This window comes from Pipistrellus hanaki (genome assembly GCF_964339955.1).
Source record: "Pipistrellus hanaki genome assembly, chromosome: 2".
Taxonomy (NCBI): Eukaryota; Metazoa; Chordata; class Mammalia; order Chiroptera; family Vespertilionidae; genus Pipistrellus; species Pipistrellus hanaki.
This window is the reverse complement of record NC_140504.1, coordinates 184,226,878-184,296,881: the sequence shown is the minus strand read 5'-3', so window position 1 is coordinate 184,296,881 and position 70,004 is coordinate 184,226,878. Positions and strand designations below refer to the sequence as shown.

Sequence of the window (70,004 nt, the reverse complement as noted above, 5' to 3'; positions counted from 1 at the left end):
CATGGAAATGCGTGAGTTATCCAGGAACAGAGGAATCACAGGTGAACAGATAAAAGCCCAATGGACAGATAAATAAGCAGAGGTGAGAATGAAAACAGGAACTGGCCCGGGCAGGCAGGGTAACTTGGTTAGCGCGTCGTCCCAATACGCCGAGGTTTGGGGGTTGATCTGTGGTCAGGGCACATACCAGAAGCAGCCAATGAAAGCATAAGTAAGTGGAACAGCAAATTGATATTTTCTCTCTCTCCTTTCATTCTAAAATCAATAAAAAATAAGAAAGAATCAAAGAATAAATGAAGTTCGAGAATCAATGACTAAATAAGCAAATGGACAGAGGAACAACACTGCTTTTGCTTTAAAAATACAAACTGGGCTCAGCTGGCGTGGCCCAGTGGTTGAACATCAACCTATGAACCGGGACATCATGGTTCGATTCCCAGTCAGGGCACATGCCCCGGTTGCAGGCTCGATCTCCAATGTGGGGTATGCAGGAGGCAGCCAATCAATGATTCCTTCTCATCACTGATGTTTCTATCTCTCTCTCTCCTTCTTCCTTCCTGTCTTTCTAAAAAAAAAAAGAAAAGAAAAGAAAAAAAAATCAATTAAAACCTACATTTTTTTAATGTAGTGCAGTTAGTTGGGACCTAGTCCCAATGCACCAAGGTTGGGTATTCGTTCATTCCTGGGTCATGAGTGAGTCAATAGGTGGAACAACAAGAAATCAATGTTTCTCTCTCTCCCTCTTTCTTCCTCTCTCTAAAATTAATTAATTAATTAATTAATTAATTAATTAATTAGAACCCAATTGCTTAAAACTCTCTAATGACTTACCTCCCACTTTGCATAATAAAAATAAAATGAAATAATAAAAAAGAATAATAAAGTCCAAACACCTTGCCATGTCTTGTGTCCCTGCCCACCTCTCCAGTGCCACGGGGCCATCTTCCCTTTCAGCCACTGGAATCCTTTTCAGTGCCTAGAATACATTGAATGCTGGCCTCAAGGCCTTCTGTTCTGTTCCCTCATCCTAAGATACTGTTCCTTGCTCTTCACAGTCCTGGCTCCTTTCTATCCTTTGCCACCTCCTCTGAGAAGCCTTCCCTGACCATCCCAGCTAAGGAAGTCTGCCCATTCTTACTCTTGGCACTCAGTTTGTCTCCGTCACGGCAGTTGTCATAATCTAGAATTGTGTATTTTTCAGTTCACTGTTTATAGTCTCTGGATCTCTCCACCAGACCAGGGCTCTGACCTCAAGAAAGCTGGCATCACTCCGGACAGACATCCTGACTCTTATCTCTCCATTTAGAATAACCTGGTCGTTAGGAAGATGGAATCAGCCTCTTTCTAGCTCCACGACCCTGGACAACTGATTTTACCTTTCTGTGCCTCAGTTTCCTCACCTGTTAAAGTAGGGATGATAGTTGACCTCACTTCACAGGAGTCTTGGGAGAAATCAATGAGCTGCTAGACTAGTGCTTGGCACCTAGTGAGTGCCGTATAAGTGTTTGCTACCCTTCAGTCATTCAGCGAAACCTCAAGCCTTCCCTGTCAGGACTCCGTGCCAGGTTGGGTACTGGGGACTCAGACAGGAATCAGGTCCAGTCGTTGTCCTCGATGTGGCACTCACTCCCTTTCTGGTACAGGTGCTGGTGGGCACAGAGCAAAGAGGCCACAGGACAGGCCTCCACTACCTTTCCACCTCCATGCTTACATGCTCGTTTAAATCAACTTTAAGAACTGATACCAAAACCAAAAATCAAAGCCCGGCAAGCTGGCTGAAACCCCCCATCCATTTCCCATCTAGCCATTACTCTCCTGCTCTCACTTCTGTTTTTTGTTTTTCACATAAACACTACAGGCCTGGTGCACAGATTTGTGCACTGGTGGGGTCCCTCGGCCTGGCCTTCAGGGATTGGGCTGAAACTGGCAGTCCAACATCCCCTGAGGGGTCCTGGATTGCAAGAGGGTGCAGGCCAGGCTGAGGTACCCCACCAGTGCACGAATCCATGCACCGGGCCTCTAGGATGCATATAAGATCTTTGGTTGCCCTATCCGGTTTGGCTCAATGTATAGAGCATCAGCCTGTGGACTGAAGGGTCCCGGGTGCGATTTTGGTCAAGGGCACATGCCCAGGTTGCGGGCTCTATCCCCAGTAGAGGGTGTGGAGGAGGCAACCAATCAATGATTCTCTCTCATCATTAATGTTTCAATCTCTCCCTTCCTCTCTCTGAAATCAATTAAAAATATTTTACAAAAACGAAGATCTTTGGTTAATCTCTTTCTGGTCTCCCCCCTCCCCTCTTTCCTCTGAGATTCATCAGTCTGTTCCATGTTCCCATGCCTGTGTATTGAGCATTTGCCCCCTGGTGGTCAGTGCATATCATAGTTAACTGTCGAATGGTTGAACTACCAGACACTTAGCATATTAGCAATATGTATATATATATATACTCACACACACACACAAACTAGAGGCACAGTGCACAAATTTGTACACCAGTAAGGTCTCTTGGCCTGGCCTGAGGAATCAGGCTGAAACTGGCTTTCTGACATCTCCAGAAGGATCCCAGATTACGTGAGGGTGCAGGCCAGGCTGAGGGACCCCACCAGTGCACAATTGGGGCTGGGGAGGGATGTGGGAGGTTGGCCAGCTGGGGCAGGACCATAGGAGGGCTTCAGGGCATGTGCAATCCATCTTACTCAGTCCCAATAGGCTGGACACCAGCAGCAAGCTAACCTGCTGGTCGGAGCATCTGCCCCCTGGTGGCCAGTGCACATCATAGCAACTGGTTGACTGGTCAGCTGTCTGCCCCCTGATGGTCAGTGCACATTATAGAGAGTGGTTGAGCGGCCTTAGCATATCATTAGCATATTACGCTTTGATTGGTTGAACCGACGACTGAACGACAGGACACTTCGCATATTAGGCTTTTATTACATAGGATTTTTTAAAATGTTTTTTAATAGGGAATGGAAGGGAGAAGGAGAGACACAGAGAGAGAAACATTGATGTGAGAGAGACTCATTGATTTGGTTGCCTCCTGCATGTGCCCCAATGAAAGCTGGGAATTGAGCCTTCAACCGAGGTACATGCCTTTGACCAGGGTCAAATCCCGGATCCTTCAGTGATACTTTATCCAGGTGATACTTTATCCACTAAGTCAAACCCGCTAGGGCTCACTTCTGTTTTTAATCAGCCTAGTTTCTGTTGTCCCTCTGCACAGTCCTCCTTTGAAAAGACCCTGCACTGCTTGCCTCCCTCTGCTCTGGCCTGCCCACCTGGAGAGCCCCAGGTCTGCAGCAATCCACTCAGCCACTTCCTCTGGGCGAGGAGGGAGGAAAACTACCTGCATGCAGACATGCCCACAACCCCCCACCTCAGGACACCAGCCAGCCCCTGGCCCGCGTGGCTCAGTTGGTTGAAGTGTCATTCTGTACACCAAAGGCTGCAGTTCAATTCCCAGTGAGGCACACACCTAGGCCTCAGGTATGATCCTCAGTGGAGTGATAAGGGAGGCAACAGATCAACAGTTCTCTCTCTTTCTCTCTCTCTCTCTCTCTCTCTCTCTCTCTCTCTCTCTCTCTCTCCTCTTGCCCTTCCCCTTGCCCTTCCCCTCTCTCTAAAATCAATAAAACATATCCTCTGGTGAGGGTTGTTTTTGTTTTTTGTTTTTGGTTGTTTTTTTTAATATATTTTATTGGTTTTCCACAGAGAGGAAGGGAGAGAGATAGAGAGCTAGAAACATCGATAAGAGAGAAACATAGACCAGCTGCCTCCTGCACACCCCCTACTGGAGATGTGCCTGCAACCAATGTACATGCCCTTGACCAGAATCGAACCTGGGACCTCTCAGTCCGCAGACCAACACTCTATCCACTGAGCCAAACTGGTTTCGGCCTGGTGAGGGTTTTTTTTTAAAGTACACTAGCCAAGCTCAACAATCCTCCAGGGCAGTTTCTTTCTAATGTTTTTTATTGATTTTTAGAGAGAGAAGAGAGGAATAGACAGAAACATCGATGAGAGAGGAACATCCTCAATCGTGCATACCCCCGCCCCCTCAGGGATCAAGCCCACAACTGGCCAGGTTTTTTGTTGCTGTTTTTCAGGGCAGTTTTTCAGTAAGCTGGCCCTCTGTCTGCCCAGATAACCAATTCACACCCTTCCTTCGTCCCCTAAATTCCCACCTCTCCTCCTCCTCCTCCACCTGCACTCCGAATCCTCTCACCTTCTGTGACTTCACACCTGTAACTCCCTCCTCTCCTGCACCATCCTTCCCCTGGAATCATTCCCTCAGCATACGAACAGGCTCTAGGTATTCTCATTTACAGAGAAAAAACAAAACCCTTCCCTTAGAGAATGAAGCATTTTTCCTTTCTTTTTGGGAGGAACTGTGGTTAGGTTCATCTCTAATGGATGAGGGAAAGGTTTTGGTTTTTTGGTTTTCTTGTAGAAAATGCCAGCTAACCCACCAGAAGGAATGTGAGAACTAGAAAAACTCCATTTTGCAGCACCAGCTAGATCACTGACTTAGGCAAAATTCATCCATGTACCATAGATGGGGCGAGGCAGACAACAAGCATTTATTCCTCACAGGAGTAAGTTCTGGAAGCTAGAAGCCCTGGGTCCAGTTCTGGCGGGGCTGGCTTCTGGCCCCTGGCTTGAGAAGACAGCTTCTCGACGGCAGAGAGAGAGCCAGCTCTGCTGTCTCTTCTCTTGAGGACACCTGTCTGATTGGGTTAGGCCCCGCCTGCACACCTTATTTAACCTTCATGATTTCCAGAAGGCCCCATCTCCACATACTGTCATAGTGGGAGTTAGGGCTTCAACATAAATTTTGGGAGCAGCATGATTCAGTGCATCGCAGATGTTTCTATCTCTCTCTCCCTCTCCCCTCCCTTGACAGTGGTCGGCAAACTCATTCGTCCACAGAGCCAAATATCAACAGGACAACGATTGAAATTTCTTTTGAGAGCCACATTTTTTAAATTTAAACTTCTTCTAATGCCACTTCTTCAAAACAGACTCGCCCAGGCCGTGGTATTTTGTGGAAGAGCCACACTCAAGGGGCCAAAGAGCCGCTTGTGGCTCGCAGTTTGCTGAACACAGCACTGGGCGAAATGGTTTTTGTTTGTTTTAAAATATATTTTTATTGATTTCAGAGAGGAAGGGAGAGGGAGAGAGAAATAGAAACATCCATGATGAGAGAGAATTATAGATCGGCTGCCTCCTGCACACCCCCCAATGGAGATGGAGTCTGCAACCCAGGCATGTGCCCTTGACCAGAATCAAACCTGGGATCCTTTAGTCCACAGGCCAACGCTCTACCCACTGAGCCACGCCAGCCAGGGCGAGGTGAAAGGTTTTAAAGACCAGAGCTGCACCCGGGGCTGGAGCACTGCCCCGCTGATCTGGTATTCGCAAAGAGGCTCTCTCCTTTCCAACTGGGAGATGTGCTGTAACTGCTCTCAGCAAATTATGGGTCAGCTGTGGCCCTCTGCCGGTTTCTGTGCAGCCCGTGAGCCAAAGTGGTTTTTACATTTTTAAATGGTTCAAAGGATCAACGGGAGAATAATATTGAGAGACAGCCATGGCTGATTTGGCTCAGTGAATAGAGTGTCAGCCGGTGGACTGAAGGTCAATTCCAGTCAAGGGCACGTACCTCGGTTGCAGGCTCTGGCCCAGTCGGGGTGCGTGTGGGCAGGGGAGGGGACCAATTGATGTGTCTCTCCCACATCAATGTTTCTCTCTCTGTCTCTCTCCCTCCCTTTCACTCTCTCTCAAAAAAAAAAAAAAATCAATGGAAAATGATCGTTGGATGAGGATTAACTATATATATATATATATATATATATATATATATATATATATTATATATATATACACACACACACACACACACACACATATTACTAGGTGCCTGGTGCACAAAATTTGTGCACTGAGGAGGCGTCCCTCAGCCCCCTCTCACATACTGGGAGCCCTCAAGAGATGTCCTATTGATGGCATATATGCCTGCTCCCCATGGGGAGCGGTCCTAAGCCACAGTCTGGCCTCCCTTTGCTTGAGGCGACCAGGCTGATCAGGGGAAGGCGCCAGCCCCATCACCCGCTGCTGCAGCCACTGCCAGTCACCCCAGGCGTTTTCATCCACACGGACTCCAGTCCCTTCACCATGAAAAATTGACAACATTCTTTAAGCATTTTCAAGATGTATCTTTCATAGGATATGACATTTCTTTCTTTATCTTTCTTTTTATCCTCACCTGAGGATATGTTTCCATTGATATTTTCCCCTTCCCTCCAATCCCAGGCTCAGCCCCTTCCCAAGCCTAAAGCCTCTGCCTGATGGCGGGCTGGGAGTGACCTGGGTGCCGAGGTGATTCCAGGACCCACTTATGTACGCAAATTAACTGCCATCTTTGTTCTATTAATTTGCATACTCATTCTAATTGGTTGTGGGCATAGTGAAGGTTCGGCCAATTTACTTGTTTCTCTATTATTAGGTAAGATGTATATATTGAGTGACATATGAAAATTATGTGTATCCAAATTTCAGTGTCTATAAATAAAGTATTGAAACATGCTCATTTACATATTGCCTATGGCTGCTGCTGTCATGCTACAATGACAGAGCCAAGTAGTTGCAACACAGACAGTATGTTCTGCAAAGCTAAAAATACTTACTTCTGGCAGTTTACAGAAGTGTGCCAACCCCTGCTCTCAACCTAACTTCCAGGGACAAGAGAGCCCGGGCTTAGAGGAGTGAGGTGAGGGACACTGTGAGGGAACCTTCAGACTCACCTGTTCCTGTGGAGCATTCTAGAACACAATGGGCCAGGTCACTTTACAAAGTTGTCATTTAAAAAAAAAAAAAAGGCATAATGGGAACGACTCTGCTCTATTTTTAAAAAATATATATTTTATTAATTTTTTGCAGGGAGGAAGAGAGAGGGATAGGGAGTTAAAAACATCGGTGAGAGAGAATCATTGATCAGCTGCCTCCTGCACACTCCCTACTGGGTATGTGCCCACAACCAAGGTACATGCCCTTGACCGGAATCGAACCTGAGACCTTTCAGTCCACAGGCCAATGCTCTATCCACTGAGCCAAACTGGTTTCGGTGACTCTGCTCTATTGAAAGACAACCAAGGGACATCACCGCCAAATGCAACCTGTAAACCTTGGTTAGACATTTTTGAGAGGAAAACCCAGCCATCATTAGTCAGTGTGTGTTTTTTCCTCTCCCTCCTAAACTTTCAACTCCTGTAGGCAGGGATTTTGTTGCTTAACCTACCAGCACTTTGCAAGCACCTGGCACCTAGTAGGAGCTTGATAGGTGCTGTCTGAAACAGGAATGAGAGAAGGAATAAACGTTGCTGGGGGAGAGGGTTGACTAACCGGAGGCGGCTCTGAAGGATAAATAGGAGATTGACCACAGGTGAGATCTGTGACAGAGATCCCCTCCCCCACCCCCTCCGCCTCGGTGGCTCTGGGGCCAGGGATGACACGCCTTCTGGGATCCCAGACAGCAGCACGACCAGCAGGAGGAGGCTCAGGCCGCGGAATTCCAGCTCAGGAGCAGGAAGAACTGCAGCCATCAGAGCCAATGAGCAGCAGAGTGGCTGGTCTCTGCAGGTGAGCAAGCAGAGAGCCAACAAGGACTGACCTCATGCGTGGGCCTCTGTGGTGATGCACATCACAAGCCCCACACCAACCCTTTCCCAGAGGCTCCCCTCCCTTCTGCCCACCCCCTTTTAAAAATATATTTTATTGATATTTTTATTTTTATTTTTTTACAGAGAGGAAGGGAGAGGGATAGAAATCTAGAAACATGGATGAAAGAGAAACATCGATCAGCTGCCTCCTGCACACCCCCCACGGGGGATGTGCCCACAACCAAGGTACATGCCCTTGACCGGAATCGAACCTGGGACCCTTCAGTCTACAGGCCGAAACTCTATCCACTGAGACAAACTGGTTAGGCCCACCTCACTCCACCCCTCCCCCTCTTTTTTTTCTCCTAGGCTCAGTCTTTTAGGCCAGTAGTATTTCCTCTGAACCTTGAGCATTTCTTGTCTGCACCACCAGGGGGTCTTTGTCAACCTCTTCCTATTATGGGCAGGCAAGACTTCACCTGCGTGAGAGGCAGGGCCTCTGATGGCGTGACCTTGAGCAGGTGTCTGCCCATCTCTGGGCCTCTGATCCCTGATCTGTGTAAGGACAGAGTAGGACAAGATGCCCTAGGAGGCCTGTTCAACCTCCAGTTCTGCTTGGCGTCCAGTTCTCTTGCCCTCAATCAGACTGGGGACTCCTGGAGGTCAGGTTGGTGCGGGCTGAGCTCCCCCTAACCCACCCCTCCCCCCACCGCCAGGGCCCCTAATGACACACCTGGCTCATTTACCCTCAGCCCAGGAGCCAGGGGGCGGGAGGTGAAGGTGGAAGAGGATTGTAGTGATGCTCTGACATCTTTCTTGTCAAAGGCCGTGTGATCTAAATTTAAGCCCCACAGGTTGCTAACTTCGTTATCTTAGGCAAGCGACTTAACAACTCTAGGCTTTAGTTTCCACATCAGTAAAACCAGAACTACTGTTTTGTCTTTGTCTCCCAGAATGAGGAGGAAAGGAAACATACCTTGTACATAGCAGGTGCACAAAAAATGGTCAGGAGCCAGGGAGGGAGGTCTGATTGGGAGTTTTATTTAAAATTTTTCTTATTATTATTTGTTGTTGTTCTTGATCCTCACCTGAGGATATGTTTCCATTGACTTTGGGGGGGAGTGGAAGAGAGAGGGAAAACATAGAGAGAAACACTGATGCTAGAGAAACACATCGATTGGTTGCCTCCTGCACAGACCGTGGTCAGGGCTCAGGCCTTGGAGAAGCCTGCAACGAAGATACGTGCCCTTGACCGGAATCAAACCGGGGACCCTGTGGTTCTAGGCCGATGCTCTATCCACTGAGTCAAACTGGCTAGGGCTGATCAGGAGTTTCAGACTCTTTCCCATCCTTGCTCCATACCCTAGTTCCTTCATACTCATGAGCTGATGGATGCATGGAGAAATAATAAAATACAGTAGGTCTACATCTAAAGCAGACCTGGCACTCAATAAATATTTGTCAAGTGAAAGATTCATTCTACAATCACTCTCTTCTTTGAGCCTTGGAGAAAACTGGTAAGGGGCAAGGTAAGGGCTATTCCTCTGTTTCAAAGGCAAAGACAATGCAGCTCAGAGAGGGAAAGCGACTTGCCTAAAGTAACACAGCAGAGCTGGGCTTGGGACCTAGTTCCTTCTGCTGGCAGAGCCCATCATTAGGATCCCCTCCCAGCCAAGCGCGGTTTGGCTCAGTGGATAGAGCGTCGGCCTGTGGACTGAAGGATCTCGGGTTTGATTCCGGTCAAGGGCATGTACCTCGGTTGCTGGCACATCCCCAGTGTGGGGTGTGCAGGAGGCAGCTGATCGATGTTTCTGACTCTCTGTCCCTCTCTCTTCCTCTCTGTAAAAAATCAATAAAATATATATTAAAAAAAAAAAAAAAAAGGAAGCCACTGGGCGTGCAGGTACTTGCTGGGCTCGGCCTGCCCTCACCCTCGCGTGAGGGGGACCCAGCGGGTGGCCCTTGGATGAGCACAAAGTAGGTCAGGTCGGCCCCTCTCAAGCCATTCCCAGTGCCCAGCTCTGTTCCCTGATGACTCAGAGGCCCTGGTGGGTCACCATGTTCCTTGGACAGAGGCAGCTTGGCCTTGGCCTTGGCCTTGGCCTGGCTACCGTTTCTCAGCAGACCATGGCACCGAGGACAGGCGTCTCAGAGCAGGCCAGTGGGGAAGCTGCCCGAGTGCTGGGGCTGACTGGGCCCTGGGACCGCCTCTGGGTGGCTGACAATCAACCTGGCAGGTCAGGGGTGTGCCGTCCCTCAAGGCTTGGGTGCTCCCACCCCTGGGCGCTCCTACCATGCTTCTGCTTCGGAGGCTCTTATCCTGAGGTCAGGGAGGAGGTTTCTAGTGGGCACTCTGCCAGGCTGGGAGAACCCTGAGAAAGCCAGCGGGGCCCTCTCACAGCCTCCCTTTGCCAGGGGTGTGGATGCTTCCCTACACGAATGTCTAGGACAGTGTTTTTCAACCTTTTTTGGGCAAAGGCACACTTGTTTCATGAAAAAAATCACGAGGCACACCACCATTAGAAAATGTTAAAAAATTTAACTCTGTGCCTATATTGACTATATATAAAGTAATTCTCTTGAATAGGAATCAAATAAACACAAAGAAAGTATTTTATAATTACTTTATTATGAAATATTAAGTAAACAAAATAGTGAAAAATTATAAAATTCTTGTCTTGTCTGCACCTACGGCACACCAGGCAACATCTCGCGGCACACTAGTGTGCCGAGGAACAGCGGTTGAAAAACGCTGGTCTAGGAGCCGTTGGAAGCCCGGGGGGGACATGGGAACCAGCGGGAGAAGAACTGAGAGCGACCACAGTACGCTCTGGACAAGCCTAGGAGTCCATCTTCCCTCCGGCAGGACAGGGCATTGCAGAGGCGCTGGGGCATCCATGTGGGGCTGCAGGGTTTTCCCTGGGGGTGGAGGACTGCCGTGGGAGTGAGGGCTGGAGTATTAACGCGGGGTGCAGAGTATGGTGGGTGTTGGCACATCTCAAGGCCTGGAGTGGTAACTTCGGAGCACACATTCTGAAGTTGAGCCGGAGTTGAATAGTGGAGTGGAATTTCACAGCGGGGGCTGGAGTCCTTCCGAGAGGATTGGAGTAGGGTGCAGCGGGGGCTACGGAATGTGCCAAGGGCCTGGTTATCTCTTTTCTTTTTTTAAAATATATTTTTTATTGATTTTTTTTACAGAGAGGAAGGGAGAGGGATAGAGAGTTAGAAATATCGATGAGAGAGATGAGAGAGAATCATCCATCAGCTGCCTCTTGCACAACCCCTACTGGGAATGTGCCCGCAACCAAGGTACATGCCCTTGACTGGAATCGAACCTGGGACCTTTTAGTCCACAGGCCAACACTCTATCCACTGAGCCAAACCAGTTTCGGCGGGCCTGGTTATTTCATTATCGAGGAGGATCTAGAGAACTTCAGAGGGAGGCTGGAATGTTATGGAGGTTAAAGTCTTTTGGGGGGCCGAGACTGGTTTGGCTCAGTGGATAGAGCATCGGCCTGCGGACTGAAGGATCCCAGGTTCAATTCCGGTCAAGGGCAAGTACCTTGGTTATGGGCACAACCCCAGTGGGGGTGTGTAGGAGGCAGCTGATCGATGATTCTCTCTCATCGATGTTCCTAACTCTCTATCCCTCTCTCTTCCTCTCTGTAAAAAAAAATCAATAACAATAATGATAAAAAGTCTTCTGGGGGGACCTGGACTATGTCAGAGGGAACAGGGTTATTTTGGAGGGGGCTGGAGTCTTTTTCAGGGAGGGCTACGACATTCCAGAGGCGGTGAGAACGGTGCTGGGTTGGTGTGTGGCCTGGAGGCTGCCCAGAGAGCCCCCTTTCACCCCGAGCCTTCAGTCCAAGGATTCTGGGATGGGGGTGGGGGGTGTCGGGGAACCCAGTCTCATGCTCTCTCCTGCCCCCGGGCAGGCCATCCCCCTCCAGGAGAGCCGTAAGCAGCCCTTGTGCACGGGCTCCGAGGTGGTGCGGTGACCGTGGCCTTGGGGTCCAGTGACGCCTGCTGCCACCCAGGAGAAGCCGGCCCTGGTGACACATCCTGCCTGCGATCTGGGGCTTCCAGATAAGGGGCAGGTCACCTCTGCCGTCCCCCTGCATCCGGGCAGGACCCCCTTCCTTTCCCAGCAGCCCTCTCCCCGGAATGGAGGCCCCGCCGCAGCAGGGAGCACTGCTGGCACAGAGCCCTGTGCTCCCAGGGTCTCTCTGCGGCCCAGCTGCAGTCCTCCTGCCTTGGTGGGGGCCTGCTCTTTGCTGAGTGTGGGAGCCCTGTTGGGGAGGGAGAGCCTACTCCGCCTCAGGGGGTCCTGGGAACCTGCAGCCTGTGTGATCTGAGGCCCTCGGGGGCCAGGAGGGCCCAGTGCTGGAGAGGGGGGGAGGGTGGCAGTAGGTGGTGGGCGGAAGAGCATGTGCCAACTCTGGGTGGCCCCAGGCCCCAGGGCACAATTCCTGTTTGTTCCGCCATGCACAGTTTTAGCCGCCTAAGGGGCTGTCACTTCAACACGTACCAGCTGCGTGCACCACGCCAGCTTCCCCCGTTGCTGCCCGCAAGACACGTTCCACCGTCCAAAAGGCGTGTGACCCCAGCCGCTGGCTCTACATGGGACAGAGCCCCAGCCCCCTCCCTGCCAGAGCGCCAGCACGGCTGCCTCTGGTGCCCACACCCACCAGCACAGCCTGTGCAAGGAGGTGGCACTGGGCTGTGGTTCCTCACTCAGTGTCCGGCCCGGGGCCAGGACCTGCCCTCTCTGATTGGACTGTGTCCCCGTCGGGCTGGAGACTGTCCCCTCCCCGTCCTCCCGCAGCAGACCGAGGCTTCCTGGGAACGGAGAGAGAGCCTGGGTGGGGCAGCTGTCCCCCAGGCCTTCTTGGTGTGAGTGGAGGGGACACAAATATTGTCTCTGAGACAGCGAGGCCAGCCTGCCCTGGCACACGCCCAGGCCTGGAGGCCCTGCAGGAGGAGGGAATGAAGGAAGGGAGGAGAGAGCATCTTTTATTGAGCATTTACTGTGAACCCTATTGTAGACATTCTACATGTATTATCTCCCTGAGAAGTAGTCATTCTTCTTGTGATAGGGGTAGGGAAACCGGCCAGAGAGCTCCAGACTTGCCCAAGTTCACACAGCTAGCGAATGAGTGAAAAAGCTGGGGTTTGGCCAAACTGACACCACCACCTTCTCTGGGCAACTCTCGACTCCTCCCTCTACCGTCTGGGTGACGTTGGACAAGTACTAGGCCTCAGGCTCTTCATCTGTAAAATGAGTACATTAATAAAATCGATGCTATATGATGAACAGAGATGATGTGTGTGAAGGGCCTGTCGTGTGCTATTACTGAACACAGTCAATGTGAGGTGATCCGAACCTTTGGAACGTATGGAGGAGACACAGCCCTGCCCCGCGTCTGCCCTCAGAATCCCCCGAGTCTGAAGGAGAAACTCAGTAAAGTGGCAGAAATCACCTCACTTATAACTTCACCAGCGCCAGGGGAAGGGCGAGAGCATTAAGGAATGGACCCCGAGCTAGCGAATGGGACAGGTTAATTATGAAAGACTCTCCAGGTCGATCTTATTGTCCCTGTTTTACAGGGAGGGAAATTGAGGCTTGGGAGCCTGAGTTACCTGTCCAAGAACGCAGTGACTCAATTATGGTGAGTCTATCCAGTAGACTGTCTATCCAGTCCCCTCCGGCCCAGGATTGAAGCGGATATGATATTCCAGGGGTCCCTGTACCACCCCCCCACCCTCAGATGTGCTTGCACACAAGACAGCCTGAGGCAGCACATCTGGCGACCCCCGTAGCAGACTTCTTGGGACCCGGCAAAGGCCAGGTGCTGGGTCTTGGTCTTCAGCCTCCTCTAGCACCAGAGCCACAGCGGGAGAGGAGCTACAGTGGTGAGAATAACTTCAGCTCCAGCTCCAGGCCCCCCGGCTGTGGGTGAAATTCCCCCACAGCCTCCGGTGGGCCGGGCTGGGCACTGCCCCTCCACCGGGCTCAGCACCTCAAATTTGCCATCTGTTCTCTTCCTGCATCCTCACAACCTCCCTGTCCCTCCTGGGATGATCCCCTCTGTTCAGGGGAGGAACCTGAGGTTTGGAGTGGGGAGGGCGTGGCCTCGGTCATGCTGGAAAGACCTGGCAGAGGTGAGATTGGAAAGCAGGGCCTGCTGCCTCACCCCCAAGTCCTTGCACCTATCTATCCTGCCTTGCTTTTAGGCCTCAGTCCCCATCCTGGCCTTTGTCTTCTCCCGCAGGACTAGAGCGGAGTGCCTTCTCCAAGGCCACCCAGCAGAGCAGCAGGCAGGTGGGATCCCAGCTCCACTTTGTCCCCAAATACCCAGTTGCTTGGACTTTATTTTATAAACATCTGCTTTATATCTGCCTTTTCCACTGCACCCCTGAGAGCCTGGCCCGGAGCTGGCATCCCCAGTGATGATTAAATTGGAACATGTTTATTGAGCATTTGCAATCAGCCAAGTATTATGCTAAGGGCTTTATATACAACTAGAGGCCCTGGCACACAAATTCATGCATGGGTGGGGTCTGGCTGGCCCTGCCTCCTGGTCAAACTCCCAGGTGAACTACTGATCGAACTCCTGGTTGAGGGGACAATTTGCATATTACCCTTTATATATATATAGAATAAACTCATTTAATCTTCACAATGACCATATAAGTAGGGTACTTATAGACTTATAGCCCCATTTTATAGACAGGGAAAGCAAGATTAGAGAATGTAAGAGCACTTAGTAATGCTGGCACACAGTAGGCTCCTAACTTTTACCCTGAAAGGCTGAGTGAATGGATGGATGACTTAAAAAGGGAGAGGTGGGCCCTAGCTGGTTTGGCTCAGGGGATAGAGTGTTGGCCTGTGGATTGAAGGGTCCCGGGTTCGATTCCGGTCAAGGGCACATGCCCGGGTTGTGGGCTTGATCTCCTAAGAAATGGGGAGTGTGCAAGAGGCAGCTGATCAATTATTCTCTCTCATCATTGATTTTCTCTCATTGAAATTCTATCTCTCTCTCCCTCTCCCTTCCTCTCTGAAATCAATAAAAATATATTTAACCAGTTAACTGCCATGATATTTTGAATTTAATTAAAAAGGTTCCGCTGCTTGCGTCTATAGAGGTTTATGGCGTACAAATGGTTAAAAAAGGAAAAGAAGGGGGAGGTGCGATCCAGGTGGTCAAGGTCACAGGCGTTCACCTTTTCCCTCATTCAAGTTCATTAACTCCCACAACAGCTCCCACCGCACCTTGGGCCTGACCCCAACAGCCTGATGCACCAGGTGCTGGTGCCCTGGCGGCCTGCTGAGACCCTCTGAGCTGACCCCGCTGAGACCCTCTGAGCTGACCCCGCTGGGACCCTCTGAGCTGACCCCGCTGAGACCCTCCAGGCTAACCCCACTGGGACCCTCTGAGACCCTCCGAGCTGACCCCGCTGGGACCCTCTGAGCTGACCCCGCTGAGACCCTCCGAGCTGACCCTGCTGGGACCCTCCGAGCTGAGACCCTCTGAGCTGACCCCACTGAGACCCTCTGAGACCCTCTGAGCTGACCCCACTGAGACCCTCTGAGCTGACCCCGCTGAGACCCTCTGAGCTGACCCCGCTGGGACCCTCTGAGACCCTCCGAGCTGACCCCGCTGGGACCCTCTGAGCTGACCCTGCTGAGACCCTCCAAGCTGACCCCGCTGAGACCCTCCAAGCTGACCCCGCTGAGACCCCCTGAGCTGACCCCGCTGAGACCCTCTGAGCTGACCCCGCTGGGACCCTCTGAGCTGACCCCGCTGAGACCCTCAGAGCTGACCGGAGGAGAAAGCTGGCCAGCGCCGCTCTGCCTGAGCCTGGACGGAGACTCCACGGTGAGGGCCCACCCCCACGTCCCTGACAAGCCACAGACGCCATGGGAAGAACTGGCGACCACCCTGTCCGCAGCCCTGAGGCACCGAAAGGAAACATTCTCTGTTGTCGCAAGAAGGCTTCAGCTGGACTGAGGAAGGGACTTCCTGGCAGAGAGGGGGAACGAGCCCGGAGTTCCTTGCTGGGCCAGGAAATGACACAGTGTCCCTGCGGGCAGCCCGCAGGCTGAGCCCTGGGAAAGGAGTGAGCCAGAGCGAGGCCGAGCCGCGGTTCCCAGAGCGCCTGCACAGGGAGCCATTGTCCGACGGAAGAGGCAAGTCCCTTCCCAGGTCAACAGCTGAGTATGAAGGTCACTTGGAGATGAGAGAGTACAATTGGATGAGAAACGAGGTCCTGAGAGAAGGCACCGTATGGTCACGTGGGAGGTGTTCCTGGTGGGGGTGGGTACGAAGAGAGTGAAGATGACCAAGGGAAGGGAAGGGGAGGGGAGGGAAAGGAAGAGGAGGGGAGGGGAGGGGAGGGGAGGGGAGGGGAGGGGAGGGGAGGGGAAGGGCCAGGCACCATGCTAAACACCTTGCATGTTTTATCTCGTTTCATCCATTCATTCAACAGCCATTTATTGGATGTGCCAAGCTCTGTGTTAGGACTGCAGATACAGCTGTGAACAAGACAGACACGGTCCCTCCCCCGTGGAACCAGAAGTGGGAGGAGACACAGATGTGCCAGGGGATGCCTGCTTTGAAGAGAAGTAAAGCAGGGAGGGGGACAGAGCCTGTGGCAATCGGGATGGAGTTGCTTTGTTTTAGGTGAGTGGTGCCTCTGCAGCAGGGATAGTCTGAGGGACCCAAATGAGGTGAGGGAGGAGCCAGTGCCAAGGCCACCGTCAAGGCCGCAGGAGGGTGAATGAGGGGAAAGGAGCCGAGAGCTGTGAGGAGAGGTGCTCGCCTCCTGGTGGGTGTTTGCCAGCACGGGAAGGACATTTTGTTTTGTTATAAATGTGATGGGGAACCACTGGAGGGTTTTGAGCAGGAACAGCAATATGATTTGTGTTTTTTAAATAATTTATAAATAGATACTATATTTATATGGTTCAGAAAGAAAGAATATATGGCCCTGCAGAGTCTTGCTCCCATCTGTCCCTCACCTCCTCCTCCCGTCTCTTCTACCAACCACACGTACCAGTTTCTTGGTTGTCTTTCTAAGACTCCTTTATGCAAACACAGGCATCTATTTAGTTAATATTGACATAGCACTTACTATGTCTCAGGCCTTATTCTAAACTTCTGAGTTACTTACAAGATTAACTCCTTTCATCCTTATACCCTCAGCTCCACGAGGTACGTCCTATGATCCCTGTTTTAGGGGTGAGGAACCTGGGGCACAGAGAAGCTGAATCACTTGCCCAAGATCGCACAGCTCCCCGGGGCTGTATTGGCTTCCCAGAGCTGCCGTAGCAAACGGCCACAGCCTGGGTGGTTTCCAGCAGGAGGAATGTACGCTCACCGTTCTGGAGAAGTCCAAAATGGAGGCGTCGTTCCTCTAAGAGGTTCTTGGGAGAGGCTGGTCGGTGCCTCTGTCCTAGAACCACGTGGTGGCCAGCAATGCTTGGCATCCCCGGGCTTGTGGGTGCCCCACTCCACCCTCTGCCTCTGTCCTCCGATGGCGTTCTCCCTGTGTGTCTGACTCTGTGACCAATGTCCCTCTTCCTGTAAGGACACTAGTCGTGTTGGGTGTAGGGCCCACCTCAGGTATGAGCTCATCTAAACTGACTCCATCTCCAGAGGCCCTATTTCCAAATGAGGTCACATCCACAGGCCCAGCTAGACATGAATTCTGATGGGACGCTGTCCAACCCAGGAGAGTACCAGAATGTGCGCTAACATTTGAACTCAGGCAACCTGGGCCTGAGTTTGTGCTCTTCTTATTGTTGTTAATCCTCACCCAAGGATACTTCTTCCCATTGATTTTAGAGAGAGTGGAAGGAAAGAGAGGGGGAGAGAAAGAGAAACATCAATGTGAGAGCGTCACATTGATGGATTGGTTGCCTCCCGAACACGCCCTGACGGGGCCTGGGATCGAACCTGTGACCCTTAGGTTTGTAGGCTGATGCTCTAACCACTGAGCACACCATCCAGGGCTGAGTTTGTGCTCTTTTTTTTTTTTTTTTCCAGCAGTAAATGATATTTTTTTATTTTATTTTATTTTTCATTAAACTGGTTTCATTTGCAACAATGAATGGCTTGCTAACATGTAGAAAAACATCTATGCTAAAATCCATACACTTGCCAATGTAAAAAAATGGCCATTCTGCTTTGTAGTTTTCTTATCTTTGGCAAAATCTATTCCAACTAGTTTATTGGGGTTTTTTTTAATATATATTTTATTGATTTTTTAGAGAGGAAGGGACAGGAATAGAGAGTTAGAAACATCGATGAGACAGAGACATCGATCAGCTGCCTCTTGCACACCCCCTACTGGGGATGTGCCCGCAACCAAGGTACATGCCCTTGACCGGAATCGAACCTGGGACCTTTCAATCTGCAGGCCAACGCTCTATCCACTGAGCCAAACCAGTCTCGGCCAACTAGTTTTTTTGTTTGTTTGTTTGTTTTTTAATATATTTTATTGATATTTTACAGAGAGGAAGAGAGAGGGATAGAGAGTTAGAAACATCAATGAGAGAGAATCATCGATCAGCTGCCTCTTGCACACCCCCTACTGGGGATGTGCCCGCAACCTCGGTACATGCCCTTGACCGGAATCGAACCCAGGACCTTTCAATCCGCAGGCCGATGCTCTATCCACTGAGCCAAACCAGTTTCGGCCAATTAGTTTTTTATAAGGCATAAGAGAACTCATTCTATGGACCTCCTAAGCATTCAGGAGTAAAATCCATTCTTTTTTTTTTCCCCTTATTTTTTTTTATTAAATTACTGTCTGTGTACATATCTTACCTTTGCCCCCCCCCATACATGAGTTTGTGCTCGTAATCACTGGTTATGTTGCCATCAGTAAGATTATGAATATATGAGTATATTATGAATATGTGTATCATTCCCCCTTTTTGACAAAAGATGTAATATCATACGCTGCTGCACCTTGCTTTTTAAACTTAATATTTACAGAACTTTTCCAACCAGGACACACAGACCTCCCTCATTCTTTTTCACGGTTGCATAATATTCCATTTAATGGCCAGACTGTGCTCTATCTAACCTAACCCCTTACTAATGGACAGTTGAGTTGTTTCCAAACTTCTGCTATTGCAAACATCGCTGCAGAGAACAGATTTATATAAACCTCATTCCTCACTTGTGCAAGAATATATGAAGGATAGGGTGGGAGTGGCCAGGGAGAGGTCATGGGGGGAAAGGAGACATATGTAATACTTTAAACAATAAAGAATTTAAATTTTTTTTAAAAAAAGGATATATGAAGGATAAGTTCTCAGAAGAAGAATATCTGGATGCTTTTATAATTTTGATAGATTTTGGCCAAATGCTCTTTTGGGGACTTCATATCAATTTATATTCACAAGCATGAGAGTATTCTGAGAGAATACTGTATCCTTACAGAAATGCCCACAGAGCCTGGCTAGCATGGCTCAGAGGTTGAGCATCAACCTATGAACCAAGAGGTCATGGTTCGATTCCCAGTCGGGGCACATGCCAGGGTTGTGGGCTCCATCCCCAGTGTGGGGTGTGAGGAGGCAGCCGGTCAATGATTCTCTCTCATCATGGATGTTTCTATCTCTCTCTCCCTCTCCCTCTCTGAAATAAATAAACATTAAAAAGAAATGCCCACAGAGTGTATTATTAAACTTTTGGATTTTTTGCCAGACTGGTAAGAAATAGTATCCCAGAGTGGCTTTCCTGATTTTCATTTCTTTCCAGTGGCCTGGAGCTCCTTTTCAGGATGCTTAGCAGACATTTGTACTTCCTCTTACTCTTCTGGAGACGGTCAGTTCAGATCCTATGCCTATTTCCATTAGATTGTTGTTCCTTGTAATGAATTTCCAAGTCTTTGTAATAATTTTTATAGGTGACCCTTTATCTGTGATCTGAGTTGCCAATATTTCCCTCTAGTCTGTCACTTGTCTTATGACTTGGATTTAGAGTGTTTACCCATGCTAAAGTTTTTGATTTGTATAAATCGACTTTATCAATCTTTTAAACCGGCCCTTCGGCTTTTGTGACATGGTTAGACTTCTCCCACGAGGAATGATAGATCCTCCCTTTTTTCCTATTGCTTATTGCTTTTATGATTTTATTTTGATTTTTTTAAACATGTGTCTTTGATCCTTTGGAGTTTGTCTTGGGACTCAATGTGAAGTACAGGTCTCATCCCCCCACCCCGGTTGCCTAGCTGTCCTAACACTGTATTAGAGTCTATTCTCCACTTTATCAAATCTATCAAATACTAAATCTCTGTACACTGGGTCTATTTCCCGAATTCTATTCCAGTCCGTTGGTCTCTTTGTCTCTTTCTGGACCCAAATCAAGTTGTTCTAATTATTGAGGCTTTACGTATGATTATCTATAGTGGTGCCGAAGCCGGTTTGGCTCAGTGGTAGAGCGTCGGTCTGCAGACTGAAAGGTCCCAGGTTTGATTCCGGTCAAGGGCATGTACCTTGGTTTCGGGCACATCCCCGGTAGGGGGTGTGCAAGAGGCAGCTGGTCAATGTTTCTCTCTCATCGACGTTTCTAGCTCTCTATCTCTCTCCCTTTCTCTCTGTTAAAAATCAATAAAATATATCGTGGTGAGGTTATTAGTATTGCCTTTTCTTTTTTTCAGTTTCCTTGTAGTCTCTCTCTCTCTCTCTCTCTCTCTCTCTCTCTCTCTCTCTCTCTCTCTCTCTCTCTCTCTCAAGAGCTCTCATGGGATTTACACTCCTGTAGGGGGACAGACAAACAAATAATTACACCACTTGGTAGTGTCAAGAAAAAAATAAAAATAGGGCAGAGAAAAGGCCAGAAGGCAGGAATGGAGTATTAGGCTGGGCAGCCAGGGAAGGCCTCTGAATCAGGAAGGGAGGGAGGCCACATGGATACTGGGAGGAAGACACTCCTAGCAGCACAAGGGCACACGCAGAGGCCTGAGGCAGGAGCATGCTTGGCATGCTGAAAGCCAGCGAGGCAGCGGGCGGAGCTGGAGTGGCATGTTCGGAGGGGAGAGCGGGAGGCGGTGAGTGGATCGAGCCGGCCTCACAGGTCACGGCAAGGACACGGGCTTTTCCTTGGAGACGGGGAGCCGTGGGAGGGGTGAGCAGAGGGAGGCATGTTCCGGGCTCTGTTTGAACACGATGGCTCAGGCTGAGCGTGGAGAGCAGGCTGCGCGGGCGAGGGCCGTGGCAGGGGGGCTCAGGATGTGGGATGGTGAATGAACTGGAACTTGGTTTCCTGGTCCGTCTCCCTGCTCACCGTGACTTTGCAAGGACAGGACTGAGCTTGCCTGGCGATCTGTGCACAGAGGAGGCATGGGTAAACATCAGTGGGAGGAAAGGCGGGGAGGACGTAGAGGAAGAGGCAGAGTGCCCCGGGGAATGGCTCTGCAAAGGCCACAGAGAGCAGAAGGAACAGACGTGATGAGAGAGATGGAGGTGGAGAGGGGCTGAAGCTGGGGAAACCAGGTCCCCCAACCCAGGGCCCACCCTACCCAGGATCGGTGACCCCATCAGGGACGAGGCTCTGTGCAGTGTACGCTGGAGCTCCGCCCCCCCAGGGCCCCGGAGGGCACCTCATTCCTCAGGTGAGAGAGAGGGTTCACATGTGAGGCGGCCGGAGGGAGCAGCTTGCCTGAAAGCTGGCACACGGGCCGGGAGGGGTCTGTGGCCCCGTCACAGGTGATAAATGGAAGTCCCCAGAAGGGAAGGAACCGAGCCAAGGTCGCACAGCAAACGAGCGGCCGAGCTCTCAGGAGCCTGGCGCCTGTAAGTCAGCTCCTTGACCTAATTTTGGTCTGGGTCCCTCTGCAGTTTGGGGAATGACCAACAGCAAAAAGAAGGGCTGGCTCCTGGCATTCAGCCAGCCCTTAGCTGCTGCCCAGGTCCAGCTGCTGAGGCCCCCGGGGGGTGGGACCAGATCTGAGGAGCCACAGGACCCTTAGGACCTTCGGCAGAATGGGCCTGGAGCAGGGCAGGTGGACAAGAAGCACCAAGCAGAGGGGCAGAGGAAAGAGTTCTTTTTTGTGTGGGGGTTTTTTTTGTGTGTTTTTTTTAATCTATTTTTATTTATTTCAGAGAGGAGGGAAGAAGGAGAGAGAAATAGAAACATAAATGATGAGAGAGAATCATTGATCGGCTGCCTCTTGCATGCCCCCTATTGGAGCCTGCAACCCAGGCATATGCCCTTGATCTGAATCAAACCCAGGACCCTTCAGTGCACAGGCCGACGCTATATCTACTGAGCCAAACCGGCCGGGTCAAGAGGTAGGGTTTTGGAGTTCAGCCTAGCTTTGCCACTAACCCACTGTGTGACCTCAGGCAAATAGCATCCATCCAGAAACCTCAGTTTGTGCATCTGTAAAATGGGAATAGCGTCTCCCACCTTACGGGGCTGGCCTGGGGTTGAATGAGGCAGTAAGAATCCAGTGCTTCCTCCCTGGCCTCCCCCAGCCCAGACTAAGTTGCTGGTGTCTTGGTCCCCAGAGGCGATTGGCTGCTCCGAGGTGAAGATGTAATGACTATGATGGTGTCTCCAGTGCCAGCCTACAGGTGGCGCCAGGCCGTGAGAGATCTGGCCAGTGCTGCCGCGAGAGCTCGGTCAGGGCCAGGTGAGTCTGCTGAGCCCTCAGGACAGGTGAATGGACTGGCTCGGCGCCAAGACCTCCAAGTGCTCTCACTCTGGGCCTCAGTTCCAGGGAGCCTCCTGAGCGTTGGTTGGGGAGATCCTTCTTAAGGGCAGATGGAATAGGCTCTTCCAAAAGCAGTAAGTTCCCTGCCGCTGAGGTAGGTTAGTGAGCAAGGATTCAATCACTCACTTATTCGATAAACTCCTATTGAGAACATATCTTTTTTAAAAATATATATATTTTATTCATTTTTTACAGAGAGGAAGGGAGAGGAATAGAGAGCTAGAAACGTCGATGAGAGAGAAACATGGACCAGCTGCCTCCTGCACACCCCCCACTGGGGATGTGCCCGCAGCCAATGTATCAATACATGCTCTTGACCGGAATCGAACCTGGGACCCTTCAGTCCGCAGACCGACGCTCTATCCACTGAGCCAAACCGGTTTCGGCTTGAGAACGTATCTTGGGCCAGGCCCTGTGCCCATCACTGGGGGATACAGTGGTAAAGGCATCCTTACTCTCCCATAAACATGCATTCTGATAGAGGTGAGAGGCATTAAATAGTGGTGAGAACCTGTGCACTTGATATAGGAAGGGTGGGAGGAAGTGATTTCCAAACTGAGATTGGAAGGAGCAGTAGAGTTCAGTGGGGAAGAGAAGAGTGTGTGGGTCTGAGAGGACAGCAGGCACAAAAGCCCAGGGCACGACAGAGCCCTGCATTTTCACGTAGTTGAAAGGTCAGCGTGGGTGGAGGGGAGGAAGCAAGAAGGGCAGTGGCTGAGCTGGGCAGGCGAAGGCGAGAGTCACAAGTCCTCACCTGAACAGGGACCCATCTTAAGGGTCAGGATCAGCTCTGTCCCATCATGGTCAGAGATGAGGAGTTGCCCTGGCCAGTTTGGCTCAGTGGTTAGAGCACTGGCCTATGGACCAAAGGGTCCTGGGTTCGATTCTGGTCAGGGGCACCTACCATGATTGCAAGCTCCTCCCCCACCTGGGCCCTCGTTGGGGTCTGTGCAGGAGACAACCAATGGATGTGTTTCTCTCACATCGATATTTCTGTCTTTCCCTCTCTCTCACTCTCTAAAAGATCAATGGAAAAAGAGCCTCAGTTGCCGGGACCGGTTTGGCTCAGTGGATAGAGCGTCGGCCTGCGGACTAAAAGGTCCCGGGTTTGATTCCGGGCAAGGGCATGTACCTTGGTTGTGGGCACGTTCCCAGTAGGGGGTGTGCAAAAGGCAGCTGATGGATGATTCTCTCTCATCGATGTTTCTAACTCTCTATCCCTCTCTCTTCATCTCTTTGAAAAATCAACAAAATATATTAAAAATAAAATAAAATAAAAATAGCCTCAGTGAAGATTAACCAAAAAATAAAATAAGAGAAGTTAGTCAGGTGAGTCTTGCTGAGTGGCCTGAAGACCATGGGGACACAGCGGGGTTTTATGCAGGAGAGGGACCCAGCCTGGGAGGAGCACCAAGGAACATAGCGGTTGCTGGGACAGCCTTCAGTGAGTCTTTGCAGGCCCCACGGCCCTCCGGAGCCTCCGGCCGCCCAGCCATCTCAGACACAGCCCGCCGGAACCCCGGCCGCCCAGCCATCTCAGACACAGCCCCCCGGAACCCCGGCCGCCCAGCCATCTCAGACACGGCCCCCCGGAACCCCGGCCGCCCAGCCATCTCAGACACGGCCCCCCGGAACCCCGGCCGCCCAGCCATCTCAGACACAGCCCGCCGGAACCCCGGCCGCCCAGCCATCTCAGACGGCCTCATCGGAACCATCCCAGGGAGGTGAGGAAGCGCCTTTGTGGGAGGAACCTCGGCGAAGGGAACCAGGAGGGCGGGTCTGCTCTCAGCTCCTCACTGACCAGGCACTCAGGACTCAGTTCCCAGGCCGGGGCTGGCAGGACGGGGAAGTGAAACTGCTCCAGGCCACACCGCAAACCGGGGCGCGGAGGAGAGACACCGCTGCCTCCGAGCACCAGTGTGTGCCGTCCGGCGCCGGGCCAGCCTCTCTGCCTGATTTCTTCCTCCGGAACCGGCCCTGCACCTGCCACCCATGGCTCCGGCTGGACCGCAGGCACCCTTCCTGCTGCGGATGCGGAGACCGAGGTCCAGGGGCCTGACCCCCGTTCAGGGTCACCGGCGCCGGGACCGGGCACCGGACCTGCGCACGCCCGGCCCGAAACCCTCCGAAACCCTCCGGGGCCTGAGCTCGGGGTGTGGGGAGGGACCTGAGTTCGGGGTGCGGGGAGGGACCTGAGTTCGGGGTGCGGGGAGGGGCCTGAGTTCGGGGTGCGGGGAGGGGCCTGAGTTCGGGGTGCGGGGAGGGGCCTGAGTTCGGGGTGCGGGGAGGGGCCTGAGTTCGGGGTGCGGGGAGGGGGTTGAGTTCGGGTTGTGGAGGGGGCCTGAGTTCGGGGTGTGTGTGGGGGGGTTTGAGTTCGGGTTGTGGGGGGGGCCTGAATTCGGGGTGCGGGGAGGGGGTTGAGTTCGGGTTGTGGAGGGGGCCTGAGTTCGGGGTGTGTGGGGGGGGTTTTGAGTTCGGGTTGTGGGGGGGGCCTGAGTTCGGGGTGTGGAGAGGGGGCCTGAGCTCGGGGTGGGGGGCGGAGGTGGAGCGTGTCCGGGAGAGCGAGGGGCTGGGTGGGGCTGTCTGTGTTCGGGGGACTTTCCTCGCTGAGGTCAGAGGCCCCACACAGCCGCGCTCCAGGGAGCGCCCGGGCGGGGGCGCCTTTCCTCCGCCGCGGGCGCTCCTCCGGGGTCCCCCCTCCCACAGAGCGGGGAGCCGCGCCCCGCTCCGCGCCGGCCCCGTGCACGTGCCCCGGAGCCCCGTCCCGGGCGGCGTGGGGCCCCCCCGCGGTCCCCTTCCGTCCCACGGTGTCTAACGGGACCGCGGGGAACCGGTGCAGCCGCGCCCGCCAATCACAAAGCAGAAGCCGGCTCAGGACACGCCCCTCCGTGACGTCATTGCAGCCGGCCCCGGAAGCCCCGCCCAGTGGCCTTGTAGGGGAAAAGCCACAGGGTGAAAAGGGGGGGGGGGGGGACCAGAGGGTGGAGAGGGAACCAGGGGGTGGAGGGGGAGCTCTGGGAGGGTGGAAATGTCCTGACACATATCATTACTGACCCGAGAAATGCATGCATGGTGAGTGGATTCCTCAGTTTAAATGTCTGTAATGACAGTCACTCCTCATCCACCCACTGCTCATCTATCCGTCCACGCACTTGTCCGAAGTTATTAGGCGCCTTCTGGGTGCGAGGAGCTGTGCGGGGTGCGGCGATAAATCGATAAATCGCCGTGAACACTGAGTGAGTGCAGTGAGGAAGTCTCACAGTAGCAAATGTGGCATCAATCATGCTTCTATTATAATTGTGATCAATTCTGGGAACCTAAGGAACAGGCCGCTGGAATAACCGAGTGTCTAATTAATTTATGTATGTATATACGTATTTACTTATTTTTAATTGATGAGAGAGAGAGAGAGAGAGAGAGAGAGGGAAACGTCGATTGGTTGCTCCATTTATTGGTTCATTCTTGTGTGTGCCCTGATGGGGATGGAACCCTCAATCTTGGGGTATCAAGACGACACTCTAACCAACTGCACTACCAGTCCAGGACACAGGGTGTTTAATTTGGATTGGGGCTCAGATCTCTGGGGAAGTTACAGTCTAGCTGACTCCTAAAACAACAGGAGTGCCCGCGGCAGAGGAGAGCTTGTGGAAAGGCCCTGAGATCTGCGGCACCTGGAGGGCCCTGGGAAGGAAAAGGAGGCCAGCCGGTATGGCTGGGGAGGAGCCGGGGGAGGGGAAGCGAGGTGAAATAAGACTCTGGAGGTTGGAGCGGATTATTCAAGACCTTGAAGGCCTGAGTAAGCAAGGAAATTTTTATTCTAAGTGTAATGGGCAGCCACTGGGGGAGTGCTTTAAGCAGGATGGGAGGGTCAGTTGATCCGCCTTGGCTTTCAGTGGAGAATTGATGAGCGTGGACACAGGGGGCAGAAGTAGACATAGGAAGACCGTCAGGAGGATCTTGTAGGTGCCCTCCAGCCTGAGGGTCGTAAACTAGATGAAGAAACTAGATGAGAAGAGGGGGCTCTGTGGGCAGACAGTCATGCACAGACTGAAAATAATGATAATTAGAAAATGGAATCTACTGGCTGGCTGGTGACTGGATTGAATGTGGGAGCTGGGTGAGGCAGAGGGAGATTAAATCTTTTCTTTATCAAACAATTACTTCGAGCCCCTCTGGCCAGACACTGCTCCAGAGAGACTCTCTGGGTTCAAATCCTGGCCGCCAACTGCTAGCTGTTTGACTTAGGGAAATTATTTCGCCTCTCTCTGCCTGGATCTCTTCATCTGTAAACTGAGGATCCTAAGAAGCCCTGGCTAGGTAGCTCAGCTGGTTGGAGCATCATCCTGATACACCAAGGTTGCCGGTTTGATCCCTAGTCAGGGGCACATGCAAACGAGTGTAACAACAAATCAATCTCTCTAAGAATCAATCATTAGAATTAAAAAAAGAAAAAAAAAAGAAAAAAGAATATCCAGACCCTAGCCAGTGTAGCTCAGCCTGTGGACTGAAGAGTTCCAGGTTTGATTCTTGTCAAGGGCTCATGCCCAGGTTATGGGCTGGGGGGGGGGGGGGGGGGGCATGCAGGAGGCAGCCGATCAATGATTCTCTCTCATCATTGATGTTTCTATCTCTCTCTCCCTCTTCCTTCCTCTCTGAAATCAAATTTAAAATATTTTTTAAAAGAACACCCAAGAAGATTGTTATAAGGATTAAAATACTTAATGTATGTAAAACCTTAGATCTGGGCGCTTAGAGCTGAGTTCTGAGGCTGAGGACTGGGACTTGGACTTGGGACTGGGTGCTTGGGGCTGATTCTTAGAGTAACCAAGCTCCATTTCTTCACTGGCCGTTCACGGAAAATTAAAACTGGGTGAGACACTAGAGCAGTGGTTCCCACACTTGTCTGCACAGTAGAATCGCCTGGAGAGTTTTGTGTGTTTTTTTGTAATTCCAAAGCCCAGGCTGCACCCAAGACCAATTAAATCACAGTCTCTGCGAAGAGGCACAGGTTTTGAAGCCTCAGTGTGTTTTGAAGCCTCCAGGTGAGTTCAAGGTGCAGATAAGTCTGGGAACTCCTGAGGCAGAGAGCAGCAAGGAGGTAGTCAGGGAGGGCTTCTCTGAGGAGGTGACACGTGAGTGAAAACCGACAGGTGAGGTAGGAGCTGTTACTGGAGGGTCCTGAGGGGAAGCCTTGGAGGAATGTCTGGCCTAGGCATCTGCATGCCGGACGGAGCCTTTGCCTAACGTGAGGAAGACTGAGGGAGTGATGGGCTGGAGCTGATGGGTTCCAAGAGAATGGGAGAGTCATCGTGGCTGAGTGAAGACTCTCTTCCTCTTCCCAGACATGTACCTGGAGCCACTGAGGCACACTTTCGATGTTTCTCTCTCATCGATGTTTCTGACTCTCTATCTCCCAGTAAGTCATGGGCGCTCTGTCCTTCTCCTGGTGAAGGAGGCGGCAAGGGCTGTCCCCCGGCCAGGCAGGCTGGGCAGAGGCCCCCACAACGTCATGCATGAAGGCTAACGGGGGGTGAGCCCCAAATCAAGCGCTGTGCTCTCTGCCTGGAGCTGGCTGCCGGAGGTCTCCCTGGCTTGACCCGCCCTGTGCCTGTCGGGAGAGCTGGTTCTCCAGCAGGTGGGGGTGTGAGTGAAGAGGGTGGGACTCCCCTGGACAAGCAGGTATCTGCGAATAGAACAAAAGCGCTAAAATTGTACCAATTTGGATTTTGTGATTATTCCTCATGCTTGGGCTGGCATTTTCCCTAGTGCTGGTTACAGGGAAAGAGAATTCAGTAAATATATCCTGGAAGATCATTTGGAACAAACTCTCTTCCATGGCTGCTCTCCCATGCAATGAAAGCGCCCCTGGGCCCCTGCCAACCTCTGTCTGGGCACTGGACACCCCACCAGGAGCTGGTGCTCGGAGCTGGGAACTTGGGGCTGGCTTCTGAGGATGGATGGGTACTTGGACTTGGGTACTTGGGGCTAGGTACTGGGGCTTGCTTGCTTCTTGGAGTAACCAAGGCTCCATTTCTTTCTCTCTCTCTCTCTCTCTCGCTCTCTTTTTTTTAATTGATTTTGAAAGAACAAGAGAGACCTCGATTTATTGTTCCACTTATTTATGCATTCCTTGGTTGATTCTTGTATGTACCCTGCCCAGGGATCGAACCCACAACCTGGGCATATCAGGACGATGCTCCTACCAACTGAGCTACCTGGCCAGGGCATGGGCTCCATTTCTTTTTTCTTATATATTTTATTAATTTTTCAGAAAGGAAGGGAGAGGGAATAGAGAGCTAGAAACATGGATGAGAGAAAAATTTCCATCACCTGCCTCCTGCACATACTAGAGATGTGCCCGCAACCAAGGTACATGCCCTTGACCGGAATCGAACCTGGGACTCTTCAGTCCGCAGGCTGACTCTCTATCCACTGAGCCAAACCGGTTAGGAGCCTGCCTACCCTGACTCTCCTCTCTGTGGCTTCACAGCTCCTGAGAAGGGTGTGCCCTTGCCTGTCAGCTCCATGGAGGCTCCAGAGAGAAGGGAGCTAGAAGGGGCTCTGGCTACCATTGTGGGACCTTCCCGGGATTCCCTTCCTCTCCTCCCACCCCGTGTCCCCCCTCCCCCTGCACACCCTCAGCCAGAAAGCCCCTGCTTCCTAATCCCCGCCCCTCCCCCAAGCCATCTGCTGAAAGGAAGTGGCTCTTCAGTTCTTCACAGGAAGCCACAGGCCTCCTCTGCTTCAGCTCCCTCCAGCTACCGCTGACCAAGCCCTCTGCAGGCCCAGGTCCTCTTCAAGGCTGGGTCCGGGGGTGCCGGGCTCCCAGCATGACCCTCCGCGGCGCAGCCCAGTGCCCTATGCGTGTGAAGTGCTTTCCTCATTTCCCTACAATCCCTGCGGTCAGGGCTGGCCGCACAGGCGGTGGCCCCGCAGGTGAGACCTGATCGCAGAGGGTCCGGAATGCCGAGCTCAGGAGTTTGGAGATTCCGGAGAGCAGAGGGCACACCCTGCAGAGCTGCCCAGGATTGACCGCTCTTGGGAGCTTCGCGGCTCCTGCGCAGACAGGGGCAGGGTTGGACTCGTTCCAGCCTCTCGCATCCATGATAGGGCCTGACCCAGGGAAGGCTGCCGGTAATTGTGGAGCAGCGCGGGGATGGTGCAGGCTGCTGAGGATTCCAGGGTGGGACTGCACTGCCACCTGGTGGCCACACCAGCACATAGCGCCATGGAACTGTGGGAGGCCTGCCAGGATGGGAGTGAGCTGACTTTCAAGGACCTTAGGGGCCAGGGAGGACCTTAAAGGATTAAAGAAGCCCAGCCTGCGTGGCTCAGTGGTTGAGCGTTGACCTGTGAACCCCAAACACAGTTCGGTTCCTGCCAGGGGGCCGCGAGGTCGATCCCCGGTGTGGGTCCTTGCAGGAGGCAGTTGATCAATGAGTCTTTCTCATTGTTGATGTTTCTCTCTTCCCTTCTCCCTTCCTCTCTGAAATCAATGGGGAAAGAAAGTTATTTATTTTTTTAAGAATAAAATACTGGCCCTTACCGGTTTGGCTCAGTGGATAGAGAATCCACCTGCGGACTCAAGGGTCCTTAGGTTTGATTCTGGTCAAGGGCATGTACCTTGGTTGCGTGCACATCCCCAGTGGAGGGTGTGCAGGAGGCAGCTTATCGATGTTTCTCTCTCATCGATGTTTCTGACTCTCCCTCTCCCTTTTCTGTAAAAAAAAAATCAATAAAAAAATATATATTTAGCCGAGACCGGTTTGGCTCAATGGATAGAGCGTCGGCTTGGGGACTGAAGGGTCCCGGGTTCGATTCCGGTCAAGGGCATGTACCTTAGTTGCGGGCATATCCCCAGTAGGCAGTGTGCAAGAGGCAGCTGATCGATGACTCTCTCTCATCGATGTTTCTAACTCTCTATCTCTCTCCCTTCCTCTCTGTACAAAATCAATAAAATATATTTTAAAAAATAAAATAAAATAAAAAAATAAAATAGTTATTAATATATATATATATATATATATATATATATATTTTAAAAAGAATAAAACACTAGATAAAGGGGAGTTATTAAAGAGCATGGCAGCTCTAGCCCTGGCCGGTGTGGCTCTGTTGGTGGAACGTAGGGTGTCAGGTTGGGATCCCCTGGTGGGGGCACTTGTGGAAGGCCAGGCAGCCAGTACTGTTCTCTCTCACATGGATCTCTCTCATCTCACCCTTCTTCCTCCCTCCTCCCTTCCCCTCTCTGGAGTTTGTCCTCGGGTGAGGATTTAAAAAAATAAATAGCCGAAGCCGGTTTGGCTCAGGGGTAGAGCATCGGTCTGCGGACTGAAAGGTCCCAGGTTCGATTCCAGTCAGGGGCATGTACGTTGGTTGCGGGCACATCCCCACTAGGGGGTGTGCAAGAGGCAGCTGGTCGATGTTTCTCTCTCATCGACGTTTCTAGCTCTCTATCCCTCTCTCTTCCTCTCTGTGAAAAATCAATAAAATATATTTTAAAAAATTAAAAAAATTAAAAAATAATAATAATAATAATAAATAAAAAGCCGGTGGGCGTGGCTCGATGTTTGAGCATAGTCCTGTGAACCAGGATGTCGCAGTTGGCTCAGTGGTCGGATCTGTTCATGCCGGGGTCAGGGCATATGGCCGCCCTGTGGGCTCCATCCCCAGGGGGCACACGTAGGAGGCAGCCTGCCAATATTTCTATCTCTTTATCCTTCTCCCTTCCTCTCTCTAAAATCAATCTATACTAATAAGAGGGTAATATGCTAATTAGACTGGGTCTTCCGGACATCTTTTGAACGTCCGACTTCCTTCCAGACAAAGCCACCGTGGCAGGGGCCAAGGCAGAGGCGGTTAGGGGTGATCAGTTCGGCAGGGGAGCAAGCAGTTAGGGGGTGATCAGGCTGGCAGGGGAGAGCAGTTAGGGGGCGATAAGGCTGGCAGGCGATGGCAGTTAGGGAGCGGTCAGGCCAGCAGGGGAGGGCAGTTGGGGCCAGTCAGGCCAGCAGGCAGAGGCAGTTAGGGGTGATCAGGCAGGCAGGCAGGGAAGCAGTTAGGAGCCAGCAATCCCAGATTGTAAGAGGAATGTCTGAGCCAGTTTAGGGATCGGGCCTAAACTGGCAGGTGGACATCCCCTAAGGGGTCCCAGATTGGAGAGGGCGCAGGCCTGGCTGAGGGACACCCCTATCCGCCCATGCATGAATTTCATGCACCAGGCCTCTAGTAAAAAAAAATATTTTTAAAAAGAGCATGACAGATCTAACTTGAGCATTCAAGAAAGGCATTCTAGGTCATGGCATACATAAAGCGGCACACCAAAAATATATTATATTTTTTGCTGAAATATATATATTTTGTGCCGATCTGACAAAAAATTAGGTATAATTTTGAATCAATCACACCAGACGGTTATTGGCATGTTGGCTGTTGGCCTTTGTTTTTGTTTTTTTAATTTGACAATCTGAGGGATAAAAGGTCAGTACCCCTGACTTAGTAGTCAGGTTTTGCATGTCTTAAAAATTCTTGCAAGACCCCAGTGTGCCGTGGCACACAGTTTGAGAATTGCTGGCCGAGGACATAGGGGTCCAGCGAGAAGAGATGAGGACAGAGGACCTCTCATTGCTTTCTATCAAGTCAGACACGCAGAGGGATCTATTTTCAGACTTGTCTTCGGGCGTGGTCCCAGCGCGAGGAACAGCCCTGCTAGTTTCCAGTCACCCTCACTTGTGACCAAACATGGCATCACTCAGCACCATCACCCACCTTAGTACCAAAGCTGGCAAGCAGATTGCTTTTGTCAGCTTCAAAAATAAAATCTGCTCTCCGGGGGCTGGGGCCTGACAAGGTCAGAGGGATTCAGAAGGATGTGCTTCGGGCTCAGCAGTTTTCGAGGAGGAAGTGTCCTGGAGAACATAATATCCAACCCCACTGGTTTGGAAAAACAAGGAGGAGGCTGGGACTCAGGGAGGGTAAGGACCTGCCGGAGGCACCCGCCCTGGAGCTGGGCCCAGACGCGCTGTGTGTCTTTCCGAAGGCCATTGCCAAGGAGGAGTCTAAAGTGCATTGGCATCTCCTGACCTGATGCATTAGTGAATTCTGGTCGTGTCCGTCCTTCTGCCTCCTACTTTGTAGACATGGTGGTTGTGGCTGTGAAGGCTGACAAGGGCCTGGCAGGTGGAGGGAGATGGGGAAGAGGAGGTGGTGACAGAGAGAGAGAAGGGGGGTCATTGATGCTTTTGAGGACTCAGTGTGTGCACTGTGGGCTCCACGTAGGTAGGAACTGGGTCTCTACCACTGCAGTGTCCTCGCATTTGGCACAGCGCCTGGCACAGACCGAGTGCCCAGGAAATGTCTGAAGAATGAAGGCAAGGAGTCACCCTGCACGGGCCCAAAGAGACCCTGTAGCAGGTGGAATCCACCCATAACGGTGGGTCATTTCAATGTCATTCAGCCTGAGACCTGCTGAGGCCTCAGATCTAAAATCGGGGGCAGACCTAACCGGGGTGGCTCAGTGGATAGAGCGTCAGCCTGTGGACTCAAGGGTCCCAGGTTCATTCCAGTCAAGGGCATGTACCTTGGTTGCGGGCACATCCCCAGTAGGGGCGTGCAGGAAGTAGCTGATCAATGTTTCTCTCTCATCGATGTGGCTCTATATCTCTCTCCCTTCCTCTCTGTAAAAAATCAATATATATATATATATATATATATATATATATATATATATAAAACCTTCTTTTAAATTAAATTATTATCTGTGTACATATTTACCATTGCCCCCCCTTCCCATACATGCCCTCCCTCCCCAGAGTTTTGTGTCCATTGGTTGTACTTATATGCATGTATACAAGTCCTTCGGTTGATCTCTTATCTCCCCCAGATCTCCCTCCCCTCTCCGCTGTAATTTGACAGTCTGCTTGTTGCTTTACTGTCTCTATATCTATCTTTTGGTTCATCAGTTTATAATGTTCTTTATTATCCATAAATGAGTGAGGTCATGTGATGTTTCTCTTTCATTGACTGGCTTATTTCACTCAGCATGATGTTCTCCAATTCCATCCAGGTTGCTGCAAATGATGAGAATTCCTTCTTTTTTATGGCAGCATAGTATTCCATTGTGTAGGTGTACCATAGTTTTTTTATCCAATCATCTGCTGATGGGCACCTAGGCTGTTTCCAAATCCTAGCTTAAAATATATATTTAAAATAAATTAAATAAATAAATAAATAAAATATATTTTATTTTATTTTTAATTTTAATTTTTCATTTTTCATTTTTATTAAGGTATTATATGTGTACCTATCTTACCAATTCCATCCCCCAATAAAATATTTTTTTAAATAAATAAAATAAAATCGGGGGCAGAGTTGTCCATCTTTCTTTAGCCTTGATGCTATTCAAGGGAATAAGATGCCAAGGGAAGAAGCAGAGGATACTCATCCTTGGGAGAAAGACAGAACAGAGTCTGTGAGCCCCAGAGAATAAATCCTGACTCCAAAGTTAAATGATTAATTCCTAGCAGGCATTTGGCTATGTCCCCTCTGCTTTATGCACGTCCTAATCGTAATCATCACGGACATTCACCGAGTGCTCACTCTGGGCCAGGCACCATGCTAGACTCTCTTTGTTCACTCGTTCGTTTAATTTCATCACAGAAACCCCACGAGGTAGGTGTTGTTAGAGTTTACAGAGGAGGAAACTGAGTCACGGGGAGGAGGAGACACTTGCGCGAGGGCACAGAGGGCAGGAACTGAGCCGCGGTCCGCAGGACTCCGGGGGACGCTCCTGACTGCTGGGCTCCACTGCCTCCTCCTCCATCTGCGCTGGAGAAGACCGAGTGAGGGGCCAGGGGCCTGTGTTTACTCGGACCATCGTGGTGAAGGGGCGCAGAGCGCCTCTCCTAGGCCTGCCTGGTGGGGACCGTGGGTATTATCGAGGGAACCCCGAGGAAAGAACAAGAATTCCAGTCACTCCTTCCCATGAAGACTGGGGAAGGGAGAGGGACAGGTAGATGGAAGTGGAGGTTTAATTCTGCCCACATATATTGAGCACCAACTGTATGCCAGGTCTACTCTGGGCACGAGGGGAAAAAGATAAGTTAGCTACCGTGCCCGCCCTGCAGGGGCTGTCCCTGGGCTGTCATCTCTGCAGACAAACTCGGGTACAACAGGCCTCAGCGCCGTGTGATGCTTGAGGCGGTACCGCCCTCCGTGGGCGGAAGTCCGCTCTGTCGCTCCCCTGCCTCCCGGGGACGGCTGCAGCCACGGCAGGACTCTGCTCAGGCTTGCGTGGCGGCAGGTCCGGGACTCAGCCCAGCTTCTGCTTTTGGAGACAAGCCATGGAGACAGTATTTGAGGTGCAAGAGGGTGCCTGCCCCACCTCGGCAGCTCCTCCACAGACAGTGCTTCTCCAGCTGTGAAAACCATCTGCCGGGGAGCCATCGGACCTGGGGGCTGGAGGAAGCAGGATGGGCCTCCTCCCCACCCGTCCATACATTTTAGTGGAAGAACCTCTGGGTTATAAATGAGGACGGCTGGCTCGGCCCTTCTGTGAGTCGCCAGGTGTTGATTCCCCTGTGGCTACTTCCCAGGGGCGCAGAGCTCCCCGGAGGGTGGGCTGGGGTTGAGGCTGGTGTCCACTCCAAGGCCAGAACCACAGCATTGTTCTCCTTCCGTTAGCGACGGACCCAGCCCTGCCGTGACTGACGCTGGATTTCTAGGTCTCTTTGCCCTCCCCCTGCCTGGGTCCTTGCACGCTGCCTCGTCTGGACAGGCCGCCCAAACTTCAAATCTCCGCGAGGCCTTGGGGTGGCCTTCCCTGACCATCAGAGGCAGGTGCTCCAGATGCCAGCTGCTCTGAGCCCTCCAAAAGCTGCCGCTCACTCACTTCCTCCAATGCAAACGTCTGGCCCTCTGCTCTCCACCAGAGGCAGACCACTCTGGTGCTTCTCCAGAGAGCAGAGATCTGGTTTCTCCGTTTCTGGAAGCTTCTCTCACTGAGACTAAGCTGAGCTCTTGCCTCCGGGGCCCCCTGTGACCCCAGCCTGAGCACTCAGTGTGACTGGGCGGCGGGAGGCTCTCTGGGGAGGAGCCTCGGCGCGGGGGTGTCCGAGCTGGGCTCTGAGCTTCAGAAGGACGTTCTATCTAGCAGAAAGGACAGCACACGCCGAGGCCCAGGGACAGAACCAGCTGGCTGTGTTTCAGGGCCGCGGCTGGCTTTCGGGAGAAGTGAGGACGAGGTGTGTGTGTGTGTGTGTGTGTGTGTGTGTGTGTGTGGCAGGCCAGACCCAGATCTTGTTGGGGCTTCTCACGGGAAGAATGACTCACAAGACGAAGTGTTTTCTGAGAGGAGTTTATTCTCTTTTTCGCCTCGGTCACGGACGAGTGTCACAGAGGAAGCTCTGGACTTCAGCTGGAAGCAGCAGGGCGGGGGGCGGGTGTTCCGGAAGCTGTTCGCTCCTCTTCCTCCTTTGCCCCCTTGCTGTCCATCTGCCGGTGGACAGCGTAGCCTAGAAAGGCACCGACCTTGGCCATGAGGGCGCTGCCGCCGGTAGCCCCTGGAGAGCAAGCACAGCCAGGTCACTCGCAGCCCAGGCACCAGGCCTGCGGGACCACAGTCTGGACACCAGTGGGCAAGGCCAACCTCCTCATCCTCAGATGGAGACCCGGTGGCCCTGGGAGGGGAGGGGCTTCTGCAAAGTGGGTACCATTTCCCCCTCCTCCCAACGCCCCGCCCCAATCAGAGCTGTTTCAGAGACGCAACCGTCAAAATGACAACTCATTCTCTTCACGCCCTCGGTGTTGTTAACGGATGGCAGCCGCCTTGGCGGAGACCTCTCTGTGGGTGCTGGAGGGTCCGTAAGTAAGAGAGGACAACCATCCTACGGCACCGGCCTGCTGCTCTCCTGCCCAAGCCCCTGGGGTACGGCCTGGCCTGTGCTCCCTCTGCCTCCTGAGAGGGCCGCTCCTCTGGGCTCTGTCATCCAGAACTGAGAGAAGATGGAGGCTCAGAAAGGCAGGGTTTGTCAGGAGTGCTTTTTCTCTAGGAGTTTGACAGGGGTGAGGGGGAAGAAGAGAGAGAGAGAGAGAGAGAGAGAGAGAGAGAGAGAGAGAGAGAAGAATAAGAAAAAGATGGAGAGAGGGAGAAGGGGAGAGAGAGAACAAGAAAAGATGAACAAGAGAGGGAGAGGGAGGGAGAGAGAATAAGAAAAAGAAAAGGGTGAGGGAGGGGGAGAAGAGAGAGAGAGAGATGCACAGAGATGGACATGAATGCAAAATTTTTAGGATCATTCAGAGCTCTGCATCAATCCCCCTCCCCGTGTTCGAGAAACTCAAGTCAAGACCAGAACTGGCATGAGATGGAAGTGCGCTGTTCCACTCTGGGTGTTTGAGAATGAGCAGATTCATAAGATGTCAAACTGAGGGAGATTATCCTGGTTAGCAGATGAGGAAAGCTGAGGCTTGTTGTGAAAGCAAGCCATCAGCCTGTCTGGGTTGGAATCCTGGCTCCTGCACAAGCCGGGGGGGGGGGGGGGGGGGGGGGGGGGGGGGGGGGGTGGTGGTCAGTGACTGAATGCACCCCCGGTACGATGGGGTTCGCAGGAACACGCACTTCAGAGAGGACTCAGAATAGTACATAGAGAGACAACCCGTGGCCCCGGTGTCTGCTCCCGGGCCTGGCCCCCGACTCACCCAAGCTCTGCATCGTGGCCACCAGCCCTCCGGCGGGCACGCCGCCCCCGTGCGCGATGGCCGACCAGCTCATCAGCTTGGCGGCCACCGAGCCGGCAGCGATGCCGGCGCCCGTGAAGCCCAGCGCGGGCAGCCCCAGGGCCAGGGCTCCTGGAGGGAGAGGAGGCGGTGAGGGGGCGCCGGGGGCTGGGGCCGGCCCACCTGGCCAAGCTCCCGCCTGCCAGACCCACCTCCTCCGATGGCCATGTAGGTCAGCGCGCCCCACACTCCGGAGCCCGAGTCGCTGTCCTCCGAGTCGCTGTCCTCTGAGTCGCTGTCCTCCGAGTCTCTCCTTTGGCCTGTGGGGGGAGTGGACAAAAGGCAGGGCAGCGTCCCCTACCCTGTGTCTGATGCCCAGGAGCACCCCCAGAGCTGGGGACCACCGTCCTCCTATTTCGGAAAACCTCACTAAAGGGGAGAGACTCTTCCTAAGGCGTCGTGCCTGGCGCATCACTGGCGCTGAATAAATGTTGGAATGGAGGGATGCACAGATCAGGGATTCGAACCTGGGGCTCTGGCTACGACAAGCCTGCGCTGTCCATTGTAATAGCTCCTCTCCTTCCCAGGCACGCCTGAACCTCTAAACCAGTGTTTCCCAGAGTGTGGTACGCGCACCCCCAGGGGTACGGGAAGAGGTTGGTGGGGGTACGCGTTGCACCGGAGTTGGGTGGGGATATGCACTGCACCATGCTTAGCTGCGCCTAAGCCTACGTTCTCATGAGCACGAGGCGTACTCAGCGTTATGAAAATTATAGAAGGGGTACACGTATGTCAAAAGTTTGGGAAACACTGCAAAGAGTCTAAACCAAGGATCCTGAAACTTTCCGCTGCTTTCTTCCAAGATCCTCCCCTCGCCCGCCGGGGCCTCACCTGCCTCCGCCACCCCGCAGTCCGATAGCAGCAGATAGCACAGCAGGAGCGATACCACCTTCTGCCGCATGGTGGCGGTGTGCGCAGGCTTTGTCGCCCCGGGCCTGCGGAGGGGGAGAGGGAAGAGATGACCCAGAGCCGCTTGTGAGCCAAACCCTCTCTAGCCATCTTCCTTTCCGATTGGAGGAAGAGCCCATAAAAAGCAGCGCATTGATCTGGACTGGGCCCGGGGACCCTCGGAGCTGGGGGATCTCCGTTTCTTCGTGGCAACGACGGCAGTGACGCACCTGCCTCACCCCGGGGTCCTGAGAACCAGTGAGGGAATCTGAAAGAGGAGGCAGAGGCCGGAGACCAGGACACAGGCTTTATCAGAGGATAAGACCCGGCCGGGCTGCCTCCCAAAGGGAGAGAGAGCACATGGCAGGGGTAAAGGCGCCTTTTGAGGGGAGGAAAGGGAAAGGGTTTAGGGTTTAGGGTACCACACTGATTGGTGGTTTCCTATAAGGCACATGATTAAGGACCTAGGGACTTAGGAATCGGGGGGCTTAGGGTATTGGGCAGGTGCTGATTGGGGGTTCCATGAACAGTCCATGTAAGGTGCCCGGTCAGGTGCTCAGGAATGTCTGGGCTGCAGGTGGCGTTTACATCATTCTCCGTCCATCAGTTGGGGGAAGGGAGGGTCTATCAGAATCCTCTTCTGGTGAGGTGCCTGGCACATGGCGCATGCTCAGTGATGTCAGCAATGTCATCACTGTGTTTTCTGTTCTTGACTTTGTCTACACTGCCTGCGTGACCTCAGGCACCTTCTCTGGGTCTCCATTTACTTATCCCTAAGGTGGGTTGTTAATAGAGCCTGTTTTAGGGGGTGGCTGTGAGTTTTGAAACTATCCATCGCTATTCCCTAGCACTTAGAACATTACCTGTCACACAGACTTTTCTTGGGGGGGGGGGGGGGAATGGTTGTTGATCAATTTATTCTTCCAATGCATTGAACAGTCATAGGCAGCAAACACTGTCCTCTCACCAGCTCCATTTTTCAGGAAGAAAGCAGAGGGTTAAGGACACAGCCCAAGGCCACACCGTAAACTACGCAATCTAGACACACACCCATGACTGTCGGAATTCAAAACCTATGTTCATTATTCCACAACATGGGGACATATACGTGCCCCCAAATTCACCTCCCCTGTGATTTTTGTGAGTTCAATGCAATTTTCTTGAAATAAAAGCAAATAATCATCACCCAGCTGGTGTGGTTCAGTGGTTGAGCATTAGCTCATGAACCAGGAGGTCTTGACTGGATTCCTGGTCAAAGCACATGGTTGGGTTTCGGGCTCGATATCAATGATTCTCTCTCATCATTGATGTTTCTCTCTCTCCCTCCTTTTCCCTTCCTCTCTCTGAAATCAATAAAAAAACATATTTAAACAAATAAACAAACAATCCTTCCCCCAACCCTCTTGTATTGGGCACTTACTCAGCACTTTATGGCACAAGGTCATTTATACCCATAACCACCACACGAAGTAGACACGTTGCTCTCAACCATGTGCTATAGATAAGGAAACTGAAACTCAGAGAATTTACTATTCCCATGCCTGCACAGCAGGGAGTGGGAGAATCCCAAAATGACTGATGTCCATGTCAGGTGCAGGCAGGGGCAAGTCCAGAGCCCATGCAAGCATCTGCAAGGTAGATGGTGACAGAGATAGCTGGCGCCTTCCTAGACCCCTGGCCCGAGGCAGGAATTCCACCCCTCTCTTGCCCTCTCCCCTCCCCTCACTAAACAGCTGTATAACACAAGTACCTGTGCCCCCTTTGGCTGGCCCACCCTGGGACCAGCCAATTCCGCCCGGGGGAGAGTGCAAAATTAAAGCCTCCCCCCTTTTAATCGCCTGAACTCTGTGTTTTGTTTCCTGCATCGCAAACCTCTCAGTCCAAACCCAAATTTTTAACCATTCCAGATCACCCTTATCATGCAAGATAAACTCACCCTCACAGTAGATTCTACAACAAAGGGGTTTCTGAAATCACCCAGTCCTGTGGCAGGTAGGGTGGCTGGATTATCCTTTTGCAGATGAGGAACTAAAGTTCAAAAAGGTGAAGTGACAGAGTTAAGGCCACCAATTGCTGAAAGGGCGTCTGTTAAGGTCAGTTTCATGCCTCTTGGAGTTTTGTACCTAAAAGCCCCCCAACCCCCTCAGACCACCCCTCAGGGACTCAGCCTCCCTGAGGAATGGGCAGTCTGGCAACAGGTGCCCGCTTGACACCCGTGCCTCAGTTTCTGGGTTTACCTTGGAGGAGAGAGGAGGAGGAATCTTCCTGCCAGAGCCTGCGGATAGATGGGAGCAGCAGGGGGTACCAGCTACAGCTCCTCCAGGCTGCAGGCTGGCTTTTTATCATCACATTCCAGTTACATCCCCCCCTCTTGCCCCCTTCCCTGAGAGCCAATCCCGGCCCGAGTTTCCATTTCCTACCCTCTGCAAACAGTTTCCTTTTCTTCTCCACCTCTTGCCAGTAACACCCTCTGCTGGAAGCAGTGATTCTAGCTGGAGGCTCTGAGCAGCTAAGAGTATTCAAAGCAGGTCATGCTACAGGGCTATCCAGGGCCCTGCCGGACTAGTGAAGCCCAGCCACTAGTTCCTCTTGGGGCCCAGAGGCCCTTCACAATTCAATTCAATCTACAATAATAAAAGTGTAATATGCTAATTAGACCAGATAAACTCTGGTCTAAAGGAAGCCTGGGTCCCAGGTGCCAGAGGGAAGCCAGTGACAGCATGGGGGAAGGGAGCCTACTCTTGCATGAATTCCGTGCATTGGGCCTTAGTTAATAATAATGTCATTTATTGAGAACCTGCTGCATGCCAGGACCTGTGCAGAGTGCTCTCGGTACATGATCTTTCCAATCCCACAATAGTTTCGTCAAGTACCATATATTGTCTTTTGAACATTATTTTAAGTCCTTATTTCTGAGTTTATTTTATCCTAGAACTAGTTCAGATTTTCACGTGATTAAAGATTTTTCATGGCTACCAGGACAGGACTTGGGCTGCAGAATCCCTGCAGACATCTCCTTCCACAGCCCCCACCAAGTCTTGGTTTAACCCACATAGTTAGCATCTCTAGCTGCGAGCTCTTCTAGGTGGCCGCTTTCTTGGCTTGGCTTGCAGCTTTGAAAGAGGCATCATGAGAATCATTCACCTTCTGATAACTTAAGAAGGAGATTTGGAGCCAGGATGCATTTCAGGAGCACTTGAACGCTGAAAGTTCTTTCTTTCTTGTGGAGTTCTGACATTCCCTTCAGCCTGGCCAGATGAGTCGGAAGGAGGACTCTGTTGAGGCATTCCCGCAGGCATTTCCTCTTCAAGGGGTTATGTGTCCTTCTGCACGGATGCAGGTCTTCTTTGTGGAACCGGCTACAGATATCAGTGGTTCTTCTTTTGCTTTCGTGATTTTCCTGTAATGATAAGCCAGTGAGCCAGGTCCTCTATGGGGCCACTTGGCTGAACCTTCGCCACCTCTACCAAGTGCTGAGCAAGGTAATTTCCAAACACCTTTTCGGTATCAGTTTCCATCTTGTGGGGAAGTTCCAGTCCCGAGTCTGTCGTTTATTAGTTGTGTGGTCTTCAGCAAGTCACCAGTCTCTGTGTGCCTCGTGTTCTCATCTTCCCTCATGCCCCCTCCTCCTGGCTCCTCTGCAGCATAACTGTTTACAACCCTCGTTTAGCAAAGGAGATTAAAGCTTGTGGAAATGAAGTCATTCTATACCATTGTTCTCTCAAGCTGGCTAATCTGGAATGTTGAGTAACCTAGAATGGTTAAAAATGTGGGCTTCCCTGGTTTTACCATATACCCAGCAGCTGCCAGCTTGAGAGAACGATGGTATAGAATGACTTCGTTTCCACAAGCTTTAATCTCCTTTGCCATAAAACGGGTGCTCTGGCCATAGGTAATGGATTGAATGTTCTTTAAGCCTTTGAGCCTTTGCATGGTGATGCCTGCAGGAGCACTATGGGTGAGAAATGTAAGTTCTAATGAGGATGAGTCATTGCCTTCTCCAATGTGGAAGAGAGCTGATACAAATGACCTGCCATGAGCCCAGAAGGTCCTGATTCAATTCCTGGTCAGAGCACATGCCGGATTGGGTTACGGGCTCAATCCCCCGTAGGAGGCAGCTGATGAATGATGCTCTCTCCTCATTGATATTTTTCTCTCCCCCCCCCCTTCTTCCCTTCCTCTCTAAAATAAAAATATATTTTAAAAATAAGTAGCTTAAACTGGTTTGGCTCAGTGGATAGAGTGTCGGCCTGCAGACTGAAAGGTCCCAGGTTCGATTGCTGTCAAGGGCATGTACCTTGGTTGCGTGCACATCCCCAGTAGGGGGTGTGCAGGAGGCAGCTGATGGATGTTTCCCTTTCATCGATGTTTCTGACACTCTATTCCTCTCCCTTCCTCTCTGTAAAAAATCAATAAAATATATTTTAAAAAATTAAAATTAAAATAAATTAAAATAAATAAATAGGTAAGTAAATAACCTGTCATGAGTATAGTTGCTCTCCCTGACCAATGTTGCTAAACTGCTGCCTGCTGCTAGCTGGTTAGCTATTTGTTGGCAATTATTAGATCAGCCTTGGTGAGAGAGAGCCCAAGTTGTTGGATCCTTGCCACCATAGCCACGCTTTAAAAAAAGAAGAAAAGATTTTATTGGGATGACATTGGTTAATTAAATTACATAGGTTTCAGGTGTACAAGTCTATAATACATCATCTTTGTATTTTGTGTTCACCGCCTCATTTATCCCACCTTTACCCTCCTACCTCTCCCTGCCCTGCTTTCCCTCTGGTCATCACCATACTGTTGTCTGTGTGTATGACTTTTGTTTTGCTTTATCCCTTCACCTTTTTCACTCAGCCCCCCAAATCAGCTCCCCCGGACAGCTATCAGTCTGTTATCTGTATCTATTATATGAATCTGTTTCTGTTTTGTTAATTTATTTTGTTCATTAGATTCCACATGTAAGTGAAATCATATTGTATTTGTCTTTTTCTGACTGGCTTATTTCACTTAGCATAATACTCTTCAGGTCGATCCATGCTGTTGCAAAGGCTAAGATTCCCTTCTTTTTTTACGGCCAGGTAGTATTTCAAAAAGTGTATCACAATTTTAAAAAATATATATTTTATTGATTTTTTTACAGAGAGGAAGAGAGAGGGGCAGAGAGCTAGAAACATTGATGAGAGAGAATCATCAACCAGCTGCCCCCTGCACACACCCCACCAGGGATGTGCCCGCAACCAAGGCACAGGCCCTTGACTGGAATCGAACCTGGGACCCTTCAGTCCGAAGGCCGATACTCTATCCACTGAGCCAAACAAGTTTCGGCCACAATTTTTTTTATCTACTCATCTACTGATGCGCATTTGGGCTGCTTCCGAATCTTTGCTATTGTATATACTGCTGCAGTAAACATCAGGGAACATACATTCTTTCTGATTGGTGATTCGGGTTTCTTCAGATATATTTCCAGAAGTCCAATCTCTGGGTCATAAGACCCAGAGATTTTTTTTTTTTTTTTAGCTTTATTGTTCAAAGTATTACAAATGTCCCCCCCACCCCTCACCCCTCCACACCACTCCAAGCTCTATCCCAGGCCTTCTCTGCACTATGGCACTATGGTTTGTCCATGGGCTATGCATATATGCATATACTAGTAAGTTCTTCGTTTAGTTTCATAGCCACTGTTTTATGGGTCTTTTGCAAAACGATAGAGTGGCTAAGTTTAAAGGCTGCCTGACATCCACAGGATGAGACATCTGACCGTCTGGCTGAGAGGCTCCTCCTGCAGTGGATGCTCTTTGGTGAGCATAAACGTTAACACGAAGACCTGCATGCTTTGTGGCCACTCCCATAGCTCCATCCACATGCCCCTTCCGCAGACCTGCTTGTCTCCAAATTCCAATCTTGCTCTTTCCATGCCCTTGACTTACTAACCAAGTTGCCATTTATCAGGAATTAATGTATATCTGAATCTCAGTCCATATCTTCCTCTATACAAAGCGTCTGACGAAGTATACTGCTCCTAGTTCTGCCCCCTGGGAGGATTCACCACTGTCCTTCAGGCCACTTCCGTCTGGGGCCATCACAGAGCAGTCCACTTCCAGATGGTGCCAAAATATCTCACTGACCTATCCATGAAATGGGTTCAACTCCTTTCCTTCCTTGCCCGTTGTTTTCAGGGAACCGTCCAGGAGGTTAAAGGAGAGGGGTCAGATCAACAGATTTAAATCTAGGTGCCACGGGAGTCTGAGCTGCCTGTTCATTTGACATACTCATGCCTCTGGACTCTTTGAGCCCAGCCCTGAATGTACCACTTCCATCATATTGGATTGCTGCTGTGCCTGTCTGATAACATCTAGCTTAAGACATATAGTCACCTGGCATCCAGTGGTCAGATGCTCAGTCACTACTGGGTCCAGTAACACATTGGACCTTTTTGTTCAAATGGACCGTGGTGAGTATGGCCTTGCTTCAGAATCCTAGGGATCTTCACTGCAACCCTTCAGAGCGTTCAGAGACTCCCTACAGAGTGCTTATCCAGGCGGAGTCCTCCAGCAACCTGGTATCTGCAGGATAATATCATCAGAAGCGTCAGCATAGCCTGTTTTAAGGTTTGAACCTGCTATGCAGCCCTTTCAGGCTCTGGGCACTATTCACAAGGCAGCCTTCCAGGTCACCCATAGAGGACCGGAGAAGTAGTTCTGAGTGTGTATATTCTGCCTCCAAAATCCAAAGAGGCCCCCCAAACACTGTGCCTCTTTTAAGTGGCGAGATGTGTGAAGAGGGACAGTGTGTCCTGCTGTGCTCCAAACCACTGAACTAAAAGGTTCCCAATATGGCAGGACAGGAATCTTCGTGTAATTTATCTCCTACTCTCTGGCACACATGGTGCTTTTACACTTCCTATTCATGTACAAGAGTGTGATGGCAAAACACAACAAAACAAAAAGCTTTTGGTGCCTTGGCCACACCCCAAAGGGTTGCAGGTTCAATTCCCAGTCAAGGGCATGTAAGTGGGTTGCAGTTTCACAGGGTCATTTAGGGAACATGTGGGAGGAGACCAATCGATGTTTCTTTCTCCTCTCTCTCTCTCTCTCTCTCTCTCTCTCTCTCTCTCTCTCTCTCCTCTCTCTCTCTCACTCTCTCTCCTCTCTCTCTCCCCTTCTCTCCCCTCTCTCTCTCTCTCTCTCTCTCTCTCTCTCTCTCTCTCTCTCTCTCTCTCTTTCTGTCTCTCTCTCTCTCTCCTCCTTTCCTTTTGCTCTCTCTGAAAACCAATGGGGGACAATATCGAGTGAGGATTAACAAAAATAAGTTCTTGGTTTTGTCTCTGAAACCTATCCTAGTCTTTCCTTTTGCTGGAAATACCACCGTCCAATCCATCCCTAAATCCTCTTGGTTCCATCTCTAAAATATATCTTGAATCTGTTCACCTCTCTCCACTGCAACCCTTTAAAAAAATAAAAATTATATATATATATATATATATATATATATATATATATATATATCTTTATTGATTTCAGAGAAGAAGGGAGGAGAGAAACATCAATGATGAGAATCATTGATTGGCTACCTCCTGCACGCCCCCTACTAGGGATCGAGCCCACAACCCAACCATGTGCCCTTGGCCAGAATCGAACCTGGGACCCTTCAGTCAGCAGGCTGACGCTCTATCCACTGAGCCAAACTGGCTAGGACTCCACTGCAACCTTTTAATCATCTCACCTGGACAACTGCAATAGCTTCCTGAGTGGTCTGTGCATTTATGCCAGTTCACTATAGTCTATTTTCTTCATAGAAGCCAGACAAATCTTAAAATACATATATATATATATGGCAAAGGTGGAAATTTATTGAAGAACAAATACAGACTCCTATGTGGGGAAGGAGAAAGAATCTCACAATACAGACTTCCTACGTGGGGAGGGGGAGAGTCCCCCAGACAAATCTTTTAAAACTACAAATCTGTCACTTACCTGCTTAAAGCACTGGCTTCTTTCCCGTTATGCTCCATACATTGCACTTTCTGGGGAGGGAGGAATCAGGTTCTAAAGGCTCTGTACCTCTGACCACTGCTAACCTCCCCACTCATCCTCTGTCCCCTAGCTATACTGGCTTCTCTTTCTTTCTTGAACATTCCAAGCTCTATTATGCCTCAAGGTATTTACCTTTCCCTCTATTTAGAACATTCTTGGCTAAGTCATTTGGCTAAGTCCCTCTGGACCTTTCGGTTTGGGTACCTCCTCAGAAAAATTTCCCCTGCCCCATTCCAACCTTGTCCTCTGTCCCTGTGGCATGTCTTTTCACTCGCAGTCCTTGCTATTTGGCTGTCTTTGACACTAGGCTGTTGGCTTCCCCAGGGTCATATCTGTTTCACACACCAGTGTATCCCTGGTGCCTAAGCTTGAGTCTATCACCAAGTAAATTACTCACTACAGTTTTGTTGAAAGAATGGATTAATTAGCAAATTAATTCATCATCAACACTCAGAGCCTGGAGAATGTGGAGGGGTGGAGCTTGTGAGAGGATACAGAGGATGATGTTCCAGATATGGTCCTTCTATTCCATGATGCCATAATCTGATTTATGAAAAACAAGTAAGTAATGCACTGGCGATCAGAACTGGAACAGAGAGAGGCCCGTACCCCAGTGTAGGGTATGTAATCAGAAGAAAGCCTGTGTTTACATGATCCAGGGCACCAGCATCTCCCTAAAAGGACGTGTCTTCTTTTAATAATGAATGTTTACCTAGATACCAAGTTCCATGTACTGTTTCTTGGTTGTTGTTTTTTTAAAATATATTTTATTGATTTTTTACAGAGAGGAAGGGAAGGGGATAGAGAGCTAGAAACATCGATGAGAGAGAGACATCGATCAGCTGCCTCTTGCACACCCCCTATTGGGGATGTACCCACAACCAAGGAACGTGCCCTTGACTGGAATCAAATCTGGGACCCTTCAGTCCTCAGGGCGATGCTCTATCCACTGAGCCAAACCGGTTTCGGCTGTTTCTTGGTTGTTTTTAACGTGCTCACAGTTATAGAGCTGGGATTCAAAGCCAGTCTGGCTCCCGAAACAATAACCTTTTTCTTTTCCACTAATTTGAACTGAAATTCAAATAACATGAAGTTAACCATTTTGAAGTAAACAATTCAGTGGCACTTGGTACATCCACAATGTCGTACAACCACCACCTCTATCTAGTTCCAAAACATTTCCATCACTCCAAAATAGAACCCCTTAACCATTCAGCAGTTTACCCATCAGCCTCCATGTACTATGTTTGATCCTCAGAGACCCAACGTACAATGGCGGAAAGTGAAGCTCTGAGAAGTTTAGTGATAGATCCAAAGTCACATAGCTAGTCAGTGTGGAGTAGTGATTTTGAACCTTAATTTTCTGACTCTAGAGCCTAAACCTTTGATTAATACACGTTTGGGCAAACTCACAAAAAGGGTGTAAGGTCTCAGCTGAGAGGTTTACGATGCAGAAGCAAGACACGAATCCAGGCGATTAAAAGGGAGAAGGTTTTTGTTTTGTTTTTTTTAATATATTTTATTGATTTTTTACAGAGGAGGAGAGAGGGATAGAGAGCTAGAAACGTCGATGAGAAACATCGACCAGCTGCCTCTTGCACACCCCTTCCTGGGGATGTGCCCACAACCAATGTACATGCCCTTGACCGGAATCGAACCTGGGACCTTTCAGCCCGCAGACCGACGCTCTACCACTGAGCCAAACCGGTTTCGGCTGGACTGGGGTTTTTAAAGAGTGAATTTTGTTGGGGCAGCGACCTACTGTAGAAGCTGTGAAGGGCACACTCAATTGTAAGAAACTGAGTTGACCAATGGACACAAAACTCTGGGGAGGGAGGGCATGTATGCGAGAGGGCAATGGTATATGTACAAAGATAATAATTTAATAAAAAAAATTTTAAAAAGAAAAAAAGAAACTGAGTTGAACTATCATAATACGGCTCAGGACGGCAGCAAAGCAAGTATATAGTAATGTGGGACCAAGAGCAACTCGAGGGCGGGGCCTCGGAACGGTCAGCCTTCCAAGCAGCTTTGCGGAAGCCTCGAGAACAATCAGTTGGCGAGTTCCTGGGGCAGCCCCTAAAAGGGCCAGCAGAATAGCCAGCAGGGTGTGGCTTGCCTTCGGCAGGCGGCCAGGCCCAGCCAAGAAACCCCAGGTGGCTGTTTTCGAGAGAAGCTGGGGTGCAACTGGAGAACCCAGAGTAGGAAGCAGGCCTCAGGCCAATTGCATCCACTCTGCGGGGTCCTCCAGGGCCAGAGGTCCCTCAGGGAGGCCTCGCTTTATATCTGTCTTCCCCCTCCTGGAGGGGCTGTCATCACCCAAGCATAAGGTGACCAGACGTCCTGATTTTTAACAATTTGTCCCGCGTCCCGCGGCGTTTTAAAGAAGTCCAAAAGATTTAAAAGAATTTTTCCAAAAACCGGGACTTTTTAAAACGCAGCGGGACGCGGGACAAATTGTTCAAAAGCGGGACGTCTGGTCACCTTACTCTAACAACCCTCTTCCTCAACAGAGGGGTGCCCTCTCTGGGATTTCCCCCTTTCCCTCTGGAGGTCAATGACCCTAGAGTTCTTCCTATTTTAGGGGTCCCAGACAGAGCACCCCTCTAAGTTGCCTCTCATGGTTTCTCCTTACCCCTCGAGTGAGAGTGCTACGGCCCCTCCTGCCCTGAGGATGGAGAGAGAGGTTCTCTCACAAGCCCCCGCCTTCTCCAGGCTCCAGCGGCGAAGTTCTACTGCAACAATGTGCCGCGTTCGGCCGACAATGCCCTCAGGCTCCCGGCGGGCAGTTCCAGGGAAAACAAAACAAACAGCGCAACTCCGAGGAGGTATCGCGAGAGGCAAGCGCTGAGGCGCCGCGGCCCCGCCCCGGAGAGGAGGGCGAGGGCGGGAACAGAGCGTGAAGGGGGCGGAGCCTGGGCGCTTCCGAGGTCGAGGCGGTGGACGGTCCCTCCCAGCCGCGTCCCCGCGTGACTGAGCTTTTACATAATCAAGGCCGCGCGCGTCATAAGTGGCGTACTACAGCGTAGAACCAATCAGAGACGTCGGGGGCTGCATGTCCCGCCCCTTTGGGCTTGATGGATGTCGGAATGACCAGTAAACAGGTGCCCCCCGTCGCCTCGCCCGCCCAGATCCGGCCGCACCCGCCCGCCCGCCGCCGCCGCCGCCGCAGCCCTCAGTCCGCCGCCGCCGCCGTAGCCGCCGTCGCCGCCGCCTCCGTTGCCTCCGCCGCCTCCGCCGGGTTGTGCCTCCGACTGTCAGCTAAAGCGGCGGACGGAGCCCGCCGGGCGGCGACCACGGCCCGGGCCGGACATGGCGGCGCTCTACGCCTGCACCAAGTGCCACCAGCGCTTTCCCTTCGAGGCGCTGTCTCAGGGGCAGCAGCTGTGCAAGGTGCTCGGGCCGGGGCCGGGACGCTGGAGGCGCGGGCCGGAGCTCCGGGGCTGCGGGGACGCCCGGCCCGGCGGCGGGGGCCCCGCTCAGGGCGTGGCAGGCTCGCCCCGCTGCGGAGCCGCACCCTTCCCGCGGGGGCTGGCGGGGCTGGCGGGGGAGCCCCAGACCCGGTCCAGGCCCCCCTGGCGGCGTGGCCGCTGCTTAGCAACGACGGGGTGTCCTCGGACCCCGGGAGGGCGGGGGAATGGACAGCGGGTCCCCTGCTTGGCCCCGGCCAGCCCCCCGGAGCTCCTTCGTGGGCCGGCTGGCTTCGCCGCCGCCGCCGCCCCTGGGGTGTGCCGCCGGGTTGCCGGCCGAGGGGACCCCCAGCCCCGCCCGGGACCTAACTCCAGAGCCGGGTGCTGCCGGGGAGGAGTGTCCGGAACGCGGGCGCCTCCGGGCTCTTCTCAGCCGGCCTCGGAGTCAGGGACGGAGAGGGTTTTAGAAAAGGCCCCCCACAGTCAAGCGCACGAAGCAAAAGGATGATTTTCCCAACTCCAGTTGCTGACCTGCCTGGGTCCTCATCCTAATCAGCTGTTGGTCAGTTTTTACCCTGGAAGGCTTAAGGTCTCTTTTTCGTTTAAGTTGCTTCCTCCTGCTTTGCCTATTTAAGGGGAGAGAAATGACATTATACAGGAGTCTTACATACGTAAGTAATGATGATTTTAACCCAGCACGTTCATCTCACAAGTGAACCTGCTCAAAAATCACACAGTGGCAGTGGCAGAGCTTGACTAGAGTCCAGGGCTTCTGACTCCAGTCTTGGGCTTATTCATACAGACCTTTGTTTTACAGTTTAAGACGACTGAGTAGTTCCGTATCTGACTTATCTGATAAGTCTGACTTATCTCCCGTGTCAGTGCATTACCGAGGAAAAAAATAAGGCCCAGGACGTTTAAGTGACTCACTGAAGCACAGTGGCTGTGCAGGGGTACTGAAGGCTGTTTCCGTTTCTGACCGCCTGTTAAAATTATATCCTCATTTCATTTCAGGAATGTCGGATTGCACACCCTGTTGTGAAGTGCACCTACTGTAGGACTGAGTACCAGCAGGAGAGGTACAGTTTTTCTTGAGCATGAAAAACGTTAATGAGCTTTTTTCCTCTTAAAACTTGTAATCAATTTTACTTTACACAGATTCTGCAGGTGTTTTTGTGTGTGTCTGTGTGTGTGTGTTTTAAGAGAAGGATTTTTTTTAATACGTTTTATTGGATTTTTATTTATTTATTTATTTATTTATTTATTACAGAGAGGAAGGGTAAGGGATAGAGAGTTGGAAACATCAATGAGAGAGAAACATCGATCCGCTGCCTCCCATACTCTCCCTACTGGGATGTGCCCACAACCAAGGTACATGCCCTTGACTGGAATTGAACGTGGGACCCTTGAGTCCGCAGGCCCGCACTCTACCCACTGAGCCAAACCAGTTAGGGCTGGGCATGTGTCCTTTGTGGGAATCAAATCTGGGACCCATCAGTCCACTGGCCCACTCTTGCCACTGAGTCAACCGGCTAGCGCGGCAGTTTTTTATTATAACACATTGATGGGTATTAAATACACATGTTCCCAGATATGTCTAATTTTGATGGTTTAAAATTTTTTTTTAAAACATTTTTGTTGACTTTTAGAAAAAGAGGAAGATAAAGGAAGAGAGAAACACAATGTGTTTCCCTCCTGCACCCTCTCCCTGGGCCTGGGCCCTGACTGGGAATCCAACCGGCAACCTTTCAGTAAACCAGAGGACATCCAACCAACTGAGCCACCTAGTTATGCCTAATTTTGATGGCTTAAATATTTTAAGTTAACTTTTCTTCAGATCCTTGGTCATTTTATATTGTGGTTATAATCTTTATGACACCCAGAATCCACAGGAGTTAAACATGAGCCTTATGTTCCAGTATGTCTATATTCAGAGTTTGAAGAAGTTATGAGCCAAAAGAAGAAGCTTTTGGAAATGTGGCAATCCTGGAAAAGGATTAGCTCTAGTCACATTTGAAACTTGTTTTAAAAAGTGTGAAAAACACTGAGGTACTTAGGTATGAATAAACACATCTTTGGGGGGGGGAGGGTGCTTTTCTATAGCAGTAAAGCGATTTGTGGTGTATTAGTATAGTAAGTCCAACCTTTGTGGAACTGCAGCTGTAAGCGACGGTGCCTTAAGCAGGGTTGGTCCTATTTGCTAGCTCACACATGGAAACATACATAATATACTCTAGAAGCTTTTATTTTTAGCTTTTATATTTAGGTTTAGGATTCATCTTTAATTTTTTTTTTAAATATATATTTTAGTGACTTTTTCTACAGAGAGGAAGGGAGAGGGATAGAGAGCTAGAAACATCAATGAGAGAGAAACACTGATCAGCTGCCTCCTGCACACCTCCTACTGGGGATGTGCCCGCAACCAAGGTACATGCCCTTGACTGGAATAGAACCCGGGACCTTTCAGTCCGCAAGCCAACGCTCTATCCACTGAGCCAAACCAGTCAGAGTATCATCTTTAATTTTTATGTGTGGGGTAAAATAAGTTTGACCCTTAATTCATACATACATAAACATTAATTCAAGATGGATCATGGAAATAGTTTTACTTTGCATGTTTTCTAAGATGTTAGGAACACTTGTATATATTGATAATATATCCCACCTCTTCAATAATAAATATAAGTATATACCAAAATATCAGCATCACAGAATCACTGATGCTAATCCTCTTTTTAGAGGTCTCTCTATGTACTTCACTCCTTTTACTGTCTTCTTAAAATCGCAGAAAGTTGCCCTGGAAAATATTTTCTTTGAATGTCTCGTTTTAATTTAAATGTTTTCTATTTTGAGGTTTTTCTTTTGTCTAATTTTCATAGGAATTATATGGTAAAATAATCATAACATAGAGAATAGGCGGATTCACTATGTTATAATTTTGTGTGATTTTATTTTTATCTCCAGAATATTGTTTAAACTGTTCTTGCACATCAATCACTTGTTTGTACATCCCTTTTTGAAGAGCTAGACTTTATTTGAAGATGATTTCTACCCTCCCCTTCCCCACCCCCATCCCCCCAAAAAAGGTGGTTTATCAGTTCAGGCATATAGGTAATGTCATGTATGAACTCTGGCAAAGGACATTTTTATTTTTGTCAGTTTTGGCTCTTAGACAAATGGAAAATATTGACAAAATATCTGATCATAGTATCTATATCGCCACATCTGGGATTTTCATATTTTTTTTACTTACAGGGGAGAGCATAAATAAAGAAAGGTCAACATGGATACAATTTCTGAGTTTCTATTTCAAACATATATATTTAATCTTAACCTCAAATTTTTAACTATTCCTCTGAACTAAGGAGAATTAATTTCTTTTCTGCGAGTCCAATTCAGTCTAATATAACATTCCTTTTAAAAAGTGTATTTTATAATTTTATTTTTTATAAACTTGAGAGAAAGAAACATCAATGTGATCAGCTGCGTACCACACGCCCCACAACAAGGGATCGAACCTGAAACCTGGATATGTGCGCTGACTGGTAATCAAGCCCGCCACCTTTTTGGTGTATGGGATGACACTCCAACCAACTGAGCCACACCAGCCAGGGCTCTTTGGTTGATTCTTTTTTTTTTTTTTAGTATGTTTTTATTGATTTCAGAGAGAGGAAGGGAGAGGGCTAGAGAGATAAAAACATCAATGATGAGAAAGAATCATTGATTGGCTGCATCCTGCATGCCCCCCACTGAGGATTGGACCCACAACCCGGGCATGTACCCTAGCTGGGAATCGAACCATGAGCTCCAGGTTCCTGGGTCTATGGTCAACTACTGAGCCACAGCAGCCTGGCCTTTGGTTGATTCTCATATGTGTCCTGACTGGGGTCAAACCCACAACCTTGGTATATCAGGTTGATACTCTTAACCAGCTTACCCAGCCAGGGCTTTACCATAATATTCTATTGAGGTCCCTCTCCATATCTGATAATTTTACTTAGAGATGTCATAATCACAAATAACTCACTATTTTAAACCAAAGAATCATTTTATCTGAGTTAATAAAAAACTACAAAATAATTAAAAGAGCTCTTGGCCAGATACTCAGTCTTCACATAAACAGATGTTCAGACTGTATTTCACCTTGGCACAAAGCAATGAGCAAATTACTTGGGCTTAAGGAGGAACCAATGTTCAGATGTCTTAACTAAAACAACTTTTTTCTTATAAAAGCCTTGTGTCTCTTTCTTCCTTTACAGTAAAACCAGTACAATATGCAAGAAATGTGCTCAGAATGTGCAGTTGTATGGAACGGTAAGTAGTTTTCTGTGTACCTAACAGTAAGTGCTCAGGTCTCTTAGAACCTTACATTCTGTGGACTATTAATGTAATTACTATATTTTTATTAAAGAACTAATTATGTGTAAATACTTTCTCATAAAAATTTATCTAGTGTTTGAATTTTCAAACTCAGCTAATACTTAGTTTTGAGGAGTTCTGTACTTACAGTCACTGTTTCAGGCTTGTGATTCTAGTTTTCCTGAGAGGCTACAGTAACCAATATGGAAAGAGAAGGAGAAAGATGGATTCTATGCCTTGACCTCTTTGGTAGCAGTCAACTATTCTTTTTTTACCCCCATTGACTTTCAGAAAGAGTGGAAGAGAAGTGGGGAGGGTGGGGAGAGAGAGAAAGAGAAAAACATTGATGTGAGAGAGACACATAGATTGGTTGTCTCCTGCATGTGCCTGGACTAATGCCAGGAATCAAATCTGCAACCCAGGTACCTGTCCTTGACTGGAATCAAACCCAAGTCCTTCAGTGCACAGGCCAACGCTCTAACCACTGAACCAAGTCAGCCATTGATGAGTGATTTTTTTTTTTCCCCTCAGGGTGAGGGGTTCAGGATACTGTGGTTTTGCAGGCGTTTCTTCCAACATGTTTATACAATTACTAGAGGCCCGATGCACGAAATTCATACAAGGGCCTTGGCCCCGGCCCGCCACCACCACAGCTTGGACCTCTGTCGCTTCTGCCTCGGCCCCCGCCTACTGCAGCTTTGTCCAGAAGGAAGGACATCCAGTCTAATTAACATGTTAGGCTTTTATTATCTATCTATACTAATAAAAGGGTAATATGCTCATTAGACCGGGAGACCTTCTGGACATCCTTCCGGACAAAGCCATGGTGGCGGGACTAAGGCAGAGTGGTTAGGGCGATCAGGCCAGGAGGGGAGGGCAGTTGGGGGTGATCAGGTCGGCAGGGGTGGGCAGTTGGGGACAAGCAGGCTGGCAAGAGAGGCAGTTGTGGGCAATCAGGCCGGCAAGCGGGGGTAGTTGGGGGCAAGCAGGCTGGCAGGCAGCGTGGTTAGGGGTGATCAGCCAGGCAGGCAGGTGAGCAGTTAGGAGCCAGCGGGGATTGGGCCTAAACTGGCAGTCAGACATCCCCCGAGGAGTCCCATATTGGAGAGGGTACAACAGGCCACTAGTTATAGATAATGGAAAAGAGGCCTTTACCAGAAAATTGGAAGTACTTGCTGGTTTCTTCAAAGAGCTGTTTCTGTCCCAGCATATACACTAATGCATTTTTGTTATTTGTTCATTTATTTATTTTAAAATTAATAGTCCTTCACATAAAAACACTTTACATAGTGCTAGGAATTGAACTTCACTTGACCCATCAATATAAAAGGAAACTTGGGAAGTTTTACCATGACTATGTAATACGAATAATGGCTTTAAAAAAAGTCATTGGTGTTTTATATTATACTTACTTGACCCTTTTTCTCCCTCTTTTAGCCCAAACCATGTCAGTATTGCAATATAATCGCAGCATTTATTGGTAACAAATGCCAGCGCTGCACAAATTCAGAGAAGAAGTATGGACCACCATATTCTTGTGAACAGTGCAAGCAGCAGTGTGCATTTGACAGGAAAGATGACAGAAAGAAGGTAAATCTCTGTTTTTCTTGATTTTTTTCCCCCTTTCAGAGACATGAAGGTGGCCAATTGTGTTAAAAAGACCTATAACAGAAATGAATTATAGAATTATGCACCTGAAACATATATAATTTTATTAACCAATGTCACCCCAATAAATTCATTTAAAAAAGAGAGATAACAGAGAAAGATTTCTTACTTCCACTCCTAGTACTGTTATTGACCTCAAATAAGATACTCAGCCTTTGTTTACTCCATTATCAAATGTGAACCCTTACATCTAATATCTTATGAGTTAGTATTTCATGAGAACCTGAATTATAGTGATCAATATCCCACAGAAGTGAACTGGTGATTGGCAGAATTCTATAGAACTCTGTAAAGGAGAGATTGTGACTCAAGATGAGTCATGCTATCAGTTTTATTGACTGGCTATTTATTTATTTTTACTGCTCACCCGAAGATTTGTTTGTTTTTATTATTGGTTTGAGAGAGAGAAATATATATGTAAGAAAAATACTGATCAGTTGCCTCTCTTACGTGCCCACCTGGGGATCATACCTGCAACTTGGGTATGTGCCCTGACCAGGAATCGAACCTGCCACCTTTTGGTGTATGTGATGACACTCCAACCAACTGAGCCACACTGGCCAGGCTACTACTGTCTGGCTCAACTGACTTAGCCTAAGTTCACACAGCTCCTCAATGGCAGAGCTGGACTTAGCTCAGAGGTTCTAGCTTCCTATATTCATGTTCTCTAGTATCCCTGTACTTTGTTTCATCTTCTTTATCTCTGTCTCCTTGTCTTTCAGGTAGATGGGAAATTGCTGTGCTGGCTGTGCACACTTTCATACAAACGGGTCCTTCAGAAGACCAAAGAGCAGAGGAAGCATCTAAGCAGCTCTTCCCGTGCCAGCCACCAGGAGAAGGAGCAGTACAGTCGCTTGAGTAGTGGCAGCCATTATAACAGGTAGCCCCCTTACCTGTAAGAGATGCCTCGAGGTGCTGATAGTTCAGGTGTAATGCTCACACAATTAGCCATAGAAGATACCATTATGTGTATATTTTTCTTTTTCTTTTTTCTCTCTCTCTAATCACTAGCCTATGGAGGAATCTACTTCGTCATATTTTATAATTCATATGTTTTCCAAGAGCCACAGAGACTTTATGAGTTATCAGAATTTTCTGACTTGGTTTGTATTGTGTCTGAAGAGTTTGTGAACTTACTCCACTTTCACATGTCTCGTTCTCCTCTTAGAGTCGATTATTTCCCTGGAAGATTGGTCATGCCACTTTCTGAAGGACGTAGCTGTCTGGCCAGGAGGTTGATAGATGTTGTATGTTTTTCCTGGTAGTGTTGTGAAGAGTTCTGGCTCTGGATTGAATCATGGCTTTTCCAGGCTCTCTACATGAGAACTTGGACAAGTTTTTCATCTGTAAAATGAGAGAAATAATATCATTGCCTCATGGAGTTGTTATGAAGATAAATTATATAGTTCATACATAGTGATTAGTTTTATAACTGGCATATAGGAAACATTTGATACATTTTAGTTACTCCTGTTTATTATTACTAGTATGATCGTGTGCGGTCTGGTAGGGAAGGCAGACCTGTAATCAGATCATTGCGGTGTAGTTCTGTGGAAGCATGGGAACATTAATTCCACAGTGGAAACGTCAAGATATAGGCATGAGAGGCAGTGGTACATAACTGCCGTAGGAAGGAAGGCTGGGAGAAGAGCTGGTGTTGGAGCTTTATCTTAGGTCGGATGTTAGAATCATCAGATAAGGAATGGGCAGAGGCATTCTAGGCTGAGGGAATAGCATTTGCACAGACATAGAGGATGTGAAACTACGTGGAACTGTGGTGAATTGTTATTGGAGCTTATGGTTAGGAGCTGGGAAATGGGAGGAAAAGGGATTCTGTAGATCTCGTAAGAAACATGAACTTAATCATGGGGTTAATAAAAAAATTAACCCTGATTGTTACGGAGAATACAATAAAGGCAAAAAAGACTGGGGGCTAATTTTTTGTTGTTGTTTGTTTTTGTAAAGTCCAGGAGAGAGATGTTAATTCAAGAACCTCACTGAGGCCCTGGACACTGTGGCTCAGTTGGTTGAGCATCCCATGCACCAAGTTTGCTGGTTCTCGTGCACCCCAATAGATGTTTCTCTTGTTTCTCTCTCTCTCTTCCTCTCTCCCTCCTTCCTTCCTCTCTCTAAAACCAATAACATGTTTTTTTGTTTTTTTTTAAACGGAACACAAACTTCACTGAGGCAGTGGCTCCAAAGAGGCAGATTCAGGAAGATACTTTAGAGCAGGGGTGGGAAATGTCTGATCCCATCATTTGGTCTGGCCCTGCTACACTGTTAATGGGAATGTAAATTGGTACAGCCACTGTGGCAAAAAATATGGTAGTTCCTCAAAAACTTGAAAATAGAACTACCATATGATCCAGCAGTCATTTCTGGGTACATATCCAAAGGAAATAAAATCAGTATCTCAGAGAGAGATCTGCAGCTTTTTACACAATAGCAGAGATGTCCAAACAACTTCTATGTTTTTCAACAGATGAGTGGATAAAGAAAATGTATATTTATGGAACATTATCTATGAATACATATAAAAGCCAAGCACCCGACCAGAATGATGGAATGACTGGAATGACCAGTCGCTATGACATGCACTTCGGGAGGGGTCAACCAGCCTGATTGGGGGGGGTGAGGGCTGATCGGCCCCTCTCAACCTCCCATGGCCCCTCCCCCTCTTTGGCCAACCTCCCGCAGCCCTTCCCCCTCCAGCCCTGCCCCAATCGGCCCCCCCACCCCATTGGGGTTGGGACCTGCCAGCCCCACCTCCTATGGCTCCTCCCCCTGGCAGGCCCAGCCCCTACTTGAGCATGAATTCGTGCACCGGGCTTCTAGTTAAGCCATAAAACGGAAGGAAATCCTGCCATTTGTGACAGCATGGATGAATCTGAAGGCATCGTGCTAAGTGAAAAAAGAGAAAGACGCACTATATGGTATAACTTTATGTGGAATCTTTTATTAAAAACATTTCACAGAGCCGAAGCCGGTTTGGCTCAGTTGTAGAGTGTCGGTCTGCGGACTGAAAGGTCCCAGGTTCGATTCCGGTCAAGGGCATGTACATTGGTTGTGGGCACATCCCCAGTAGGGGGTGCGCAAGAGGCAGCTGGTCGATGTTTCTCTCTCATCGATGTTTCTAGCTCTCTATCTCTCTCCCTTCCTCTCTGTAAAAAATCAATAAAATATATTTTAAAAAAAACAAAACATTTCACAGAAACAGAATAGAATGGTGTTTGCTAGGCACTGGAGGAGTGGGAAATGAGGAGACACAGGTTAAAGGATACAGACTTTGAGTTATAAGAAGAATAAGTTCTGAGGATCTAATATATAGCAGTGACTATAATTGATATGGTATACACTTGAAAGTTGCTGAAAGTAGATCATAAGCATTCTCATCATTAAAAAATGAAAGTTAACAATGTGAGATTATGGGTGTATTAATTACCTTAATCTTGGTAATCATTCCATAATGTATATGTATATACAAACATCACATTGTACATTTTATTTATATACAATTATATTTGTTATTCCTTAATAAAGTTGGGGGAATAAAAGGATGGCATGGTCAGTGTTGTCAGATATTTGGAAAGAGGTCAAGTGAGAAAGGATCTGAAGTATCCTTTAAGCTTAGCAATTGGACAACTGTTAAAGCAAAAGGGTTGCAAACCAGTTTTAGAGGATGAACATATTACTTACAGCTAAAACTGATTTTTAGTATTATTGTGGGACTCAGACACACATTTACAGAGAGATAGTGAAGAAAAACGAGTTCAAATATGTCAACCTGGTGTCTAGTCCCAGCTTTACTATTAACTAGCTATACACTTAGTGGCCAGATTATTATGATCTGTGAATACATAATAATCTGGCCACTCAGTGTATATCCTATATAATAAAACGCTAATAAGCAAATTGTCCCCTTGACCAGGAGTTTGACCAGCAGGCAGGCCAGCCAACCGCCCAAGTCCTCTCCCCCTGGCCAGGCTGGCCAGACCCACCCATGCACGAATTCATGCACCAGGCTCTATACATACAGACATACACACACACACACACACACACACACACACACACACACTGAGTGGCCAGATTATTATGCGTTCGGAGATCATGATAATCTTGGCCACTCAGTGTATATTCTTAGGTAGCTCATTAACATTAATGAGCCTCAGTTTCTGCAAAGTAGAAGAAATATCTTGCATATACCTCACTGCATATGAAACATTGAATGTAAAAGTACTTATTAAACTGTAAGATAGATTTATACTTCTTATTGAACTTCCATTGGCTGTTCTCTGTAATTAGTAAGGCAGGTATTAATTTTATGTTTAAGTGAGGCTACGAATTTGGGGAGGCTTATGGAAGCCAACCACCTATATAACCAGGACCCATGAAATCAACACCGTGGTGAATTTTGATAATCAAGAATAAATAGCTCTTGCAAAGAAGAGCTATATATATATATTTTTAATATATTTTATTGATTTTTCACAGAGAGGAAGAGAGAGGGATAGAGAGTTAGAAACATCAATGAGAGAGAATCATCGATCAGCTGCCTCTTGCACACCCCCTACTGGGGATGTCCAACCAAGGTACATGCCCTTGACCGGAATCGAACCCGGGACCTTTCAGTCCACAGGCCGACGCTCTATCCACTGAGCCAAACCGGTCCCGGCAAAGAAGAGCTATATTATTATTGGTCCCATTTGTCACTTTCATTGTGATATTTTATTTTTTTTCTAACATGTATCTCTCTGTTTTTGCCATTAAAAGCCAGAAAACACTTTCTACGTCTTCAATTCAAAATGAAATCCCAAAGAAAAAGTCCAAGTTTGAGTCAATCACAACCAATGGAGACAGGTGAGCCAATTGGAGTGTGTGTGCATGCTTCCATTTGAAATGCATACACAGTTCCTGAAACAGGAATATATTTTAGGGTGTGCGTGGAGCTAATGTATGGTTTTCAGTGAACCTCTTAGGGTCACTATGCCAGCCACTTGATATCTTATAAGTAAGCAGTACTGATATTTATTTATAAATCTAACCTTGTTATTAAATAATAGGCAGGAACATATAACTGGATTTAATAGCAATCATATTCTGCAACCCACCAATAACTCACCACACTAATACTAAGAAATCAACAGCTGGGTGCCTTCCATTATGATCTGTGCCTGCAGCCTCCTCCTCCAGGCAGGATAGGAGGCAGTCTTGAGAGGCAGGGCAGAGACAAGTTAGAGTTCAGGTAGTGTTATTCAGTCTAAGGGATGATCCAGGCCTCCTCAGCTGACAGAAAGACAGTGCAATGCAGATGCTAGATAGGAGAGAAGGAGATGCATTTAAATATTTTTGTTTCATTTTAAGCCTGTCTGTATATTTTATGCCTTTCATCCCTCCTCAACGATGCTTGCTTTTACAGGCTGCACTGTCCTAATACAGAGTGTCCCATCTGTGTTGGTGCAGAGGATTGCTTCCCAACAGAGTATTAGACCCAGCCATTTTTTTGTTTCTCCATGGGCCCAGCATCATGAAGTGATACCAACTGATACACTGTCCCCTGAACCCTTGAAATTATTTCCATTCTGAAGAGTCTTCCCAGTCTCAGTTCTCCCTTCCAGCCAGTGGTGGATTTGGGAACAGACCTGCATATAGGATTACCAGGGCTGAATTTTGCTTTTTTAATGGGGTACAAAGTGTCTGTGAAGTTTACTCTTTCTGATTACCTCTGCAAGGTGTCTTTTTAACAACTAGCATCATTGATTTAAAACTTCTCAGGTAGTGTTAGTGGGAGGAATCTGTTGAAATCTCAGGTTGAGATTGACGCTGGAGTTTGCCACGTCTCTGTTCCTTTCCTCACTAGATGTCCAGAATTCATGCCTGGCCAGGTGGCACAGTTGCTTGGAACATCATCCCAATATCCTGAGATTACGGGTTCAATCCCTGGTTGGAGCACATGCAGGAATCAACCAATAAATGCATGAATAAGTGGAACAGCAACAACAAAAGTCACAGAATTCTTGATATTGGAAGTGTCAGTCAACAGACCAGTTGTAGTCTAGGGAAAATTGGCTTGCTTCCTATTAAATTCATCTTTTATCCTTTTTTTTAAAGGACTGACTGTTCATTCCTGGGATGGAATGTAGCAGCAGCTTAGCAGCTGTACCACATCGCAGTGCTTTGGGGCAGAAAACAGAGAATCAAAAGAGGAGCTCTATGAGAAGCATTAAAGAAAAATGCATGTGCTTACACTTCTTGATCATTGGTCCAGATTTTAGGGAAATTAATCACAAAAAAATTATGACATTACCCATAAATAATTGGGGATCTTCAGTGAAATAGATTGGCTCTTGTGAAATGGCATTTATTTTAGTCCTGAATGTGAGAGGAAATGCTGCAGGAATGCTGCAGGTTGTAGCTTGGCTATCTGATGATCACCTTGCCTGCACAGTAGAGCAAATGCTGTTGAGTCTGACGTGTGTGGAACATTGTGCTTAATGCTGGGAATTCACATAGTGGCTCCTCCCTTGAGCTTGCAGTCAGTGGTCTACCATGTGTCCTCAGGTAGAAAAAAAATTTGCCAAGCATTTATCTCAGTCTGTTGGGATCTTGTTTCCAGGTGTATTTTCCATTTGACTCAAACTCATAAAAATTAAGAGGAGGGAAAAAAGAAAAAAGTTTATCCATCCAAGTTATGATTTTTTTTCTATCCATTTTTCTACTCAGCTTTTCCCCAGACCTGGCTCTGGACTCACCAGGCACTGACCACTTTGTCATCATTGCCCAACTGAAGGAAGAAGTGGCCACTCTAAAGAAGATGCTGCATCAAAAAGATCAGATGATTTTAGAGAAAGAAAAGAAGGTATTCAATTAGTGCCTCTCAGGCCAGAATGATGACAGGGTACGCTATGTGGAAGAGGGCATGATGCTAACTCTATTTAACAGTTCTTAGTTGGGTACTTAACATTGATGCTTTGAGAGAGATCCAGTGGCAAGGTTGGGATATCCTGGGGAGAGGTTTGTTGTCTGCCAAGATAACTCATGGCATGGTATCACTGTAATGGATCCATCCCATTCAAGTGGGTTTAGAAAGTCGATTTTCTCAGCATTTGGAGGGAGCTTCCATTTGTCAGAGAGAACTTGTGTTAACCAGGCTTACAGAGAAAATGGATAAAACCACAGTGCTCCCTCCTAATTTACAATACGGCATGTAACTGGATATTTTTCTCAGTAGGAGCTGCCTTGGAAGATTGTAATCAGACAGTGCTAAATGAGCATGGATTTGGGATAGGAGGAGGTAGTTATGTAATTGGAATTTTTAATGCTCTCAGGCTAAGAGAACCTGATGCCTCCATCTCTGTTATTGGGATGGCATGTCCGTGGGACAGTAATACTCAAAATATGTGGGCGAGGTCTCCCTTCTCCCTGGACAGTGTTCAGGTAGGCCTTCCTTTATGACTCTTGTGTCACTTTGCTTCCATTGCTGACAACTGTCTTCCTGAGTGACCCACTTTTTAAACACACTGTGCTTGCTTCAGCAGCACATAGACTAAAATTGGAATGATACAGAGAAGATTCGCATGACCCTGTGCAAGGATGACACGCAAATTCATGAAGCGCTCCATATTTGAAAAAAATAAAACGTTAATATTTCCAGTAAAGCCTTATTCTGTTCTATGAGTCATCCATCCTCTTTAAGGGGACTTATTCCATCCTTGTTCTGATTCATGTCTAGTATTTCTTACTGCACATTCTTCGAGAGTATTTAATTTTTGCCTTAATATATTAATGAAAGTAATAATAGCTAACTTCTGTTGGATGCTTACTATGGGCCTGACTCTATTCTAAGTACTTTATATATATTAACTAATGTATCTTCATAACAACTCTTTAAGGTAGGAATTATTATTATCATCTTATTTTTTAATGAAGACTTTTAAAATTTCATTTATTGATTTGAGAGACGGAAAGGGAAGTATTGATTTGTTGTTCCACTTCTTTTCTTTTCTTTTTATTTTTTTAGAATGTTACTATTTTTTAATATATTTTATTGATTTTTACAGAGAGGAACAGAGAGGGATAGAGAGTTAGAAACATCAATGAGAATCATCAATCAGCTGCCTCTTGCACACCCCCTACTGGGGATGTGCCTGCAACCAAGGTACATGCCCTTGACCGGAATCGAACCTTGGACCTTTCAGTCCACAGGCCAACGCTCTATCCACTGAGCCAAACCGATTTTGGCTGTTGTTCCACTTATTAATGCATTTAATGGTTAATTCTTGTATATACCCTGACAGGGGATCGAACCTACAGCCTTGGCTAATTGGACCGACACTCAAACCAACTGAGCTACTCCTCCAGAGCTATTATCATTATCATTTTATAGATGAAGAGTATCTCCTCCAATATGTTTCCTCTTAAGGTTCCAATTCCTTCAACTCGCTGTTCCCCCGGAGCCTGTGTGTTGTCTTGTGCCTGGTTTGGAATGCTGTTCCTCATTCCAGGGGCTAACGAAGGCATTTACACCCTCACATGCAGTCTTTCAATCTCATTTCCACCGCATTTCACTGATGAGAAAATGGACCCAAAGCAAGCAAATGATGCGTCGTCCAATTCACATAATTAAGTAAATGGCAGAGCAAAGGAATGAATTCAAGTCATTCCCACTGTACTGTTCTTTCAACTGTGCTGTGCTTTCTTCTTCCAGTAAGATGGAGATTCATGGGAAGAGGCCAATATTCTCCCACTGTATTGCATGACTGTCAGATGAAAGTAGACTCAAGTATATTTTATTCATGGACTAGATCAGAATGGCACATAAAAGGATTTTTGCAAAATAGAGACAAAACAAACACTTGTTTCTACTGCTTTGCGAAGTTAGGGTTTAAAAGCAGCAAAAAACAAATAGGAGATTGTTCCCTAAAACTTTGAGGATGAAGGTCACACTATTGGCTTGGAATGCAGGCTCTTTCATGTCCTGCCTTCCTGTCTCTAGCCTCATCTCCTGTCATTCCCCACACACATCAGTCATTAGAACAAGCTATCAGTTATCTCACACTCTGCCTATGCCCTTGCTGTACCCTTGGCTTTGGTGCCCTTCTTTCCTCACATTCCAGTTGCTGCTTGTACCTCAAAACTCATCTTACACCTGATTTCTCTGATTTAAGTAGCTTTTGTGCTCCTTGAATGACATAGTCAACAGAAGGAGGCCTGGAGTTTGAATCTTAGCTCTGTTACTTGCTAGCCTATATGATCTTGGCTGTGTTACCTAGCCCTTTCTAAGTCTTGGTTTTCTCATCTATAAAATGGGAAGAAGAATATTTCTCCCTATAGGGTTATCATAGTATTGAATGAGTAATTAATCAGTTTTATTGAAACAGGGTAAAAATTCAGTACATGGAAATAGCTATTATTCTCATGGATGTTCTCAAATCATCAGTCAACCTGGCCAGTGTGGTTTGGTGGTTGAGCATGGACCCAAGAACCAAGAGTTCACCGGTTCCATTCCCGGTCAGGGCATATGCCTGGGTTGCGGACTTGATCCCCAGTAGTGGGTGATGCAGGAGGCAGCCAGTTGATGTCTTTCTCATTGAAGTTTCTATCTATACCTCTCACTCCCTCTCTCTCTAAAATCAATGAAAACATATTTTAAGAAAAAGTCAGTCAAAGTGTATTATAATCACTAATTTTTTTGGAGGTATACATGAAATTTTTCAAACTTGCTAATGGTTAAGTATCAGAAATGCTACTACAGGATTTTGTGTAATTTTCAGGAAATATTTAGAAAAAAATAGGATATGGAATTCTCTGGCTTTGATTTAGGTATGGATCTTCAGGAAAGCCCTGGACTTTATTAATTTGGAGTACTACCGTATTTTTCGGACCATAAGACGCACCGGACCATAAGACGCACCAGTTTTTAGAGAAGGGAAATGAAGAAAAAAAGATTCTGAAACAAATAGTGTCCTAAAATATTTTATGTGCATTAAAACCCAACATCACAGTCATAAACACATGTAATCAACCCTGTAAAGTAAACAGCAGCATTTAGAACCATTTTAGAGCCGGGCAAGCACACAGAGACCACACAGAGCCGGGCAAGTAAAAAAACTTTTTTTTTACAGTATATGTGTAGGCTATATTTGGATCATAAGACGCAGGGACTTTTTCCCCCCACTTCTGGGGGGAAAAAAGTGCCTCTTATGGTCCGAAAAATACGGTATTTAGTTCTCTGGTAACGAAATATTTTTTATTGCACAGAAATTTATTCTGGTTACTTTGCCTTTTCCGTCAGATCACAGAGTTGAAGGCTGATTTTCAATACCAAGAATCTCAGATGAGAGCCAAAATGAACCAAATGGAGAAAACCCACAAAGAAGTCACAGAACAATTGCAGGTGATGATTGCTCATTTTATGTGGTAACTTGTGTGTTTAATTGATTACATTTTAAGTGATCATCTCTTAGATTTATTTTTTCCCCAAATATTGACAAGTCTAATCCACCTTGTACATGTCTTCTATGGTTTCATTCTTAGATGTGTTCTGATCTTTTCCCTTCAAAAACAGAGGAATTAATATTTTCTTTGAATTTGGGATAAAGCAGATGTAATTCCAGATTTCTGAATTATAAATTCTGTTTTTCCAGCATATTTGGGCACTCCATGGCTTGTTTGTGTTGCATAAAACATCTTTTGTAACAGTGGATCCCAGGAGGTTGGAGTATATTGATTAACCTCCTGCAAATACCTTCGTTCCCCATACCTAGCTCTAGAGTTTGCTGTTTTCTCTAAAATATGTTCATCTCTTTCTGACCATCTGCATCTGCATGGAAAATGTATCCGATCCTGTTAAAACATCCTTCTTGCACTTTTTTTTTTTTTTAAGGCCAAAAACAGAGAGCTTCTGAAGCAAGCAGCTGCCTTGTCCAAGAGCAAGAAGTTGGAGAAGTCAGGAGCTATAACCTCTCCGTGAGAGACCACAAGGAGGTTCCCCAGCAACAGCAATGGGTTCCTGAGTTAGGGCTGGCAACTTAGGGACTCCAAGTGTTCCTCAGAAATCTCTGTTTTATTACAGTTAGCCTTTGTGTGACTGCAGTGGCTGAATGGAAACACCTGGTTTTCACTGTGTTGTGACTGCATGCTTGAATGTTTGGAGTTTCAGGCTCTTTTTCTCTCACTCTCACACTCCCAATCCTCTCTCCTCCCTTTCCCTCACTTTCTCACAGTACTACTAGCTCTGTCTCTCTCTACTATTTTCTCTTCCCCCTCCTCCTCCTCCTCTTCCTCCTCTTCCTTCTCTCTCTCTCTCTCTTTCTTTCTCTCTCTCTTTTTTTTTTTTTGTGATGGTTACTGCTCAGTGTTAAGTGCAGAATGTTTTTTTTTGTCCATCGTTACATCCTGCCATACCCATGAGCAAATAGTCTGGCATTAATTTCATATCACTGCCACCCTCTTAACTTTGAAAACTGCCACCTTGAGACTTGGTATAATGGACAAAGCTTTCTCTCTCCAATAAACCTTTCGCTTCAGGGTATACTCTTGGGTTTATTTCCAGGTATATTATGTATGAACTTTGTACTATGTATAGCCAGAATTTTATTTATTAAAAAAAATTTTTTTTCTTGGTAAAGGAATAATGGTAGCCTAGCTTGTTCTTGTAAAAGTGATGCCTCTTTTTTTTTTTTTTTTAAAGTCCTACTCCAGCTTTTAGTAAAAGAATCAAATACCTTGGAGTCTTAAAAACTGATTGTTAAGGTGAAACAATTCAGTGCATACGTATGGAGTTAAGTGCCTTTTGGAGGATTTCTTGGAAGAGCATTTAAGAAGATACTTAGGGAGGTAGTAAAGTTTTGAATGGTCTGTCTTTATAAGTAAGGGCAGACAGAAAGGTTGTCCAGGTTGTACTGGACACTTCCCTACCCACCCCTTTTCTAATTGTTTTTATGTGACTGATTTTAAATTCTCACACAGCCACTTCTTTTAACAAAAAAACAAAACCCTTACTTGCTTATATCAGTTGTCATACTTGGCCATTGTCAGAGAACATTTGTTTTACATGAGCAGATTCAAAATGGGATAATACTTAAACTACAGAGCTTTCTGGAGGTCAGTACAAGTTGCTCAAGTATGAACTCTGAGTCTGGTTGAAAGAAATGATATCCCTGTAACTTCTCCCTTCCTCCTCTTCTCCAGCCTGTATGCTCCCTGCTTTTAACAGAAAAGCATGGAAAACAGGTGCTGTTCTCAGAAGCAGCTTGGTCTTAGCCAGAATTGTTCATGTCCTATTCTCTCTTCTTGACCCAATAAGCAGGCACATGGTTTTACTTTTCTAGGAGAGGGGATAAGTTTGCATTGCGAGCCTTACTCTCAGGTCCTCATCTATATGATGTTTGTGAAAGAAATTAGAGGCATGTAGTGTGCCATGATACAGTAAAACCAGCTATCTTGGAATCATTAATGCAGGGGGGTACTTGAGTTAGAAGTAATCATGAGAGGAGATGACATTTGTACCTCAGGCTACCGATATGGTAGCAGGAAGTTTAACTTTCTAGGCGTTTCCTAGAAGCAAACACGTATCAGTGTGATAGCATTCTCACCAGTGGACCCACGCGTACAACGGGACAGATGTGGGAATGAGAGGCTTCCTTCTGATAAGAGAAACAATAGACCATGCTGTTTCTCTATCACTCTAGTAAGGGATGTAATTTTTCCTTCCAAGCAAGGGAAAAGGCAGTGCTAAATAGTTTTATAACTTTTTGAATGAGAAACTTTTAGGTAAAGACAAACCGTCAGATAATATTTTTCAAATGCATATATGTTGACTGTGGGGAAAAGATTGTAAAAAAAAAAAAAAAGTTACAGTCATGGTTTTTATTTAATTTTAAAGACTTGAGAAATTCTGTTACATGAAGTGACAATATAAAAGCATATTTTATACTAAATCTTTTTTTAAGATCTTGGCACTTAATATAAAGCAAATTCGCGCATTTTCTAACTTTCTACAAGTTCTAAAAAGGGAAGGAAGAGACCTCAGTCTTGCAATTTTGGTTTTTAAAAATCATGACACTGTTTTACCACGAAAATAAGTAGCTAACTTTTGGTAACACCTTTTGTTTATTTGTATGTTTGTGATAATGGACATTTTAAAACAGGAATGTTTTGGTTTGTACAGACTTTGACAAATGTGTGTTAATAAAAATTCATATCGAGTCAAATATAATCATTGGTGTGTTTTTTTTCTCACTTATTCCTGCTGGTTCACCAGTAAATCCTATTATCCCCTTCAACTTAGAAAACAGTCAGTTTTGGCCAGTGGGTGTAGCTCAGCAGTTGACCTAGGAACCAAATGGTCGCTATTTGATTCTCTTTCAATCACCAGTCAGAGCACATGCTCTGGTTGTGGGCTTGATCCCCAGTAGGCAGCCCATCTCTATGATGTTCCTCTCATTCAAGTTTCTATCTATTCTTCCTCCGTTCTCTCTAAAAACCAATAAAAAAAACATATATAGCCCTAGCTAGTTTGGCTCCAGCGTCTGCCTGCAGACCAAAGGGTCCCGGGTTAGATTCCACTCAAGAGCCCATATCTTGGATGCAGGCCCCTCCCTAGCCTTGGCCCTGGTCAGGACTTGTGCAGGAGGCAACCAATGGATGTGCTTCTTTTGCATAGATGTTTCTATTTTTCTCTAAAAAATCAATAAAAGAATGTCCTCAGGTGAGGCTAAACAAATACACACACACACAAATACCCATAAGTAAAAATAGAAAACAGTTTGTCTTGCTTGTCAACCTAAAAATGTAAAGTCTGCCCTATCCAGTGTGAATCAGCTGGTTGAGCATCATCCCATACACGAGGGTTGCTAGTTAATTCCTGGTCAGGGCACATGTTTGGGTTGCGGGTCGTCCCTGGTAGTGGGTGTGCAGGGGGCAGCCTCTCATTGATGTTTCTCTCTTACTCTCCCTTTCTCTAAAAAAAATAAATAAAAATGCTTTTAAACAAATTTAAAAGCCTACCTATGCTAATCGAGTTTCAGGTCCATTATCAGCGAACAGCTCATTCTCTTTTGTGATTTTATTTACCCAGTTTAAGTGCTTGCTTTGTTACAAGCACTGTGCTAGGCAGTGAGTATACAGCAGTGAAGAATATCCACAAAGTTACTGACCTCATGTGGCTTCTATTTAAGTGGGATATTGAACAACACCATTGTTCCTTCATTTTATATTTTATCATCATTATTCAAAAGAATATAGGCAGAAACCGGTTTGGTTCAGTGGATAGAGTATCAGCCTACAGACTAAAAGGTCCCAGGTTCGATTCTGGTCAAGGGCATGTACCTTGGTTGCGGGCACATCCCCAGTAGGGAGTGTGCAAGAGGCAGCTGATCGATGGTTCTCTCCCTCTCTCTTCCTCTCTGTAAAAAATCAATAAAAAATATATATTAAAAAAAAAATATATATATAATATGAGAGGAATCTTATGAAAGGT

The 70,004-nt window shown here is 48.2% G+C and overlaps 2 protein-coding genes across 6 annotated transcripts; one reads left to right on the top strand and one right to left on the bottom strand.

Moving 5' to 3' along the window:
* Positions 1–35,724: 35,724 nt before the first annotated feature.
* IFI6 (interferon alpha inducible protein 6) lies at positions 35,725–40,432 on the bottom strand. 4 transcript variants are annotated; one of them, XM_084875177.1, is made up of 7 exons: positions 40,287–40,431; positions 39,986–40,077; positions 37,993–38,096; positions 37,411–37,421; positions 37,314–37,380; positions 37,084–37,233; positions 35,725–35,948 (listed from the first exon to the last, which is right to left on the bottom strand). In XM_084875177.1, exons 3-7 carry the CDS (start codon positions 38,060–38,062, stop codon positions 35,800–35,802), a joined length of 447 nt encoding a protein of 148 aa, XP_084731303.1. In that variant the 5' UTR covers positions 38,063–38,096; positions 39,986–40,077; positions 40,287–40,431; the 3' UTR covers positions 35,725–35,799. The 4 variants fall into 4 exon arrangements, with proteins under 4 accessions (XP_084731303.1, XP_084731300.1, XP_084731302.1 ...); XM_084875174.1 differs by having other exon boundaries at positions 37,314–37,421; positions 40,287–40,432; XM_084875176.1 differs by lacking the exon at positions 39,986–40,077 and having other exon boundaries at positions 37,314–37,421; positions 40,287–40,417.
* Positions 40,433–49,152: 8,720 nt separating this feature from the next.
* Positions 49,153–68,741, top strand: FAM76A (family with sequence similarity 76 member A). Of its 2 annotated transcripts, XM_084875091.1 has the most exons (9): positions 49,153–49,478; positions 50,510–50,574; positions 53,755–53,809; positions 55,292–55,444; positions 56,245–56,402; positions 60,296–60,382; positions 62,246–62,381; positions 65,817–65,918; positions 66,408–68,741. In XM_084875091.1, the coding sequence occupies exons 1-9, from the start codon at positions 49,398–49,400 to the stop codon at positions 66,492–66,494; spliced, it is 924 nt and encodes a 307-aa protein (XP_084731217.1). In that variant the 5' UTR covers positions 49,153–49,397; the 3' UTR covers positions 66,495–68,741. The 2 variants fall into 2 exon arrangements, with proteins under 2 accessions (XP_084731217.1, XP_084731218.1); XM_084875092.1 differs by lacking the exon at positions 60,296–60,382 and having other exon boundaries at positions 49,217–49,478.
* The last annotated feature ends 1,263 nt before the right edge of the window (positions 68,742–70,004 follow it).

Coding starts and splice junctions, on each gene's coding strand:
- IFI6 (XM_084875174.1), bottom strand. CDS start 38,062: ATGCGGCAGAAGGTGGTATCGCTCCTGCTGTGCTATCTGCTGCTATCG. Junction 37,422..37,992: donor CTGCGGGGTGGCGGAGGCAG/GTGAGGCCCCGG, acceptor CTCCCCCCACAG/GCCAAAGGAGAGACTCGGAG. Junction 37,234..37,313: donor CTACATGGCCATCGGAGGAG/GTGGGTCTGGCA, acceptor CTCTCCCTCCAG/GAGCCCTGGCCCTGGGGCTG.
- FAM76A (XM_084875091.1), top strand. CDS start 49,398: ATGGCGGCGCTCTACGCCTGCACCAAGTGCCACCAGCGCTTTCCCTTC. Junction 50,575..53,754: donor ACTGAGTACCAGCAGGAGAG/GTACAGTTTTTC, acceptor CTTCCTTTACAG/TAAAACCAGTACAATATGCA. Junction 62,382..65,816: donor TTTTAGAGAAAGAAAAGAAG/GTATTCAATTAG, acceptor CTTTTCCGTCAG/ATCACAGAGTTGAAGGCTGA.